The sequence below is a fragment of the Arvicola amphibius genome, chromosome 7 (genome assembly GCF_903992535.2).
Source record: "Arvicola amphibius chromosome 7, mArvAmp1.2, whole genome shotgun sequence".
Lineage (NCBI taxonomy): Eukaryota > Metazoa > Chordata > Mammalia > Rodentia > Cricetidae > Arvicola > Arvicola amphibius.
The window spans coordinates 69,576,462-69,639,948 of record NC_052053.1 but is presented as its reverse complement, the minus strand read 5'-3'; the positions used below and the strand labels follow the sequence as shown (position 1 = coordinate 69,639,948).

General features: G+C 43.4%; 1 protein-coding gene and 1 non-coding gene across 2 annotated transcripts; both read left to right on the top strand.

Moving 5' to 3' along the window:
• Window positions 1-26,345: 26,345 nt before the first annotated feature.
• On the top strand, window positions 26,346-34,674 carry Eif5 (eukaryotic translation initiation factor 5). The gene is made up of 12 exons (XM_038337601.1): window positions 26,346-26,426; window positions 26,539-26,732; window positions 27,551-27,830; window positions 27,947-28,028; window positions 28,281-28,453; window positions 28,662-28,773; window positions 29,616-29,758; window positions 30,255-30,413; window positions 31,295-31,456; window positions 31,695-31,859; window positions 32,126-32,260; window positions 32,723-34,674. The coding sequence occupies exons 3-12, from the start codon at window positions 27,759-27,761 to the stop codon at window positions 32,810-32,812; spliced, it is 1,293 nt and encodes a 430-aa protein (XP_038193529.1). The 5' UTR covers window positions 26,346-26,426; window positions 26,539-26,732; window positions 27,551-27,758; the 3' UTR covers window positions 32,813-34,674.
• On the top strand, window positions 29,184-29,307 carry LOC119820125. Its single transcript, XR_005286394.1, has one exon. It is a non-coding gene; the product is annotated as a small nucleolar RNA SNORA28 (small nucleolar RNA).
• Window positions 34,675-63,487: the final 28,813 nt, after the last annotated feature.

Here is a 63,487-nt window from a genome sequence, read left to right as displayed (position 1 = left end):
CAGGATAGGCCTTAAGTCCTAAAACACTGGGCAAATTCTGTCTCCCTCAAATCACAAACCATGAGACCCAGTTAAAATCAGCATTTTACTTTCACCTTCTGGGAGCGGGGCTTCTGGGAGGAGGCCAAGGTTTCATTCCAGCGGTGTTGGTCTCTTGTCAATCACAGCCCCAGCTGACCAGAAACCACAGATTCTCAATTCAAATATATCACAAGAACAGCCTAATAATGTTTTTAGGTATTCAGACTTTCTCTGAAACTCCACAAGCCAGCACCTGCACTGTTCTCAGTATGCTTACCTTCCAGGCCTCCACAGAACTGCGAGGCAGGAGGGCCACAGCCATATCCCAGCTAATATGTGTGTATTGGGGGTGGGGAATACCACTTCTATTTTAGTTTCCTTCTGTGATAAACAACCAAAAGCAACTTTGGGGAGGGGAAGGGCTTGTTTCATCTTACATCTTACTGACCATCACAAAGGGAATCAGGGCAGAAACTTGAAATATTCACACAGAAACTGTATTAATTGCAATACTGTCCGGCCAATAGCTTAAGCGTATTTCTAGCTAACTTTTATATCTTAAATTAACATATTTCTATTAATCTGTGCATCACCACAAGGTTGTGGCCTACAAAGTTTCAGCAGGCTCCGGTGGAAGTGTCTGTCTCCTGCAGGTAGCTACATGGCTTCTCCCTGACTCTGCCTACTTTCTCCCAGCATTCAGTTTAATTTTCCCACCTAGTTCTATTCTGTTAAGCCTGCTCTCTATATATCTCTTTCAGCCTGGCTTTTTTTTTGTTAAGCCATTGGCTGAAAGCAATTTCTTTATTAGCCAATGGTAATAAAACAAATTCACAGCATACAGAGGGGAATCCCTCATCACCTCCCCTTTTCTGTCTAAATAAAAAAGAAGGTTTTAATTTTAACAAAGTAAATTTACATACAACAAAACAGGTATCAAACAAGAATTACAGTTACAATATTTATATCTACTTTACCTTTTATCATAACTAAGGAAAACTATAACTGTAACTATTCTTCAACTGCATCAAAGACTCCAGAAGGATATAACATTACCTAAATAAACAGGAAGTGCATTGTAAGCAACTTCAAAAACTCTAGAATTGACAGAGACATCTCCCTGCCTGAACGGTCACTCAGCATTCTTCTGTAACATCGGAGCACCTGTCTTCACCCTACAGGCCCATAGTATACAGAAGACTTTTCCATGAAGCAGGAAATTTCAAAGACAGTCCACCTATGTTGGCAGTTTGTCAGTCACTTTCTTCTGTGTCCTGCAGGATGTCTGGCAGACTCTTTCATGAAGCAGGAACCCTGAAGGACTGTCTCACCTTTAGGCAAGTTCAGCAGTCATTTTTCTGGGGGCCCTACATGTTCAGCTCACACAGCATAACATCAAGCAGTCCAGGCAAGAGCAGTTTCTTGCCCAAATGGCTAACTAACTTCATAAGGAGTCTCTTCAATGTCCATCATCCTCTTGCCGGGCGGTGGTGGCGCACGCCTTTAATCCCAGCACTCGGGAGGCAGAGGCAGGCGGATCTCTGTGAGTTCGAGACCAGCCTGGTCTACAAGAGCTAGTTCCAGGACAGGCTCTAAAGCTGCAGAGAAACCTTGTCTCAAAAAAAAAAAACAAAAAACAAAAAAACATCATCCTCTTGAAGTAGATTGGTGCTGCTAGAGCAGATGTGTCTCATTGTCATGAAAAGCCCTAAGTTATTAAAACATTTTAAATGCCATATTCTGAAGGTCTCTGAAAGATTTGAAGAATACCTATTTAACTGAAGTATATCTCTATATATCTCGAAAACCTATCTAACATGACTACAAGCTTGACTATTATAGATGATTATCTATTAACCTATAATTCTTAATTATACATTCTTGGTTTTTTTTTTTTTTGGTTTTTTCGAGACAGGGTTTCTCTGTAGCTTTGAAGCCTATCCTGGAACTAGCTCTTGTAGACCAGGCTGGTCTCGAACTCACAGAGATCCGCCTGCCTCTGCCTCCCGAGTGCTGGGATTAAAGGCGTGCGCCACCACCGCCCGGCCTTAATTATACATTCTTAAATGATATGCACAAACACAATACCTTAATCAATAGCAGAAATGAATTATATATTAAAATTGATCTTAAATTTGTATCCAAGCTCCAAACCAATGCAAAGTATTGGTCTCTATATCACAGCCCCCTTTAAATGTAAACAAACATTTATAAACAATAATTTAGGGAATTTGGACATAGTTATCTCCAAACTTCTTCCTGCTTTTTGTTGGGCGAAGTAATTTTTGAGGGTGTTACTGGAGACCTTTCAGTGGGTCTTGGTCCATCAAACCACATTAGTCTGTAAGGAATCCATAGGTTCTCATCCTCTGTGGAAACAAAAAAAAAGAATCTCTTTTCCAAAGCAACATATCCAACATAGACCCAAATTTTGAGGTCAAGATACCTTTAAAATATACATTACTAATTTTCAACTGCTTAAATATATATATATATTTAATATATATATTGTTAATAAATATATATATATATATCGTTAAGCCATATTGTTAAGAGCCCATACAATAAAATGTTTCTCTCTACTTAGCTCATTCACAGTCAAAAAAATTCAAAGAAAATAATAATATACATAATCCAGACTCTCTGTGTATATTCCATCTTTATGGGGCTTATTTTTCTTTATTCCATTAATCTATGACTGTCTTTACTCTGTCTCTTTAAAGACTTTATTTTTTATTTATTTTTTTAATATATATTTATTTATTATGTATACAATATTCTGTCTGTCTGTATGCCTGCAGGTCAGAAGAGGGCACCAGACCCTATTACAGATGGTTGTGAGCCACCATATGGTTGCTGAGAATTGAACTCAGGACCTTTGGAAGAGCAGACAATGCTCTTAAACCTCTGAGCCATATCTCCAGCTCCAAGACTTTATTTTTTAAAACTATTTCCATTTATAACTCTCTATACTCTTTTTCTTCTTTCTCCCAAACCTACGTACATTTCTCCAACACTGTGACCCATTTAGTGGTCTTTTTTATCTGAATCTGTCTTTATTGCATATCTATAATCCTTTTCTGACCAAGATCGCTTCTTAAAATACTAAGCAGTGTGGCTAGAATTAAGGTTGCATTTCCTTTTGGCTCTGCCCAGTCCAACATGGCAGAGGTCTGATCAGTACCTGCTTTGTGAGTCGTGGTCACAGCCCCATTTCCAGGCACACAGCAGGTCTATGTTGCCATTAAGCAACTTGTAGCCCACAGACTCCATTTAAATACTCTATAGCCAGATCTCCCAAAAGAGCCAGAGCCATTTGTGTTGGCGAACCAGGAAGCAGTGTCTTTTAAAGAAGTCATGCAGTTTTTACTGCACCTCCCTTCCAAACAGAGTCTATCTGAACTGTTACCAAGAAGCTGTACTTGGCACCCATTTTTGTGGGTCTAGAAGCCTTAAAAAAAAAGTTTTGTTCCAGGACAGGCTCCAAAGCCACAGAGAAACCTTGTCTTGAAAAACCAAAAAAAAAAAAAAAAAAAAGTTTTGTTAACCTTTACATGGAAATTCTTGCCCCATGCTGGTACACCAATCTGTTGGCAGAGGTTGTTCCTTCATTCCCTCTCGGCTACCCTGACCCAAAATATTCACACAGAAACTGTATTAATTGCTTAAGCGTATTTCTAGCTAGTGCTTATATCTTAAATTAATACATTTCTATTAATCCATGAGGTGATGGCCTGCCAGCAAAGTTTTGGCAGGTTCCAGCAAAGGCATCTATCTCCTGTGGCTTCTCCCTGCTTCTCCCTGACTCTGCCTACTTCCCCCAGAATTCAGTTTAGTTTTCCTGCCTAGATCTATTCTGTTAAACAACTGGCCAAAAGCAGCTTCTTTATTAACCAATGGGAATTCCACATCATAGAGGTACTCCAAAGCTCAATGACACGCCAGGCCAAGTGAAGGTGACCACTGCAACTAAAGAACTCACTTGGTGAGTCTGCTTTGCTCTTGTGAATGGCTAACAATTCCTTAATAAAGTTTTCTTTTAAAAATACATAGGAGGGGCTGGAGAGATGGCTCAGAGGTTAAGAGCATTGCCTGCTCTTCCAAAGGTCCTGAGTTCAATTCCCAGCAACCACATGGTGGCTCACAACCATCTGTAATGGGGTCTGGTGCCCTCTCTGGCCTGCAGGCATACACACAGACAGAATATTGTAATATTAATATATATATACATATATATGAAAAAAACAAAAATAAAAATACATAGGAGTTTGGGGAGACAGCTGTGCAAGCATGAAGACCTGAGTTTGGATTCCCAGCACCCACATAAAGACTCACACATGGCAACGGACACGTGTACTCCCAGAGCTGCTAGGTGGAGACAGGACCACCCTAGGGGCTTGCTAGCTAGAGAATCTCACCAAAGCAGTAAGCTCCAGGTTTAATGAGAGACATCATATCAGAAAGAAAAACATGGTGAAGAGCAATGGAAGAGGAACCCAATGTCAACCGCCAACACACAAAGCAAACAAGAGACTGCACCAGCACTGGCAAATTATAGCACACATAGGAATGTGAACAACATGTGGGGTCCCCCCCACCCCACCCTGCACAGAGTGAGTTTGCATCCACTTGGCAGCCCTGGTCCCTCCCGGGGCTTTACTACCTCGGGGGGGGGGGGGGGGGGGAGTACCCAGTGATGCACCAGAGGGGCTAAGCCGTTCCTGCTGGGAGTCCTTCCTTGACTTCAGCCTCAGGAGCGGAGAGCATATTCCAGGGTCCTGAGATCAAGGTTAGAGCCTAAGGCCGCAGTGCAGCCAGGAGCTGGCATTGCTCCTGTCTTAGATGAACCTGAGGCTGGCTCTGGAGCGGTGTGCTGAGATCTGCCCTGAGTCTCAATAACTCCTCTACCTCTGGACCGCATGGGGCCAGATTTTTGGGGCCCTTCTGGAATGACTACCTAGCTCTGGGTCCAGCTAGGATTAATGTGTCCAATAAGCAAGGAGCAATGAACCCAAGTGATTCTTCCCACTTGAGAAGTTACCTGCCTGAAGACAGATATGGCTGTGTCCACACACCTCACCGTAGTACACAGGACAGCGCCCAAGGCTGAGTCCCTCTAAAGCGTTCTCAAACTCTCGACTGTGACCCACTGCAAGCTGCTGTAGAATATTATTTTAAGGTGTGTTACTTTTGTTTAACTCTGTGAAGCTGTGATTCTTTGCCTGTCTAAAACACCTGATGGTCTAATAAAGAGCTGAATGGCCAATAGCGAGGCAGGAGAAAGGATAGGCGGGGCTGGCCGGCAGAGGATATAAATAGGAGATCTGGAAATGAGGGAGGAAGGAGGACAGCTTCAGAAGCCAGCCACCCAGCTACACAGCCAGACGTGGAGTAAGAAGGAAAGAAAATGTATACAGGAACAGAGAAAGATAAAAGTCCTGAGGCCACAGATAGATGGGATAATTTAAGAAAAGCTGGCAAGAAACAAGGCAAGCTAAGGCTGGGCACTCATGACTAAGAATAAGCCTCTGTGTGTGATTTATCTGGGAGCTGAGTGGTAGGGCCCCAAAAAGTGAAAAGAGTAATAGAGCAAAAACTTCACACAAGAGACATGCATTTTACAGTATTGCTTGATAATTGCGATACACACTCTCAGGTCTGACAACACTGAGACCCTGAGAACAGCAGCAAAAGACAAGGATCTCAGGTCACGTAACTGGGCCTCTCATCAGAGGCCAACACCACAATAACATCCTGTCTATGAATAGGAATCAATTTCTGGAAGGAAGACATTGGTGCCCAAGCAACCTCCCCCTTTGATGAGGGAGTCCCCTCTTCCAGGTCAGTTGGAAATGTGGAAGTCCAGGACCCATGCTCAGCCTCTATGCCTTCTCCAGGAAACATCAGGCTGAAGAACCTTCTGCAGGGGGATGGAAGCCTTGGCTCATGAGTGAGTTTAAGTGGGTGCAGAAAGAGCACAGAGCTATGCATGCTGGCCAGGTAACCTGTGCTACATGTAACTGTTACAGGAGAAGCCCTCCCACATGCCACACCTTTCTGGGGCTTTTCTTTCTGTACCTATGTCAGTGGCAAAGCTTATAACATGCCATTCTGAGAGTTCAGATAACAACATGGCAGAAAACATCAAGCCTCATGTGGTGGTACACAGCTAAAAACCCAACGCTTGGGACATTCAACGCCTACCTGGGTGGTGGTTGTAATGACTGTGCTGTCTCTTTAAGAGACAAGCCATGCCCACTCCCTCCCCCATCCGCTGAAGCAGGCTGATCTTCAGCTTCCGGCCTGAGTGCTCTCTTTTCCATCTTCCTTTCGGAGAGGCAGCTTCGCTTCTGTCTCTCTCCCTACTTTTCCCCTTACCCCGCTTTTTCTCTTCTCTTCTTCTCTCTCTCCTCTCTCTCTCTCTCTCTCTCTCTCTCTCTCTCTCCCTCTCTCTCCCCTCTTCTCTCCTTCTCCCTTCCCCCTCCATACTCCCCCGAATAAATATCTAACCTCACTGTGTATGGCATGCCTATCCATGTCCCAGTCTTTTGCCCACCCGCCACGTGTCTCCCTGCCTGGGACCAATCACTGCTAGGGGACTGGCAGCCATCTCTGCCTGGGACTGGCTGCTCTTAGGGCCCGCTGCCTGCCACCACGTGGCCTGCTACCACAGCTTGGGGACCTACAGCATTTCTGCTGCCTACTGCCGCTGGGGATCCTGCAGCATTTTTAATAAATCCATAACAGTGGTAGTGCACGCCTTTAATCACAGCACTCGGTTGCAGAGGCAGGCAGATCACTGTGAGTTTGAGGCCAATCTGTCTACAGAATGAGTACCAAGACTGTTAGAGAAACCCTGTCTCAAAGAAGAAGAAGAGAGAGAAAGAAAGTAAAGAAAAGGAGTTCAAGGCTAGCCTGGGCAATATAGTGTAGCAACACTATATTGTGTCAGAAAGCCAAGAGCTGAGGTTGAAATTCAGTGGTTAGGGTGATTGCCTTTCATTGTTCTAAGCTCTGTGTTCTACCTTTGGCATTGCTGGGTAAAATGCTGTTTGCTATAATCTCAGCACTCAGGAGCAAAGGCAACAGAATCACCATGAGTTCAAGGCCAACCTGGGCTACATAGAAAGACCCTGTCTTAGGCCCCCCACCAAGAAAAAAATGGGCTGGGAATCTAGCTTAGTTGATAGTGTTAGCTTAGCATGTACAAGTCCTGAGTTTATCTCTAGCGTTTCATATAAACTGGGCATGGCTGCACTATGTGTAATCCCAACACCTGAGAGAGAAGTAGGAAGATCAGAGGTCCAAAGTCATTTTCAGCTAATAGTGAGTTGGAGGCCAGCCTGGGCTACATGAGACTCTATCTCAAAAACAAAACCATAAATAAACAATATAACTCAACAAAAGAATAAAACCCTTCTCCAGGCCCACCTCCCCCACTCAACACACCCCTTGCCACACAACAACCACTGCCCCCCTACAACCCTGCTCAAATATCACCCGCTGCCTGTGCCTGCCTGGCTGTGAATGTCTTTGAGTAAACGGCAAGTTTTATGAACAGCTGACCCAGATTCCCAAAGTGACCGAGGATGTCTCCTGGCAGTTGAGGAAGTGCTGGAATGAATTTAAATGTTACTCTCTGAAGCAGAAAAAAGGCAAGGTCAGGCAGCTTTGACCCAGGGCGGGGGCTGGGTGAGGGTGTTGGTGTCAGCATTCTCCCGAAGGCCACAGCCCCAGGCAGGCAGGAAGCAACCAGTCCTTGGCTCCTCCTTCAAGCTTCAGGCCATTCCCTCCAAAGTCTGCAGAAGCATTTACCTTTCAACCTTAATTACCCTGTATTTTATCCCGACCTCATGACCTGATTTTTTCTGTCCTTGGAGACCTACAAAGTAGCAACAGAATTATCTGTTTCACTCCTAACACTCAAATGAGAGCATGGTTCTCAAGTAAAAGACAGGAACATCAGGAAGCAGGAAGGAAGCTGCGACAGACATATCATCAGCCAGGGCCAGTGTTCCCCTTGTCCCTTTATCTGCCATGGTGGAAATGGGGAAAGGGGACAGGCCAGTCACACATAAGAGTGTGTATTGGCATGAGACTCACCTCCCTCTTCCCAAACTCCAGGGAATATAAATGATTCAGGAAATTCCCACTTCCCACAGGCTGCTCCCAGCCAGTGACCTCGTATGGGAAGATTACTAAGGCTGGCAGCTGTGAGGTATCTGGTCGGTCAACTATGGCTTCATAATTCACTGATGATCATGCCGAGGGTGCTTGACCCCTGAGGACACCGCTAACCTTTCTGCTTGCCTTGGAGCCTGACCTAGTCTCCCTAGGGAAATCAGGCCTTGACTTGCAGGGATACTCTGTATCTGCAGGAATAGGTCCCCTAGCCCTAGCCTAACAGAGTAGCAGAGTCCTGACCACACAGGGCAGGGTTACAGGGACGGACTGCGTTACACGTTCTACAGGCCTAGAGCACTAAATAGAGATGACAGGATGAGGGAAGATGTTAACAGCACACAAAGAACAACAGGAAGGAAGCTCGGTACAGGACAAGCAGAAAGCCCAGCCGTGGAAGGCATGGCCGGAAATTCGGGATACGATAAACAGAATACGGGGCAGCCCGGACACAGCCGAGGCGCAAAGCAGTGACGGGAAGATCTCACAGAAGACGCTTCCGAGAAGGAAGTGGAGTAAGACAGAAATAGAAAGTGAAAACAACCGGTGACAGAGAGAAGAGGGAAGGCCAACCAGGCGTGGGGACTCGCGTCAAGGTCACCCTCCTTTACACAATGTCATAGTTGAGCTGGAGGTCAGCTTGGCTTACGCAAGACACAATCTCAAAACAACAGTGAAAAGGAAGGAATGCCAAGAAAGGGTAGAGAAGAAACAAGTTCCAAGCAGGGGTGGTGTGTGCATCTGTAATTCCAGTATTTGAGGAGGAAGCAGGATGACCAGATGTTCCAAGCCAACTTAGCTACATCAGGACATTGTTTTGAATAGAATTTTTCTCCCAATTCTTTCTTAGGTTTATTTTATCTGTGTGTGTGTGTGTGTGTGTGTGTGTGTGTGTGTGTGTGTGTGTGTATGCTACACATGTGCAGGCTCCACTGAAGCCAGAAGAGGGCATTGGCTCCCTTGGAGCTGGAGTTACAGGCTGTTGTAAGCCATCTACTGTGGTTACTGGGATGAACTCAGTCCTCTCAAAGAAGAACAGTGCTTAACCACTGAGCGATGACTCCAACCCCTCTCCCAATCTGTAGTGTAAGATTTTTATGCTGTAATATTTTTTTGAGACAGGGTCTCCCAATGTAGCCCCCGCTATCCTGAAATTCACAGAGATGCACCTGTCTCTGCCTCCCGAGCACTAGGATGAAGGGTTTGTACCACCACATCAAGCTATGCACAAGCTTTTAAAGCCACACAATTGAATGTTAAACTGAGGCCAGCCTGGGCTCACTTCACCAAAATGATAAAGTAATTTAAAATCAGTATGTAACCAATAATATAGCCTCAAAAATACATGAATATTTATAGGAACAGAAGGACACAACCATCAGCTTAATGGGAGACTGCTGTTTTGCTCGGCTGGTTTTTGTTTTCTGATGCTGGTCTTGCTGTAGAGTTCTGGCTGGCTTGGAAGTCATTATGTGGTCACAGACTGGCCCTCAGCCTCTGGAATGTCAGAATTATAGGTGTGAGCCACCATAGCTGGCTTTAGGAGATTTCAACACTTCATACTGTACTGGTTTCATTATTTTGATTGTACAAAACTCACTGGTTTGTATGTGCTAAGTAAATACTCTGCCACTAAGCTCTAACCTCTATATATCAGTCATTCAAATACTACCAAAATGAAACGAAAATCAAGGGATGACAGACTGAGCACTGTGGCACACTAAAGGTTGAGTGAGAGCATGGTGGCCACACCTTTAATCCCAGCTCTTGGGAAGCAGAGACAAGAGAAGCTCACTGAGTTCCAGGCCAGCCTATTTGATTTACATAGTAAGACCCTGTCTCAAAAAAATGTTTTTTAAATAAATTCATAGTTTATTAATCAACATTTTTAAAATTTATTTATTTATTATATATGCACATATGCCTACTCATCAGAAGAGGGCACCAGACCTCATTACAGATGGTTGTGAGTCACCATGTGGTTGCTAGGAATTGAACTCAGGACCTCTGGAAGAGCAGCTAGAAGCCAATGGTCTTAACCTCTGAGCCATCTCTCCAGCCCCCCAAAAAATGTTTTTAATCAAGAAATCTTATCTGGGTCAGATGGTGGGGATGCACACCTTTAGTCCCGTCCCGTGCGCCCACCCCCACACCACACCCTAGAAAGGAGAAGTAGGTGGATCGCTGTAAATTCAAGGCCAGCTTGGTCTACAGAGTGAGTTCTAGGACTGGCTCCAAAGCTACACAGAGAAACCCTGTCTCAAAAACAACATAACAAGGACAGAAGGAAGGAAGGAGAAGGGAAGGGAAGAAAAGAAAAAAAGAAAGGAAAAGAAAATATATCTGAAAAGCACAGGCCAGCCACAGTGTCTACCTCTAGGGAGTTTTATAACCCACAAAGAACACACAAAATAGGTGCTTACAAAATTGTACCCCAAGCTTCCTGTACCTTAACATGTTGCAAAGAATAGATTTCATACTGCAAAGAGCAAATCTTACAGTGAAAATGAGCCCCGACTACGTGCCACTGTATAAGCTAGTCCCTCTCCATGGTGTGTGGTGGAGCATGCCTTTAATCCTGCACTAGGAGGCAGTGGAAGAAAGCCACCCGAGCCCTCTGAGATATGGGACAGATACTCAGCTCCAGGCTACTAAGCAGAACTGGAAATGCGATCAAAAAAGTGAGCATGTTACATGCTACATTCTTAGGAGAAGGCTGCATGGGAGCAGGCAGGCTGGCAGATGGACAAAATGTTTATTCATACACACTCAGCACCAAAAGGTCACCCCTCTCCTGCCTATGCCTTCTATGGCATGTGTGGCTTTGATATGAGTGTTTTCTGGGCTGGTTAGAGTATCAGATGTGTTTGTCACGAGAAGATAAGTGGTCCCCACTAGAGGCTCTCTCGCAGTACACAGAACTCACAGCCCAGACTTAAGCCTCAGGACAAAACCACCAGCGCTTTAAAGGCTCAGCTCAGCCCATCGCCAGAAGCAGCTCACACAAACCCACCGGCCTCTAAGTACCACAATTAAAATGAGTAGTTATCACAATTATTTTTCATATGCAAATTGGAGAGTCATCTGGCTGGAGGTCCTGTATACTACTGACAAGGTAAACTGATCAAGCAGCTCCTCCTCTTCTGGGCAGAGCAACCATTAGAAGGTGAGTGCGGTGTGAAAATGAGACACTGGAGTGCCATGCCATTTATAGCATCAAGTGCACCTGTCCTGACACAAGAACTGGCATAACACTGCCTTTAAATTCATACCTGATGGAGGTATGTGGGCTTACACCCCCCCTTTCCCATGTAGTACAACCACTGGCTCTGAGTTCTGACTGGCAGCCTTGTCACCTGCCTGCTGTCCCAAACTTAGCTCATGTCATCCAGTGCAGGACACTCAGGCCTCTATAAGTGACCGTGTAGACTGCTCTCTGCCCAGTGAGTTCCTGGGCAATCATATACCACACCAAGGTGTCTGGGCCAGAAGACTTTAAAGAACCCTGTTTGGTTTGCATCCAGACAAAATGTGGTGATCCCATACACACACACCATCTAACTCTCTTTGGGTTCAAAAGCGTCTTAAAAGCCCTAGTCTTGGTGAGGAGTACTTCCTGGATCCACACCACCAAGCCCAGTCCAGGCCTTAGTGCAGCACCCGCTGTCCTCCAGCACCCGGACTCCAGACCCTGTACACAGCTTCTTTTAAAACGTTATAGCTGGGCAGTGGTGGTGCACGCCTTTGATCCCAGCAATCTGGAGGCAGAAGTAGACAGGTCTCTGTGAGTTTGAGGCCAGCCTGGTCTACAGAGAAGGACAGCCAGGGCTACACAGACAAACCCTGATTTGAAGAAGAAAAAAAAAAGGAAAGGAAGAAAATGGAAATAAAATACAACTCTAAAGAGGTAGCAGGCACACAGTATGTGTATCAAAGTTTCTGCCAAACACAAGCTTGCAGTTTAGCTGAGAAGTGGCAGCTGTTATTAAAATAGAAAGCTATCAGACTCATGACAGGCAGTACAATGAAATAAAATAAATTTATGTTTTAATCTAGGGAGGGAATATTTCTAGTGGGCAGTGAGGCAGAGAGGATCATCCAAATTGAGATTCTCCACCAGTCCTGGCTCAACAGGCCGTCTCTTACTCTTGTTTCGCTTCTGAAAAGTAGGAGTTGGGACTAAAGGCCCCTGTGCCCCTTCCAGACACTCATTTCCCACCTCACAGCAGAAACTGCAGACTGGTACTCATCAGCTAGACACTACCTGTCTTTTGTCTGTGTGCATTTTTCTTTTGTTTTTTTTTAAAGATCTCTTTATTTATTTTATGTATTAAATGTGTGCCTTTATGCCAGAAGAAGGCATCAGATCCCACTAGAGATGCTTGTGAGCCACCATGTAGGTGCTGGGGATTGAACTCGGGTCCTCTGGAAGAGCAGCTAGTGTTCTTAACTTCTGAGCCATTGCCCCCTCCTACTGTGTGCATTTTTCATCTGAGGGTTTATTTTCATCAATTAAATGTAATGTCTTGTACAGTTAGATGTTTTTAGACAGTCTTCCTGTGCAGCCCAGCTTGCCGTGGACCCAGTGTCCTCCTCCATCCGTCTCCCAAGTGCTGAGAAGACCAGACTATGCTACGGTGCCCTGCCAAGTGTAATACTTTTAAGTTCGTCCAATTTGCCAGAGTCCCTGGCACCTGTCCTGCTGCCCCATCTGTCTCAACGCTGACAGCTCCTGTGCAGACTTTGGTGGACTTGACTCCTGACACCTGCTCTCCAAGGAGCTGGGACTGCTCACCATGTGAATGGAAGCCAATTAGCAGCCGCAAGGTTCTGATGGAGAAAGAACTCTATCTTGCAATAAACTGGCTGATGATGACAGCAGGGATTCTCACCACTAAAAAGCCATCTTGCCAGCCAGGTCGTGATGACACAGGCCTTTAACCCTAGAGAAAGTTCCAGGGTAACACAGAGAAACCATTTCAGAAGGGCATGGCGGGGGGGAGAGCCATCTTGCCAAGAAGTTGGTCTGGAGATGTTTTATGAGTGATCACAGAGTGATGGGTGCCTTCTCACAGTTGGCTGTAGCCAATCATGCACATCTGATCCTGACTGCCAAGGCACAAACTGTTTCTCAGCTTTGCAGTTCTCAATAATGAAGACCATTATCTCTTCGAACTGTTCTCATTATGAATCAGTTTGCCCACATGCAGTTCCTGACATTATGCAATGGACAGGCTCGGGGGCACTACCCAAGACCAAACTCAGACTAAGAAAAGAACACAGGCTTCACCTGGCATAGTAAGAAGCAGGTGAGTTTGAGTGAGGGAAACACAGAATGCAGCAAGATATGGTCTCAGTGCTCAGCTGCATTCACCTTCATGTAAGCCTTGCTGAAGACCGACGTCTCAGCTCCTAGCTACCTTCTGTTGCTGTAATCAATTTCCATGACCAAAGGCTATTAAGAGTTTATTTTTACTTACAGTTCCAGGAGGCCAGACATCCATAATGGCAGGGAAGGCATGGCAGTGGGAGCAGGAAGCAGAGGGATCACATCTCAGGAAGCAGAGTTCCAACTGGAAGTGGGACCAGGCTACAAACACCAAAAGCCCACCCTCAGAGAGCAAGGGTCTGCCACCTAAAGGTTCTACAACCTCCACAAACACCAGTGCCAACAGGGGGTGACACCAGGAGCTGAAGGTCATAAGCATGGCAAACACTCCTCATTTGAACCACTAGAGCTGATCTCAATGTGTTGCTGAGAAAATTTGAATTTTTTTTAAATTTTAGTTTTACTTTATGTGTATGAATGTTTTGCCTGTTTGTATATATGTGCACCACATGCATGCCTGATCCTCTTGAACTGGGGTTACAGATGGTTATGAGCCACCACCGATGGGTGCTGGGAATTAAACCCTCCCTGGTCTTCTACAAGAGTACAACCACTGAGCCATCTCTTCAGACCAAATTTCGTGGCTTTAAAACAATTTTTTTGTTTTGTTTTGCTTGTTTTTTGTTTTTGTTTTCAAGACAGGGTTTCTCTGTGTAGCTTTGGAGCCTGTCCTGGAACTTTCCCTGTAGACCAGGCTGGCCTCAAACTCACAGAGATCTGCCTGCCTCTGTCTTCCAAGTGATGGGATTAAAGGAGTGTGCCACCACCACCCGGCTAAAACAATTTTTATTACTGTAGAGTATTACCATCCCCCATGGACTGGATGACAATAGCTCAAAGGGCTAACATGGCATCTTCACAATCATAGAGCTTAGAGTTAAATGTGCTGCTGCTTGCCAAGGAACACAAACACAAAAAGCAGAAAGCAAATTTCATACAAATAGTATTTACACTGTACATAGGACCTGCAGGAAGATGAGCTTTTTTTAGATTTACTTATTATTTATTTATTTATTTATTTATTTATTTATTTATTTATTATGTATACAGTGTTGGCATCAGATCTCATTATAAATGGCCATGAGCCACCATGAAGTTACTGGGAATTGAACTCGAGACCTCTGGGAGAACAGTCAGTGCTCTTAACCTCTGAGCCATCTCTCCAGCCCGGAAGATGAGCTTTTGTATAGATGTGGACGCAGTCATGAGCCATTGCTGTAACGCTTTTGATTGTGATATACAGAGATGCGGAGACACATAACTCGCAACTGCACAGATCATCACATTTGCCTTGTTAACCGTTACACAGCAATCACCACCCCCATTCCCAGAACCTCTCTTCACTTTGTAAACCAATGCTCTGAAACATTAAAGGACAGTTCCATGTCCATCCCCTAGCTCTGGTCACCACTGTGTCTACTCCACAAGTCTGCTGCTTTAGGGATCTCAAATAAAAAAAATCAAAAAAAACGAGTCCTACAGTGTTTGTCCTTCCATAATCCCTTATTTCTTAGCATGACAGTGTGCTTAGGCGATAACCTGCTAAGGAAATGCAGCCTGTCATGACTTTATAATCAACTGGGATTTTAAGGCAGCAAAAGCATGTGCTGAAATCTGCTAGAATGGGGGCTGGAGAGCTGGCTCAGAGAGGAAAGGCACCTGCCACCAGGTCTGTTGACCTAAGTTCCATCCCCAGGTCCCACAAGGTGGAAGAGGAAAATGAACTTTCAGAAGTTGTCCTCTGGCTTCCACACATGCACGGCGGCACACCTACGCAGTCTTATGAACTAACCCAAAGCAGGAGCTTGGAGCAGGGGCTTCTGGCATATAAAGCTCAGAATAGCTGGGCTCCACTTCCCAAGTTTAATAGCACAGAATGTCACATTGGGAGAGCTGGATGTGGGAGCTCACCTAATTTAAGAAAACTCAAAATGAATCCACTCTTTCCTTAAGAATTCCACAGTCCATCTGGTACTTGCTATATTTACTCAGATCTGTACCAAAAAAAAATAAAGGCTATATAGAACATGTTGTTATGGTTTCTGAAAGGTTCTTCCATCTACTAGAGAATATCACAGACACACAGAAATTGACTCGAAGAGGACGTTTAAAAACAGCAGCCCTGGCCAGGCAGGGCCGCATACCTTCGGTATGACCCTGGGAGGCTGCAGCATCTAGAAGAGGATTGTTCAACCTCACAAGGGCACTTGGAAATGAGATCCAGACTCCAGCTCCTGAGCCCTATGTCAGAGGGAAGCTCCCTGCTGCCATTACCAGAAGGGGGAGGTGTGGTGGGAAATAGAACGCAGTTTGCCATGCTTCATCTTTAGACTCAGTTGCCAGCTTTATTCAGACCGACTTTGCCTCCACCAGTGACCCTGGTCAAACTCCATTACATCTCTGTTCTTCGGTTTCCTAGTCTGTGCAGAGTTACAGAGAGTTATGCCTAGAAGGACTATGTGTGTGTGTGTGTGTGTGTGTGTGTGTGTGTGTGTGTGTGTGTGTGTGTGTTGTGTGCGCGCGCGCACGCACACGCGTGTTTGGGGAGGGGGATGATATGTGAAGCGCTGAGCCTACCAGACTTGGCATGAAACTTCAACAAATGTGAGCAGCCCTTGAGGCACTGGCCACTATAGCTCCCCACGGGCTGATGAACAAAGGCCTTGTAAATTTTAGGCTGATTGTGTTTTTAACTTTATATAAACAAGAAATATAGTACATCCTGCAAGGGATGCGCCTTTAACCCAGTCTCTAAGGGATGAGTGCAGACTGACTCACTTGGAGAGAATACCATGTGAAGATACACACGAGGACACACAAACTGTGACAACAAAAGTGGAGATCGCAGACAGTTTGTCAATAATTTAATCTTTTTTTTTAAATGGTCTTGCTTTGTAGCCCAGGCTGGCCTTACAGTTTCAACCCTTCCTCTTCCTGCTTTGTGCTAGGATTTTAGATATACACCCTCATTGGGGTGTGCTGGTGCATGCCATTAACCCTAGCACTTGGGAGGTAGAGGTAGGTGGCTCTCTGTAAGTTCCAAGCCAGCCAGGGTCACACAGAGGAAGAATAGCTTTTGTAGGTCAGCCAGCACAATAGCTCATCGGATAAAGGGACTTGCCACCAAACCTAATGACCCGTTTGATCCCAGGACCCACATAGTGAAAGGAGAGAAATAACGCCCTCAAATTGTTCTCTAACCTCCACTTAAAGCAGTGTGTGTGTGTGTGTGTGTGTGTGTGTGTGTGTGTGTGTGATGTTTTACTCTTTTTGCTTTTTGGGGGGCCCACCACTAGCTCCCAAATAAATTACACATGGAGGCTTATTCTTAGTTATGAGTGCCTGGCCTTGGCTAGCTAAGCTTTTCTTAACTTATCCCGACTACCTTCTGCCTCTGGGCTTTTTCCTTTCATTACATCTGTAACATCTGAAACGTTTCACTCTTACTCCATGGCTGACCAGGTGGCTGGGTGGCCCCTAGTGTCCTCCTTTCCTTCTCTCGTTGCTCCTCCTCTTCCTCCTCCTCTTCATTCTCTCTGCCTGCCAGCTCAGCCTACACTTGCTCCTGCCTCGCTATTGGCCATTCAGCTCTTTATTAGACCATCAGGTGTTTTATACAGGTGAAGAATCACAGCTTCACAGAGGAAAACAAATGCAGCATAAATAAAAGCAACACATCTTTACATCATTAAACAAATGTTCCAGAGCATTAACAAAAACAACACACCTTAAAATATTCTACGTGTGTGTATGTGTGCGATAAGCAAATAAACATAACACAGTTTTATAAAGATTGGAGCTTTGCAAATACAAGCAAGGGACACCACCAAAAGCTGTCGGCGTACACTGGAAGCAGGACAGACAGTTTGACCTTGAGATCCAAGGCCCAAAAAAGCAGCAAGCACTTAGCACTGATTTATGGCAGCTCCCGCCTGAGAAAATAAATTTCTGATGTTTTAATTCTAGCACTATGTGGTGCTTTGTTACCTGTGATGCTCAGTCTTAACTGTCAACATGATGAGATATAAAATCACCTGGAAACAAGCCTCTGGGCATGCTTGTTGGCAAGTTATCTTCCTTAGATCAATAAAATGAGACCCACCAGGCAGTGGTAGTGGTACACATCTTTGATCCCAGCACCCAGAAGGCAGTGGATCTCTGTGAGTTTGAGGCTAGCCTGGTATACAAAGCAAGTTGCAGGACAGCCAGAGCTGGTACACAGAGAAACCCTGTCTCAAAACACGTCCCCAAAAAACAACACAACCACAACAAAAAGGATGAGACCCACCCACTGGGAGTGGCACTATTTCCTGGGTTGGGCTTCTGGACTGTGTAAAACTAGGAAAGTGTTCTGAGCTAAGCGTTCCTTGCTCTCTTCTTCCAGACTAGACTAAATGTGCTAGGCTCCTGTGGTCATGCCCGCCCTACCAGGATGGCCTGTGTCCTGCAACTGTGAGCCAAAACAAACCCTTCATTCTTTAAGGTGCTTTTGTTATCACAGCGTTAGAAAAGGACACTAATACAGTGCCCAGGCTCCTTAATCTCGTGCTCAGAGTCGCAATCTGTCAATCATAATATGTGTGTGCTCTTTTACACGCTGCCTCTATAATGCTGGGATGCATGCCTGAGTTTGGACTTTCACTTCCCAACACTACAAGATAAATAGATCCCTAAAAAAGGTTAGCCTGCCTCCGTGATTTCATTATAGTAAGACAAAGACAACACAGTGTACTGAACATTCCAGTTCTCTACAGCTGGAACATGGAGGCCATGTAAATGTGTGACTGAGATGAATAGAGATGAACAGAGGTAAACTAAGCCAAAGTGAATGATGGGACAGGTGTGGTACAAATGTACACTTGGATAAGGACAGTGCACAAACATGCTTGGTCAGCACTCGTGCTCATCTGGACAGGATCAGGGTGGGGGGACAATGGTGCTCATGCATGAGCAGTCAGGCCCTAAGCTAGGCTTTGATCATCTGGCTGAGACAAGACTCTACACAGCTATCTTATGAGAATTCCAGTGTGCCAAGACTTCCTGCTTTTCAAGTGCCAGAAACCTAGATAAGAAGGTAACAATTTCCTAATTTTTGAGACTTTTTAATCTTACACATTTTGGTGTTTTGCCAGCATGTAATGCACCAAATGCATCCAGTGCTCTTTATTAGAGTCTGGAAGAGGCATTGGACTCCCTAGAACTAGAGTTAAGCATGGTGGTGAGCTACCATCTGGATGCTGGGAACCAAATCCAGGTCCTCTGCAAGAGCAACATGTACTCTTAACTGCCGGGTCATCTCTCCAGACCAATCTCCTAATCTCTAAAATGTTGACTCCCAGTGGCTCCTACTGAATCTCTAGTGTCCAGTGCGTATCCCTGGACAGGATGCACAGTGGCTGATGAGTGACAATCAGTAGTCTGGAGGAAAATGCACCTTCACAGGTCTATACAGTGAGGCACAGGCTTCCCAGGCTTCCCTCCCGGCACTGCTTTCAGACTCTGCCGCCCCTCTGACCCATCTAAAACAGAACATCAGAACAATCAAATCAAGAGTAAGGGGAGAGAATCAAACTGCATAAACCTGGATGCACCAAGCAGGTTAACTGGTCCCTACACAGTGAGAAAAACCAGAAGCTGGGTGTCAGTACACCTGAGTCTCCCACAGTGTATGCTAAGTCGTCTCCATGAGCAATGGTCTCTGTGAGGTAAAGGGAGAATGTGCAAAAGTCCCTCACTGGGTATGGTGACCAATGAGCACCTCAGGTCACTCTGATTCTAACCAACAGGTGTGATCAACATAAACCATTCCCACTCTGTACCGCTGGACCTGGGGACTGCTTCCATGACATACTCATTTGGCCACAGAAATCTTCATCGATTTCCTTTGCAGACTAACTGCCCAGAAATACCTAGAAAGAAAGCTCCGGAGAAAGCTCTGTTTTGGGGGGATCCAAAGTAAATGAACACTGAGCTTTGATGCAGAGTGCAGTCCTTGGATGCATGGCACCTGAAACCTCCGGGAAACCACCAGAAATATGTTCTGCCTAAGAAAAAAGTCCTCTCAAGGCCCAAATCACTGATTTAAAACACGTACACATGCACACACACACACACGCACACGCACACGCACAGACATTAGTTTTTTGAGGCAGTATTTCTCTGTGTAGCCCTGGCACGTTCTATCACTCTGTAGACCAAGCTGACCTGGAACTCAGAAAGATCCGCCTGCCTCTGCCTCTCTAGTGCTGGGATTAAAGGTGTGCTCCACCACAGCCCAGCCAACTTAAAAATCTTTTTAAATTACATTTGTCTAGGAGTATGTATGGGCATGTGCATACTACAGTGCCTGGAAAGGTCAGAGGACACCTTGAGACATTCTGCTTTCCTGCTTCAAGTATGCAGGCACTAGACTTGAACTCAGTTGCAGCAAGCCTAAGATGCTTCTGCCACTGAGCTGTCTTGCTAGCCCCCAACCTGTGTTTTAATAAGCTTTTGCAAAAAAAAAAAAAAAAAAACAAAAAAAAAAAAAGGTCCCACAAAGATAAACAGGAGAGCTTTATTTCAAGAAATGAATGAATCCTAGAGGCTGGAGAGGCTCGGTGGTTAAGTGGGTGCTTGCTATGCCAGCATCAGGACTGGAGTGTGATCTCAGGCTGTTTGTGCCTGTAAAGATAGGCAGATACTGAGAGCTGGTGACTGGTCAGTAGCAGAAACAGTAAGATTCCAGTTCAATAAGAGACTCCCTCTCAGGGCTGGAGAGATGGCTCAGTTGTTAAGAGCACTGACTGCTCTTCCAAAGGATCCAAGTTCAATTCCCAGCACCCACATGGCAGCTCATAACTGACCTTCAACAGACATATATACAGCCAAAACCCCTCTGTATACTAAATAAATAATTCTAAAAGAGAGAGAGAGACTTCCTCTCAATTCAAGTAATGAAGTCAACCATCTGCTTCTGACCTCCCCATGTATCTGCACACTCACATGCAAACAGAACATACACAGAAATCCTAGCCACACATATTGGTACTTAGTATCCATACAGATGACTCCTGAACCCCAGGTAGCCCTAACTCAGCACAAAGAATCTAATGAAACATATTCTTAGGGGTGTGGCCTGGTAATCCACTGCCCACAGATCATTGGGGATCATGGTTCCCCCACAAGACAGTGGTACCTTCATCTGGGTGGGCAAATCACATTCACAACTGACTAGAAATGAGGAAGAAAGGAGGAGGGCGGACAGTGGTGGCACTCCCTCACAGAGGTGTGCAGATGACTGCCAGCCCAGAAGAAAATAGCAATCCCAGGGTCTCAGGCAGAACAAGCCTTGTGGCCACACAGCTATCACGCCAGGAACCTTGTTCCTGAGACAACAATGCAACATTCTCACTCCTGCAGCCCCAGCATCCGTGTGGGAGAGAAGCCAAGGCTGACTCACATTCTCCACTTCTTCCTCTTTCCAGGAATGGCAGACAGACTGCAGTCAGAACACTGCTTTGCAGGAGGAGGGTACCTCACCTGCATGCTCCTCTTTCCCCAGACACTCCTGCTTCTGCTCTAGGACTCCATAGGACTCCACCAAACCAGACTATTTTGTTCTCAAAAACAAGGTAGTGCACGTCTTTAATCAGCACTCAGTCACAGAGTCAACTGGTTGGATCTCTGTGAGTTTGAGGTCAGCCTGGTCTACAGAGCGAGTTCCAGGACAGCCAGAGCTGTTTGTTACATGGAGTAACCCTGTCTTGAAGAAAACAAAAACAAGGTCCTGACCCCAGACTGCTAGGACTAATAAGTAGCAGGGGCATGGAAAACCCTAATGAAGCGATGTACTTCCAGCAGATGTGGAATGGGGAGGGTTGAGCAGTCATGTCAGAAAAGCAGGAGGCATCCTGCTAGAGCAGCAGTTCTCAACCTGTAGGTCAAACCTTGGGCATAGCTTATCAGATACCCTACGTATCAAACACAATTCATAACAATAGCAAAATTACAGTTATGAAGTAGCAATAAAATAATGTTATGGTGGGGGGGGGTCACCACAACATGAAGAACGGTATTAAGGGGTCTCAGCATTAGGAAGGTTGAGAGGATCAGAGGCTTGAAAGGGAAAAGCATCAGTGGGGTGTTCACTAAGCAGGCACACACATACACACACACACACACACACACATCAAATAGATAAAAGGTAAAGGTAAAGAAAAAAGCAAATTTGCGTACTAATGAAGTGGATGTGCTAGTTTATTTTTGCATAAAGAACTAAATCTTAGCCAAATATTTGATGTCCTGAGACAGAGTATCATTGACATTTCTTTTTTGATGATTGAAATTTCAACTTGATACCTAAGAATGCTACTTTGTTTGTTTGTTTGTTTGAGACAGGCTTTCTCTGTAGCTTTGGAGCTTATCCAGGAACTAGCACTTGTAGACCAGGCTGTCCTTGAACTCACAGAGATCCGCCTGCCTCTGCCTCCCGGGTGCTGGGATTAAAGGCGTGCGCCACCAACGCCCAGCTAAGAATGTTACTTTACATAAATTAAAATAGCATAAATATGTTTAGGGCAATTCAAAAACTGTTGGAAATTCTGTCCTATTCCCAAGCCACAATTCACTACGAAGTTCTTTATGAAATACAAGCAACCCAATTATATCATTATTATGTTATTGTTATTATTATTTTAGATAAAGTTTCTTTGTGTAGCCTGGGGTGCCTGGGAACTACGTAGACCAGGCTGTCCTTGAACTCACAGAGCTCTGCTTCCACCCACACACACACATACACACACACACACACACACACACACACACACACACACCCAGTGCTGAGATTACCACTCAGCCTCTTTTTTTTTTAAAGACACACTCCCTTGTAGTCAAACGGAAGTTTTAAATTTTTTGTTTTGTTTTGTTTTGTTTTTCGAGACAGGGTTTCTCTGTAGCTTTGGAGCCTGTCCTGGAACTAGCTCTTCTAGACCAGGCTGGTCTCGAACTCACAGAGATCCGCCTGCCTCTGCCTCCCGAGTGCTGGGATTAAAGGCGTGCGCCACCACCGCCAGGCTGGAAGTTTTAAATTTTTAAGATTACATTTATTTACTTTCTTGGGGCCTGCTTGTGCTACAGTACATATTTTCATGTGGAACTCAGTTATCTCCCGCTACCGTTGAGGCTGGGAGTCAAACTCTGGCCATCCGTCTTTGCGGGAAGTACCTTTACCTACTGAGCCATCTAACTAGCCAAAAATATCATTAAAAAATAAATAAAATATTCTAGACAAGTGTGATTGTATACACATTCAATCCCAGTACTCATAAGTCAAAGAGGCAGGTGGATCTCTATGAGTTCCAGACTGAGCAGGACTTCATAGTGAGATGCTGTTTCAAAATAAATAAGAAATAAAACATTCAACACATATATACTAACTTGTCACATGATGAATGATGGTAGGAAAATACTAAAAGCCTTTGCCAGAATCAAACCATTGTTTCTATAAGAGCAGTAAGTTTGTATTTACTGTAAAAATACTGCTCCTCATAACTCACGATGCTTTTAAATCTGGGCAGAGGTGACTCAGGAAGCTTTTGTTGGCATTGCATGGTGTGACAGCGTGTGAGAGAATGTGCATATGTCAAGTTCGGAACCAAGGCTGCAATGAAGATATGCACTGCGCCAAGGGCAAGTGTTGTAGAAACACTTCCAGGTCACTACACATTGGATTTTGAATTCATTTTTGGTCATTTAGTGATCAGTGCCTTTTATTGTTGCCAAACTCTTCGTGCTCTTCACGCTGTTATGCTTGACATAACATGGGGGCTTAAAAAGCTGTGGTTTAGGGAACCGGCCCTTAAGGCAATCAAGGCAGAGTACTTACCAGATACTACTCACTCCCTTCTGGCATTTCTGGCCGCCTGTTCTTCTCTGTGCACACTGAGATGACAGGCTAGTGTGTCAAAAGGAAAATGATGCTCGAGCCCTCGAGCTCCTCCTCAAGCAAGAGCCAGCAACTGAAGTAACTGTGCAGCCTTAAAAGCTGAGAGACGGAGGTCATAAAGGGGGGTGGAGCAGCTCACCAATCAGATGGCCCTTCAAAGCTGGCTCTACCTTAGTCCCCTCAATGGCTTACTACTCAGAAATACAAAGTTCTAGTCCAGGAAGAGTTGACTGTAGCTCAGGGAACTAATTCTGACTGACCAGACGCAGAGACACCAATGTCTAAACAATCAGCCAGTCAGTTTGCTCATTTACTTCTTCGGCAACTATTCATGTCAGCTACCTGCTGCCAAAATGCACAACCCCTGGACAAGGATTTCATAAGCACCAAGTGTACATTATTTAACAAACTGTGAGTACCTGACTAAGGAAATAACAGCCAAATGAGGTGGGGACGGAAATGGCAGGGGAAATTATGCAATAAGCTTGGCGTCAAACAAGCTGGAGTTCAAAAGCTGTCCACCATGTATTAAAGAGCTGTCACCGCTTATAAAGCATGTGTACAACAACACCTCCTTACCAGATCATTAGTCGATTAAGTGGAGTTACCTATAGACTACCTAGTTATATCTTTGTATTTAATTGTGAGGAGTATGCCATATCCTGACCCAGGAGGCTATGGGATCCCACAGAACTAGTACAAAAGCTACTTCTGCAAACTACTGGGAATACAGTCTTGGAAAAGCAGCTTCATTCCCCCCACACTCCAATTTTCTCATTTGTAAAATGGTAATAAAAAGTCTTCAATGTATTCAAAGTCTAATCAAAGTTATAGGACATGATAAGCATTTGATAAATGGTGTCAAGAGTACTTTTTAGCTGGGTGTCCTCATTGCCTATCTGTAATTCCCCTACCAGGAAAGTTGAGGCAGAGAGTCTAGGGTCACTGGGTTATATGGTGAGAGGGCACAAAACTTAAGAGTTGTCCATAACAACATAGTAGTGTAGACACTAAAAACTAAAGTTAAAAATAGTGCAAGCTTTTTGCTTTTTGAGACAGGGTTTCTCTGTGCAGCCTTGGCTGTCCTAGAACTCGCGCTGTAGACCAGGATGGCCTCCAACTCACAGAACTCCATTTGCCTCTGTCTTCCCAATGCTGGATTTAAAGGCATGTGTCACGACTTCCCGGTAGTACAAACTTTTTTATTTTTATTTATTTACTTGTTTATATGGCTGTCCTAGAACTCATAATGTAGACTAGACTAGCCTCTAACAGAGATCTATCTACTTCTGACTCAAGAGTGCTAGGACTAAAGGTGTCAGCATGTGAGGCCAATAAAAGTTGGGGTTTTTTTTGTTTTTAGTTTTTAGTTTTTTTTTTTTTAATTACACATCAGGCCATCAAACATACAGAAAAAGACTACTTTGTATAGTGTTATCAAAAATACTTTTCTGAGGCAAGCCTCTTACCTCAGATTAGTTTCACATCCTTATTTTCGGAGAGTTTCTAAAATAATGCCATTTGAGTGCAGCCAAGCACAAACTCAAATCTGTTTCGATACTGCTAAGTCATGATCTATAAAGCACTGTCTGGGATCTATCTTTCTACTTTAACGATGGGGTACGAAGCAGTATGTATTTGGTTTAAAACTGTACAACAACAAAAAAACCTGTACAGCCACGTACTGAGAAATAAAAGCTCCTACAGAAAATGGCACACATCTTTCATTCCTGAATTGTGTCTTTATTCTGCTCCAATGACACTGTCAATTTCTAACGGGCTATATAGGCCCTATAAGGTCATAGGAAAATAACCTTGGTTTTGGGGAAAAAAATAGATCTTTCAATTTTAACCCCTCTTCTATAACACTATTGTTTCTCCCCATTCAGGAAACCACGCAGCTGCTAAGCCAGGCTGCTGCTCTCAGAAGTGTCAAGAAGTTCTAACAAGGCTCTGGTCAATCTCAGGTATTTCTATATGGTTTTAATTAAGACTCTGGTGTGATTGTAAGTCTCAACAGAAACTTTTACCAAAAACCGAAGTTTGTAAATATTGGGGGAGAACCTACAGAACAAAAAAGTCGGGGCATTTCTCCCCCCCCCCCCCCACTCCCAACATAAATTGTTAGTAAGTACAGCCTGTGGCCTCATCAGGTACACCTGCCCGGGGCCACGGCTCACCAGCCAGGAATCGACTTTCCAAGCTGGGTTGGGCTGGACAGACTGGCCCTACGTGGCAGCTGAGCACCGGGGAAGGGATGGTCAAACTCCGAGGCACAGCCAGACCTTCCTGGGGTCGAAACCACAACACGACGCACTTTCGGGGGTCCAAGTTACAACGTTTCCCACATTTCCATCGTGGGAAAGCCCAGAGCCACGAACGCGGAGGAGTCAAGCGGCCTTGCTTCCTGAGCTCGGAGGCACCAAACGGGATGACAGACCCAGGCCAGGTAGTGGGGAGGAGACAGCCGGAGCTGGACTCTGTGGGGCGCTTGGCGCGGTCAGAGCGAGCATTGAGATCCCGCGTGGCCCGAAGCCAAGCACCGCCGCGGCACAGACCGGCCCCGCCCCGCGGGCGCACTAGGCAACCGCCATATTGCCTGGGCGCCCAAACTCACAGCGGAACACAGCTATCGCGAGACCGTGAAGGCATCTGGGAAGGACAGAGGGGGGAAGGGAGGGAAAGGAAACAGGGGTAAGCGAGAGGCGGGCCGAGCCCACGAGTGAAGCCCCAGGAAGTGGAGGGCGGGGAAAGGTGCGATTGACGCGCCTGCAAGCCAATGGCAAACGAACTCGGGTGGGCCTGCGGCCAATGAACAGTTGCGGCCCGTTGCAGGGGGAGGGACCCGGGGCCGAAGGTAGCTTGAGCGCGGCGGCGGCGTTGTTCAGTCAGAGCGAGAACATTCCAGAGGTGAGTCCGCGGGGGGCGGTGGCCCGTGCCCCTGCCCAGCGCTCCCGCCCCTCCACCCCCGGGCCGCCGGCGGGGGCAGGCCGCCTGTGGCTCACAGCCGTGTCCCCGCCAGGTCGCCAGGCTCGGCGCTGCTGGTGTGGACGCGGACGTCGCTGGGACAGCCCCTCCCGCTGCTCGGCGGCGGCACCTGCCCAGCCGCCCCTCCGCTCGCCGCCCGCCCCGCCACTCCGGACCCGGTTTCCAGCGCCTCTTCCTCCCAGTCCCGGGCGAGCCGCGTTGGGTTTATGTCTTTATTTGACGAAAACGGTGAGTCGCGGGCGGCGGGCCATGGCGGCGGCAAGATGGCGGCGCGGCCGCGTGACCCGCCGCGCGTGTGGCGCAGTTTGGGGGGGGGGCCGGTGTGTGCGGGAGCGCGCGCGAGGGAGCGCGCGTGCCGGCGCCGGGCTGAGTCAGGGCCGGGGCGCGTTTGTGACTCACGGAGACCGCGCCTCCGCCCCGCCGGAAGCCGGTGGCCGGGCGCTCGCTGTCGCGTAGCCATGGGGACGAGGGCGAAGGTCGGCCGTGCGCCGAGGGAGCGAGCGAAGGGCGCGGCTGCGGCCGCGGTCCGCGTGCTCCGACGGAGCCAATGGCTCCTGACCTGGCCGCGCCGCCCTGAAGTCGGCCGGAGTCGCCGAAGCCGCGGCTTAGCGGTTGGCAGGGCCGGCGCGACGGTTCCCGTTTTCCAACGATGGCAGCCGGGGGAGGCGCGATGGGAGTTGTCCGCTCCCAGGCGTGAGCTGGGGGAGGAGAGGGCCCGGACCCCCTTCTCGACAGTTAAGCACGGTCGCTCGCCGGTGGTCTCTGGTGACAAACTCCCTGCAGCCGAGGGAGAGGGTTTGTGTTTGTGCAGTTTCCTTCCTTCGCGCATTTCCCTGCCCCAGTCCCAGCTCTTGTCAAGATGGTGGCCTCCCAGGTTCCTCGAGTTGAGCTCGGTTAGACGAGGGTGTCAGCTCTTCTCCCACGTGAACTCGGGCTCTGTAGGCCAGGGGTGCTAACTGGGCGGAGTGCTCTGGGACAAGAAATTCCCCCGACGGCAGTGGTACTGAACCTGTGGGATGTTTGTGTTCTCTGCTTGTCTCTTCCAGAGCTGTTGCGCAGCCATTGGTACCTGTATTGGGGAAACATAGCATACAAGCAAGAAGCTTACAGCCTCAGTGGCGAAAATTTTTTCATGTCAGAGACCGAGAACTCTTGCAGTCGTTTATGTCATCCCTTCTTCTCCAGACAGAAGATACCAAAAAGTTGCAATCAAAGATCTGTTCATCTTATTGATAAAGTCACTAATAAGCCAAAATGTCTGTCAACGTCAACCGCAGCGTGTCAGACCAGTTCTATCGCTACAAGATGCCCCGTCTGATTGCCAAGGTATACTGATCTTCATTTTAGTGGGAAGTTGGTCCATGCGTTCGTTCTTCATAGGATTTAAAAGATTGCTTGTTACAGGGAAGACAGTGCAAAATTGAAATTTTTATTTCCTTTAGGTTGAGGGCAAAGGAAATGGAATCAAGACAGTTATAGTCAACATGGTTGACGTTGCAAAGGCGCTTAATCGGCCTCCAACGTGTAAGTAAACCTTGGAGAAGCCTGAAAAGGTATATTATGGATATAGTCTTGACAGTGTTTGAGCTGTATGCATTTTTCTCGGTCATGTGTTAGCAAATGTGGAACTTTGCACCTACTTGATTGGGTGTCATTAAACAACCCTGGCTGTATGTCAGTGGCCCTGTAATTTTTAGGAAGGGTGAGTTTTGCGTAGATTTTTGTGTGAAGCCAGTGATTTAGGTAACTAAAATGAAACGTCTTGTCTTCCTATAGATCCTACCAAATATTTTGGTTGTGAGCTGGGAGCACAGACCCAGTTTGATGTTAAGAATGACCGCTACATTGTCAATGGATCTCATGAGGCGAATAAGCTGCAAGACATGTTGGATGGATTCATTAAAAAATTTGTTCTTTGTCCTGAGTGTGAAAATCCTGAAACAGATCTGGTGAGCGAGTGCCTTTAAGGTCTTCGTTAGTTATGTGTGTGTTCTTCTAGTGCTATGTGATTACCAGACTTGTTAGAAAATAACATTTTGTTAAAATTAGGCTACCATGAAGAAAATTGGTGTTAAACTAGAGTTTTAGATGTTTTATAACGTTACATAGTTTGTGTCTTTCACTATACATGACACTTGTTTTTACTTTTCTTGGCAGCATGTCAATCCAAAGAAGCAAACAATAGGTAATTCTTGTAAAGCCTGTGGGTACCGAGGCATGCTTGACACACATCATAAACTCTGTACATTCATTCTCAAAAACCCACCTGGTAAGTCTTTTTAGCAAGTTGACAGTTGGAATATAAGATGGAAGGCTTTTATTATAGTATAAGTATATACAGTATAGGAACTTCAGTCTTTGGACTTTGACTTTTTTGTTTTGTTTGTTTTTTGAGACAGGGTTTCTTTGTATGTCCCTTGCTGTCCTCTAACCCACTTTGTAAACCAGACAGGCCTCAAACTCTTGATATCTTCCTGCTTCTGGCTCAGGATTTAGAGAATTTAACTGTCTATAAGATATTATTGAAAAATGTGTTTATGTAACAGTAAAAGTGAAAAGGATGCCAAACTGTACCATCCTGTAGATTTATAAAATAGATTATAATGGAAACGCATCAAAAGATCTACTGTTCTGGAAACAAGGCTTGTCTCATTAAGCTACAGTGGCTTAGAGTATTGCAAGCAACACTCTGGCAGATGAACACAACTATCTGACACAATTTGAGCTTGCTATAGCAAAATAGTCTAACCTATTCCGGTGTTCTCTTTACCATGAGACAAGCCGTTATATAGACTCAAACAAACTATTTTACATTGTTGAATGGTCAGGTTTTTGTGTGCATGTATGACCGTAGCACATGAGTACAATGCCCTAGAGGCCAGAAGAAGGCATTGATCCTGGAGCTGGAGTTTCGGGTGGGTCTGAAACACTGTGTGGGTGCTGGGAATCAAACTTAAGTCTCTGCACCACTGTGCCATCTCTCCAGCCCTCCCTTCAGATTGCTAAGTTTTGTTGTGTTGATTTTACTGAGGAAAGTTGTGATAGAGGGTAGGATTTAAATCTGGTAGTCAGTGGTACTATAGGACTAAGTTGACTTTTGTTTCCCTGTAGAGAATAGTGACAGTGGTACAGGAAAGAAAGAAAAGGAAAAGAAAAATAGAAAGGGCAAGGACAAGGAAAATGGCTCTGTATCCAGCAGTGAAACACCACCACCTCCACCACCAAATGAAATCAGTCCTCCTCCACACGCCGAGGTGAGTGTAGGCCACTTAAACTTGTGTTGAAAACATGCTGTTTGGCCTGGCGGTGGTGGCGCACGCCTTTAATCCCAGCACTCGGGAGGCAGAGGCAGGCGGATCTCTGTGAGTTCGAGACCAGCCTGGTCTACAAGAGCTAGTTCCAGGACAGGCTCCAAAGCCACAGAGAAACCCTGTCTCGAAAAACCAAAAAAAAAAAAAAAAAAAAAAAAAGAACATGCTGTTTGGTTGAAATAAACAAAAAGCTTGAATTTAGTAACGTAGTGCACTGTTTTTAAGACTTATAATATTGGTACTTGAGTTGAGCTAAACTGAATATCTTTTGAACCTGCAGGGTTTTTCCCTGATTAGCATTTTTATTGTTGTTGTTTACAGTAATGTGAAAGATAGAGTTTCTGGGCTGATAAAATATGGTCCGTGGCAAAGGTGCTTGCTTGATCCTGTCAATGTGACTAATACCACTATTTAAAGGTCTTTGGTTTTGTTTAACCAGGAAGAGGAAGAGGATGATGATTGGGGGGAGGATACAACTGAGGAGGCTCAGAGGCGCAGAATGGATGAAATCAGTGACCATGCAAAAGTTCTGACACTCAGTGACGATTTGGAAAGAACTGTAGAAGAGCGTGTTAACATCCTGTTTGATTTTGTTAAGGTAAATTTGTTTGATTTACAAATACACACATCACATAGCCTTTGGCCTTTCAAATGTTGTGTTTATAATTGGTTAACTTTTTTTTTGATATCTTTGGGTTTTGATTTTGTATGTGTGTGTTTGGTTTTTCGAGACAGGGTTTCTGTGTGTTACCATACACTTCCTTTTGTTTTTTTTTCTTGTTTTGGTTGTGGGTTTTTTTTGTTTGTTTGTTTTAATTTGTGTGTGGTTTTGCTTGTTTGTTTTTAATGGGCAGTGGTTTGGTCTTTCCTACCTCCCCCATATATGGTTTCTCCATGTGTGGTATTGGCTCTCCTGTAATTTGCTCTGTAGACCAGGCTAGCCTCGAACTCAGATCCACCTGCCTTTGCCTCCCAAGTGCTGGGATTAAAGGCGTGTGCTACTACCAGTCAGCCCTTTGTGCATGTGTTTTTTTTTTTTTTTTATTTTTTTTTTTTTGTTTTTTTTTTTTTTTTTTTTTTTTTTTTTTTTTTTTTCGAGACAGGGTTTCTCTGTTGCATGTGTGTTTTTAATGATTTTTTTTTTTATTTAATATGTAGTGGTGTTTTGCCTGTATATATACTCAGTATGAGGGTGTTGGAGCCCCTGCAACTGGAGTAACAGATAGTTCTGAGCCACCATTTGGGTGCTAGAAATTGAACCCACGTCCTCAAGAGCAGCCAGTGCTCTTAATCACTGAGCCATCCACCACCCCACACCATGGCTTGTATTGTTTTTCTTCTTTAAGAAACATACTAAAGGAAATACAGTGCGTATACTTGCATAAATTGGGTAGAAATCCTGGAGGAGGAAGATTGTTCTCTCTAGTATAGCAAAAAAGAAATCCCTATACTTAATTGAATTGCTTTTTTTATTTCCAGAAAAAGAAAGAAGAGGGCATTATTGATTCATCTGATAAAGAAATTGTTGCTGAGGCAGAAAGACTGGATGTAAAAGCCATGGGTCCTCTCGTTTTGACTGAAGTTCTCTTTAATGAGAAGATAAGAGAGCAGATCAAGAAATACAGGCGCCATTTCTTAAGAGTAAGAGACCTTTTGGGGTTTTAAGTCAAGATTGTGGCCTTAGACTGTGACTTTAGATCGCTTCAGCCCACTATATGGTCATCCTGAAAGTAGGTGTGGGAGCACCTGCAAATGGTAAGAGTATCTGTGCATGACCTTTTCTAAGCCACTGTTACGTGTGCAATGCATTTAGAAAATGAATGTTTAATTACTGAATTATCTTAGAGCAGGGATGATTGTTGATGCTGTCTACTTGCAGTTTTGTCATAACAACAAAAAGGCTCAGCGGTACCTTCTTCATGGTTTGGAATGTGTGGTAGCAATGCATCAAGCTCAGCTGCTCTCCAAGATTCCACATATCTTGAAGGAGATGTATGATGCAGACCTTTTAGAAGAAGAGGTTATCATCAGCTGGTCGGAAAAGGTGGGGGAGCCCTTGTGAAGTTTCAGAAGCATCAAAACAGCTGGTGGGGGGTGGGTTATGAAGAAGTAATCTTCAGACTCTTGTCTACATTGTTGAATTCCTATGTTAATCTGATGGAATTTTTGAGTTAAGGCAGCAGGAATTGTTTAGTATGTATATACTGTTGAAAATTAGGGTATGACCCAGTCCCTTTAAATAGCTTATTGTTCAACTAATTAAAAGAATATTTTCAAGTCTTCACTGAGAAAATTTTTGAACTTTTTTAGGCCTCTAAGAAATATGTCTCAAAAGAACTTGCCAAAGAGATTCGTGTCAAAGCAGAACCATTTATTAAATGGTTGAAGGAAGCAGAGGAAGAATCTTCTGGTGGTGAGGAAGAAGATGAAGATGAAAATATTGAGGTAAAAGCTAGGGAACATTACTTGGTTGCCAATCAATGTTGGAGGGTTTTGTTTTTTTTTTTTTTTTTTTGTTTTTTGTTTTTAATGTTTCCCTTTCTTTATATAGCCCTCCCTGGTTAGCCTCAAATTGATTAAAGTGTAGTTCCAAATTTCAGATTAAAGATAAAGTCTAATCAGCTATAATCTATTAAAATAAATACAGAGAGACATGGCACATACCTTTAATCCTAGCACTCAGAAGGCAGAGGATCTCCTGAGTTCCAAGACAGCTAGAGGCTATGCTAAGAAACCCTGTCTCAAAACTCCAAAATGGAAAAGGAAATGCCATGAATCTGAAGGGGTTTTTTGGGAAAGTAAGGAAAGGGAAAATACTGTCATAACCTCAAAAAAATTAAAAACCAATGCTAGAACTAGGGATGGTTACTCTGTCTGTTTAATTGATGAAATGATTTATCTTATCAGGTGGTATATTCGAAGACTGCCAGTGTACCAAAAGTTGAAACTGTGAAGTCTGACAACAAGGATGACGACATTGATATTGATGCCATTTAAAAGGATGGATACAACTTAGCTTAACAGTATAATGCTGCAAATTTTTCTCCATTATCAGCCAGAAGTGCAACATGTATGTGCAAAAGCTAAAATGGCTTAACATCATGCTACACTTGATACTAAAAAGCTATTACTGTGAGTGGTCTATAATTAAGCCCAATGAGACATCTAGGGAGTCCATACATAACAGTGAACAGTTGTAGTTTGCTTATTTATAGCATGTTTCTTTTGGAAAAACTAGTGGTGGACACATTTGGATCACATTTATACAGTTATAAAAAATAAAGATTTGATTTTGGTCATTCTTCAGACTTTGGCTCTGAATGGCTTATACTGACGTGATTGGCTATCTTTTAGGATGTTACACTGTTTATTAAGGTCCTTGAGCCTGGTAGATAGTAGGTGCTGAAACTTGCAGAATGTAAACAATTGTAATGATCTTACTCAGCCAATAAGAAATGGAGTGTTTTAAAAGTTGTATCTCCAGTCCCCATCTGTTAAGATTGGCAACTGACAATTTTCGTCATCCTAAGGGAGGCTGATGAATAAATGACAGTATGATATCTTCATGAGAAGTAAAGACCTGCGTGTCCTATGGTTTTAAGAGCAAATTTTGAAATTTGGAGTTGTGGTTTTTCAGTTTGTGTACACTCACCCCAAATTGTAATTTTTGGAGTCATGTGCATTGCACGTTGGATGAGTCAGGGAAATAATTAACAAGTATTTTGTGTGTTATTTAGTGGTTGCTTTGTACTGAGAGAAAAACTTTGAGGTGTGATTAAATCGTAAACTCTGATTCTATTTGGGAGAAACAGGAAAAGGTGCACTTATCTCTAGCTAAAACAGCATAATTTTTCAGCTTTTACCCTTAAATTATAATTTCAAGATGTTTAGACATACTGTATCTTGTGTTTGATGTGTTCTCCCCTTGCCCCCAATATTATGGCTTATTCAATGCCTTTTAATTTGGATATAATAGCTTGTACTTTAGATTTTGGTTGCTGTCTTGCCAAAATAAGTGTTGCTGTGTTTCAAGCTTGATCCCCCTTCCCCTAATTGTCTTATTTAAAGAGAAAGTTAAAATGATACTTCTGAGTCAGAGCCTGTATTTTGGTGTAAGACTTGGGATATTTTTTACTTCATGTTGATATAGCTGGGCACTTGAGAGTGGGTACAGTTGCTAGGGCCTGACACCAGCCTGTTCAGAGCCTTGAACTACAGACACACAAGTGAATTCCTTACCCACTATCTGGTGTAAATTCCATCTGGGTTCCTGATTGTGTTTTGCATACTCGTCTTCAACATTAAAAACTAGTTAGCATATACCTCCACAAGTGCATTCTGGGAGCTAACCCATGTGGTTAATTTGTGTGGCATACTAGCTTATAACATTATTTAGATTTTACCTTGTGTCATCCATCTCACAGATTAAAAACTTTAATAAATGTAAAATTTTTGCATTGAAGTGATAAAAATAATTTGGTAAAATTAAAACCTTGAGTCTGCTGAGCTTGGAAAGGTAGCCATACACCTGGAATGAATATTAACAAGGAAATGTGCAGTGTCACACCAAAGAAGCATTTGCAAACTCCTATGTTTCAGATTCATTGTTGCATGGCCTCCCATTCATTTGTTATCATTTTCTGAGATTGTCAAGTAGATCAGCACATTCAGCCTCAGGCTGTTACAGTTAGGTCTTCAATACTGGGAAGGATCTTGGGCTTCAGCCACTGTTCTGTCAGGTGCCAAACCAGTGGGATTCAAATTCACACAATCTGGGTTCATTGCTCTATTGAGGTGTCCTAAAAAGTTTCCTGTTTCAAACAGCTACATTACTTGATTAAAACAATGTTAAAATTAAATTTTGTCTCTGCTTTAATACTAAAAAAATGTTAATCCATGTTTTCATTTTGATTTTAAAAATCACTGAAAGCTATCCAGTATTATAGTCCATGCTTTGGATTTGAATCTTGTATTCTGTGGAGAGTATGTCAGCCCTATGTGTGAAAACAGGTTGATCGTTTTATAAAAATCTTCAATACCATGTTAACTAGGGAATTCAAGCTCTGCTAATTCTAGCCTGTCCTCAAACTATCTTCCCCTTGGTTCCTTGTACATTTTACTAAGGCCTAGGGTGTGGGGACTGAAACTGACCTTAATCTCTTTTGCTTTGACCTCCCAAGTGTAAAGATTAAGACAGGCACGTGTAGCCTGGCGGTGGTGGCGCACGCCTTTAATCCCAGCACTCGGGAGGCAGAGGCAGGCAGATCTCTGTGAGTTCGAGACCAGCTTGGTCTACAAGAGCTAGTTCCAGGACAGGCTCCAAAGCCACAGAGAAACCCTGTCTCAAAAAAAAAAAAAGAGCTAGATCCAGGACAGGCTCTAAAGCTGCAGAGAAACCCTGTCTTGAAAAAAAACAAAACAAAAAAAGGCATGAGTGTTACCATGCCCACCCTCAGACTCTGCATGGGCATGTGTGCCATGTTACACAAACGGAGACCAGGGTATGACTTATGGAAGTCTCTTCATGTGAGTCCCAGAGGTCCAACTCTAGTTGGACTAGGCAGCTGACTCGGCTACCTCATCAGCTTCTCGTATTAGTAACTTCTACTGAGATGGAATAGCATAGGTAAGAGTTTTCATTACCCTTTGGCATCAGAATCTACTTTGAAGTCTTTTAAACTTGGAGCTAATGCCCACCCATGGTAGTGATTTAGACTTTTTGACCCAAGCAAGAATAGTTCTTTTACAAGAGCCTATTTTTCTGTGCATTATGGCTGGACGTAGTTAGGGCCTGGCCTTGTCCAATGCCAGTTGGTAAGGTGTCTTGTGACCCCTTACCCAAAGAATATTAGGCCTTAAGCCTAACCCACAACAGGGCCAGTGTTCTTTTTCTGATGCATAACCCATGTGCACCCCTTGAAGCTGAGCTGGAGTGGCGTGGTGTGCATACATAAATGTAGGTAAAACACCCATATACCTAAAAGTAAATCCATGGCCAGCTGTGGTGGCAGACCAGCCTGATCTATGTGGTGCATTCCCGGACAGCTTGTAACTGAGGTTCAGGGGATTTGATGCCCTTTGGCCTCCATGGGCAGTATACTCCTGTGTACAAACCCATTCACAAATAATTTTTTAAATTTCAGTCAGGTATGATGCATGCCTTTAATCTCAACACTTGGCAGAAACAGGCAGATTTCTTGAGATTGGGGCCCAACTGTTCTACAGGGCAGTGAAATTCTTTATTCTTTTTTTTTTTGTTTGTTTGTTAAATTTCTTTTTTTTTTCTCATGGTTTATTTTTTTTTATATTTTAAAATTTCCATCTCCTTCCCTCCTCCTCCCCCTTCCCTCCCCTCCCCTTCACCCATACCTCCCCTCCCTCCCTCTCAAGGCCAAGGAGCCATCAGGGTTCCCCACTCTATGCTAAGACCAGGGTCCTCCCAACTCCCCCCTGGTCCAGGAAGGTGATCGACCAAGCTGAGAAGGCTCCCACAGAGCCCGTCCATGAAGAACAATCAGAGCCCAGAGCCATTGTCCTTTGCTTCTCAGTCAGCCCCCGCTGTTGGCCACATTCAGAGAGACGGGTTTGGTCGCATGATCCATCAGTCCCATTCCAACTGGAGTTGGTGATCTCCCATTAGTTCTGTCCCACCGTCTCCATGAGTGAACGCACCCCTCTCGTTCCTGACTTTCTCCCTCATGTTCTCGCTCCTTCTCCTCATCAGGACCTTGGGAGCTCAGTCCAGTGCTCCAATGTGGGGCTCAGTCACCTTCCCCATCTGTCGCCAGCTGGAGGTTCCCTCACGGTCCTGACTTTCTTTCTCATGTTCTCTCTCCTTCTGCTCCTCATCAGGACCTTGGGAGCTCAGTCCGGTGCTCCAATGTGGGGCTCTGTCATTTTCTTCATCTATCCAGTGAAATTCTTTAAAAGAGGAAAAAAATTTCAGTCATGGTGATGTGCTGATGAGTCTCTTAGAAGTTTAAAGCCAGAGTGTAGTCTACATTGATCCTGTCTAAATTTTTTTTTAAAAGCATTTAATTTTATGTGCTTGGCAGTCTGGAACTGGAGTTAAAGAGATAGGTGTGAGCTGCCATATGGGTCCTGGGAACTGAACCCTGGTCCTCTGGAAGAGCAGCCAGTGCTCTCAACCACTGAGCCATCTCTCTAGCCCCTCAATTTATTTATATATATATATATATATATATATATATATATATATATTATATATAATATATATGTTGAGTACGTGCAGGTGTCTGCTGTGAACATTGACTGCTTCAGCTTCAAGCTACATTCTACAGAGAATTGCCTCTGCAGAACAGTGGCTATGACTAACAGAGGATAGGGGTGCACATAAGTCCACTCAGCCTCAAGCTGGGACTAACTAAAATTGTCTTCAGCCTTTGTGAAGGCTATTCTTGGTTGTCAACTTGACTACACCCAGTCTTTACTAAAAACTGAGTAGCTGTGTATACATGAGGTGTTCAGTATTTATTTTTTTTTTTTGGAGGTGGTTTCTCCGTGTAACTTTGGAGCCTGTCCTGGAACTCGCTCTGAAGACCAGGCTGCTGGCCTTAGAAACGCAGGAGATCCACCTGCCTCTGCCTCCTGAGTGCTAGGATTAAAGATGTGTGCCACCATCGCTTGGTGAGATTTTTTTTTCTTAGCTTTTTTTTGGGGGGAGGGGGTGCGGGGTCCAGACAGGGTTTTTCTGTGTGGCTTTGGAGCCAGTCCTTCCACTAACTCCATAGACCAGACTGGCCTTGAATTTACTGAGATCTGTGAATCTCAAGTGCTGGGATTAAAGGTGTGCACCACCACCACCCAGTTTTTTTTTGTTTGTTTGTTTTTGTTTTCCAAAATTATGTATAGTGTTCTGCCTGCACACCAGAGGGCACCAGATCTCATTATAGATGTGAGCCATGATGTGGTTGCTGAGAATCAAATTCAGGACCACTGGAAAAGCAACCTGTGCTCTTAATATCTGAGCCATCTCTCCAGCCCCGGTATTTTTTTCTTAATTAAATCATTTTAAGTGGTGGGAAGACCCACTTCTCACCCAGATCTTTTGAGGTGGGAAAATCTACTTTTAATCTGGGCTGCATCTGCTGGCAGCCTATATAAAGGACAGAAGAAAGAAAGCTTGCTCTTTTTGCTGCTTGCTCACACTGGCAAGTACTTCATTGACATTAGAGCCTCCTTCAGGATTCTGGCATATCTGAAGAGATACAGCCAGTCTTGTGGCCTAAACAGCTACTGTATTCTTGGATCTTCTGTTAGTAGATAACCAATTGTTGGATTAACTGGACCACAGCCTGTAAACCACTCTAATAAATTCCCTTTAAGCCAGTGGAGGTGGGGAGTGTTGCACAGTTTTAATGCTGGGAGGCAGAGGTGGGTGGATCTCTTGAGCTTGAAGCCAGCGGGTCTACACAACTAGTTTCAGGAAAGCCAGGGCTACCTGTTTCAAAAGAAACACTGTTTCAAAACTAAGTAAGTAATCCCCTTTATACACACACTCATTCTATAAACTGTTCCTCTAGAGAACCCTAATATAGCCCTCCTCCCTCACAGCTCTGTTTACATCCTCTCCTGGACCCCACCCTGCTTCTGTCCTGAGTGCCATATAATGATTCCCTGCTTGCAGGCGCTAGGACTTCAGAAGTGGTCTAGAGAAGCAGTGGCAGGTGGACAGTTGACAGCCCCTGAGGTGAGGAATGGGGCAGTTACCACACTGCTCACCCATAGTTCCCTGGGAGAAGGCACCAGTATCCCCTCATTGTCTTCAGAGCTGTGCTGCACTAACGTAATGTGTCCCTTGGTTGGAGCTGTTGAGCAGGTGAGAAGACGCCATCAGGTGTTCTCAGGAACATCCATGTTCACCGGTCAAATCATCTGAGGCCTGCTGAATTAAAGGTAAATTATTGTACCTGGCAACTCCTACCACTAGGAGGAAGTACAGCGCTGCTTCCTGGGCCTAATCAGTGTTTGGAGGTAGCAGATTCGGCACTTGGGAAGGAAGATCCAATCCTACTGAGTGCCTGAGTTCGAGGCCAGCCTGGTCTGAAGATCGAGTTCCAGGACAGTCGAAGTCGAGGCTACACAGAAAAAAAAGGAGAGACTCAAGTTAGCAGCTACCCCATCTGCTGTCCTTGTGATATCCTGTACCATCTAGAAAGCGCTTGCTCTCTGCTTTCGTCAGGCTTTTGAACTTCCTCGCTTCCACAGTCAGGGTCTAATATAACCTAGCCTCAAGTACTGGAATTCTAGGCTGTCACCATACCTATCTTAACACACTACTTTTTACTGTGGGGAAGTCAGAGTGCATTCTTGCTTCTACTACATGGGTCCCAGGAATTTAATCAGGCTGAGCCATCTTGTTAACCCTATTCCTAATGGAATATCAACATTAGATTTATTGATATAGTAATGAGCATAATTATGATAATGTAACAGTATACCAATAGTAATACGGTGAGCCAACATGACTGGCACTCAGGGTAGTGACATGTGCTTATAATTTCAGTTGTTTGGAGGATCCCAGGAACTTCAAACTGTATCATGAGGCAGCTAGGCCTGCTTGTTTGGGCTTCTGTCACTTCCCCCTTTTTTAAAAACAATAAAAAAAGGAAAATATCCATAGTCCATTTTTTGGGATGTGGGCGTAGTATTTCAGGCTACTTCCAGCTGGTTGGGGGCGCTGATAATCTTATGGGGACCTAAAGAAAATTTAGAGTTATGATCAAGTCCTGATTGAAGTATCCTGTGCCTCTTGATCATCTCAGGCAGCAGTCTTGAACTTGTTCTGGATGAAGAACTCAGATTTCTGGGCCATCTATTCCTGCTGGAGATTTCTCAGGTGGTCCTTGATCAAATTGGATTTTTCTTAACTCTGAATAAATCCACAGCGTCTCATTTTCTGTGGAAACAAAAGCAAAATCTCTCCTCCAAAGTAACATACCTTTTGACTTCAACTGTGAAGTCAAGGTATTTTCAAAATACCTACCTTGGATTCTGTAGCATTTATAAGCAAATATCTTTTTAACAGCTGTTGCTCCTTCCTCAGCATTTAAACAATTTAAAGAGAGCATAATAACATACAGTATCAAGATTCTCTTGTGTATTTTCCATCTTTATGTGGCTTTATTTTAACCTCTATTTCTTTTATTTTCATTTTTAACTTTTGGCTTTTTTGAGACAGGTTCTCTGTATATCTTTGTCCTGGAATTTCCTCTTTAAACCAGGCTATCTTTGAACTCACAGAGATCTGTCTGTCTCTGCCTCCCAGGGCGCGTGCGCGCGCGCGCTCTCTCTCTCTCTCTCTCTCTCTCTCTCGTCTCTCTCTTTCTGAACTTTAATCTTTAAGCCTGTATATATTTTTAACTGTAAACCATTTAGAGGTTTTATTACTCTTTGAATCTGTCTTTACTGTATATCTCTCTTTTTGTGACCACATGGGTCTTTAATTTGCTAAGGAATATGGAGAAGTTTTTTGACACAACTCTATGGCGTTTTAAGGTTCTTGCCAGGAAGCAAGCTGCAACAATGTATCCATAGCTCCATAGTCAAGACTGCCTGCTTGAAAGAGTCGAGTTTTCTCTGGCAGGAAGGCCCAGAAAGCCAGCATTTTAAATCAGCCCAGAATTTTTCCATGTGCGGCTGAAAACCCAAATGTTTTACTGTAGTCTTTTTTTTTTTTTCTTAAGCTTTCTCAGACTTTATGTAGATGTAGTTATCCACGTAGGCGCCATTCTGTAACATGTGGCAGCTAGGCCTGCTTGTTTGGGTTTCTGTCCTGCCCGGTACCCCACAGCCGGCAAGCCCCAAAGAAATAACACAGAGTTCTCTTTAAGTTAGAAAGCTGATTGGCCCATTAGCTCTAGCCTCTCACTGGCTAACTCTCACATCTTGATTAACTCATTTTTCTTAGCCATGTGGTTCAGTACCTTTCTCAGTGGTTGCAGATCACATCCTACTGCTTCGGTGGTCTGGGCAGGAGTGGCAGGAATCAACTTCCTCCTTCCCAGAATTCTCCTGTTCTCATTACATTATTTCTACTTCCTGTCTGGTTTTCCTGCCTATATTTTCTGCCTGGCCAATCAGTGTTTTATTTAAAACATGATTGACAGATTACAGACAATTCTCCCGCACCAAGACTGGCATGGGTACCATGTGAGACTTCCATTTCAGGAAAGTAACAACAAAGCTGAGCATGGCGGTGGTGGCACACACATTTAGTGCCAGCACTCAGGAGGCAGGGGCAGTTAATTCAAGGACAGCCACAGCTACATAAAAGAGACCCTGTCTCTTAAAAAACTATGTGAGGCATAGTCACATACCTTCTATCACAGCACTAGAAGGCAGAGGCAGGCAGATCTCTGAGTTCAGGGCCAGCCTAATCTACATAGTGAGACTCTTGTCTCAAAAAATTTAAAAAGTAAAATAATAATAAGCAACTTTCAAGTCTCTTTAATTTTGTTTAATTGTTTAAAGTATCCTCTTTGCTTTGTGTTTAATTTGTTTTGTTTTATTTGGGGAGTTGAATATTAAGAAAATCTGTCCTTATAATGCCAATGTATAGATAGAAAATGAAAGTAATATTTTAATAGCTTTACAAAAATATGAGTGTCCAGCCAGTGGTGGTGGCACACATCTTTAATCCCAGCACTTGGAAGGTGGAGACAGGCAGATCTCTGTGAGTTCGAGGCCAGCCTGGTCTACAAAATGAGTTCCAGGACAAGCTCCAAAGCTACAGAGAAACTCTATCTATAAATAAACAAACAAACAAATATGAGTGTCCTCTGATGGTTAATCTCCACTGTCAACTTGACTAGATTTAGAATCACCTAGGAGACACATCTCTGAAAGTGTCTATGTATTTCAAGAGTATTCATACTCACGTGTGCATACCCACACTGGTACTCACAGTTGTGCAAGTACCCACACAGACACACACATCTATACACATTTAAAAAGAAACAAATCTTTAAAAAACATTCTTTAGCCAGGCATAGTATTGCATGCCTTTAAACCCAACACTTGGGAAGTAGAGGCAGGAGGATCTCTGTGAGTTCCAGGTTAGCCTCATCTACAGGGTGAGTTCTAGGATACCCAGGACTTCAAAGAGAGATCGTATCTCAGAAAAAAAATATTTAAAAACCAATAAATAATTAGATAAATAAATAAATAAATGGAAATATAGTCAGAAACCCATTTGCCCCTTGTGCATGTATTGAAAAGCAACATGCCCTGACCATCCCTGCTTAAGGTTTTCTGATGACCACCACTAACTATAAACCTGATTTTCTTAGATGATTTTGTCATTGTTGAACATCAAAGAGCATACTTGCTCCAACCCAGACAGCATACAGCTTTCCACCCACTAGACTCTGGTATACACATCTGGGTACGGCCTATTGCTTCCAGGGCCACAAGAAATAAAACATTAAATCAAACACAAGCAATGCACTCTAGAGATGCTCAAGCCCACGCTCAGAGGCTACTGCACTGTAAGGTATTCTGGTTTAGGGTGAACTATTTTTTCTCAGAAGTTCACCTTAAGATGATGGTTAGAGGTATTGTCATTAGGTACCATGGGCATATATCATGACTGATTATGACATACTGTATATAAGTGTATGCGCCATTCTTAGGCTTGTTTAAATCAGCATGAGGAAGGTATGTCCCTGACACCCTAAGAGGTCATAATGGCAACAGTGCCACTAGGAGATAAATTTTCAGCTGCGTTAAGATTGTAGGAGCCCTAGACTATACATGTCAGCAGGTTAATTTAAACATCCCAGTGCTGTGTGGTTTATGAACCCCGAGACATGCAGCCATCACTTGGGAATAGTATGTGGGAATAGTATGTGCTCTCTTACTAGGACACATGAGGAACTAACTCCGAACCCTATATTTTCCTCTCAACATGATTATTATTCTCAGTCTATTGGTTACTTTCACAAGCCTAAACATAGTGTTTGCGATTTCATTCCTTTAGCTTCTGTCCATAAGCACACTACTTGACTGCCCGGAGGGGAGAGGACTGTGCTTATGTCTCTGACCTGGCTTTCTGGCTCCCCACTTAAGTTATCTTTATAGTTCTTTTTTTTTTAATCGTCAAGATTGAAGTAATTCTAATCTATCTACAATTACAATAAACCTTTCTGAGCTTTATAGATTGAGTCAAAAGGTGAGGATCTGTCAGCACTGTTTTTATTTGTGTGTGGGTGGTGTGTGTACATTTTTTCTCTCTGGTGTATATACATGTGTTTCTGTGGGTGTGTGGTGTGTACACTGATGTTTTTGAGTATATATTTTGCGATATATGTACCCCTTTGTGTGTTTTTGTGCGTGTGTAGAGGCCAAAGGTCAACATTGGACATCTTCTTTGATCACTGCCCACTCTATTTTTTAAAAAAACTTTTAAAAAAAGATTTATTGCTGGGCGGTGGTGGCGCACGCCTTTAATCCCAGCACTCGGGAGGCAGAGGCAGGCGGATCTCTGTGAGTTCGAGACCAGCCTGGTCTACAAGAGCTAGCTCCAGGACAGGCTCTAAAAGCTGCAGAGAAACCCTGTCTCGAAAAACCAAAAAAAAAAAAAAAAAAAAAAAGATTTATTTATTATGTTCTGTCTGTATGTGTGCTGGCAGGCCAGAAGAGGGCACCAGATCTCATTACAGATGGTTGTGAGTCATCATGTGGTTGCGGGGAATTGAACTCAGGACCTCTAGAAGAGCAGCCTGAGCTCTAACCTCCGAGCTATCTCTCCAGCCCTAATTTTTTACTTTTTGAGACAGGTTCTATTAATGAAGCTGGAACTGAGTTACAGACACATGTGACCACAACCAGGCTTTTTGCATGAGTGTTGGGGCCAGAATTTGGGTCCTCAAGCTTGCATTGCTGGCACTTTATCAATTGAGCCGCCTTCCTAGCTCTGTCTGTTTGGTTGCTTTTTACAAAGGTGTACAACACTTTTTTTTCTTTTGCGACAGCATCTCTTGAAGCCCAGGCAAGCTTTGAACTTAGTATATATCCCAGAGTGGCCTTGAGCCTCCACCTCCGAGTGTTAGGTTTGCAGGTGTGTCATCAGAGCTTCGTGTTCCAGTATCCTGTGTTTCAGATCACTTCTCCTTCCTTGCTGTATCAGCTCCCTTATGACATCTCCACACTCTTCCACCTCAAGGATGCAGCAGAACCTGTGCAGACCCTTTCCTGAGTACCAGCTCCCATCTCCTGTCTACTGCCCAGCACCGTTGTTGTCTGGATCTTCCTTATTACTCTCAAGAGTTGAATCCAGGTCCAAGGTCCCATGTGTTCCCCTCTTTGTCCTCTTAAACCTCTAAGTAGCATCCAAAAAAAGGTCAATGTGTGGGGGATGATGTTTTCCTACACTTTGTGATTTTGTCTTTTTTGTTTTTGTTTTTTTCAAGACAGGGTTTCTCTGTAGCTTTGGAGCCTGTCCTGGAACTATCTCTTGTAGACCAGGCTGGCCTCGAACTCACAGAGATCTGCCTGCCTCTGCCTCCCAAGTGCTGGTATTAAAGGCATGTGCCACCACTGCCTGGCTTTTTTTTTGAACAGGTTCTCTCTACATAGCTCTGGCTATCTTGGAACTAACTTTATAGTATAGATCAGACTGACCGCTGATTCACATATATCTGTCTATCTCTGCCTCCAAAATTCTGGGATTAAAGGCATATACCACTATCCTAGCTCTAACAAGCAGTTTAGAAAATAGTAAATATGCCAGGCAGTGGTGGTGTGGTGGTACAAATCTTTAGTCCTAGCACTTGCGAGGCAGAGGCAGGAAGATGTCTGAGTTCAAGGCTAAGCTGGTCTACAGAGTGAGTTCCTGGACAGCCAGGGATACACAGAGAAACCCTGTCTCAAAAACAAACAAAAAACAAAAAATCAATCAAACAAACAAAAAAAACCAATCCGAAACTAGAAAATACATATGGATACATCTGTGTATATGCTGAGATTAAAGGCATGTGCCACCACGCCTGGCCATTACTTTGTTCTTTGTTGCACAGCCAATCACCATAAACTTTGGTGACAAAGATACCATTGCTTTCTTTCTACAGCTCTGCAACTCATCTTCAATTCAGCTGATCTCTGGAGTCAACCTACCTGACCCCGGGCTTGTTTGGAACCAGTCCTAGTTTCTGGTCTTCAGTCCACTTCAAAAGTCAAGCCCAACCCTGTAGTGATAATTTGTTTATGCTTTAACAAATAAAGCTTGCCTGAGATCAGAGTGCAGATCTAAGCCACTAGAGGCCAAGGAGTGATGGCACACACCTTTAATCCCAGGACTCAGGAGGCGGAGGCAAACAAATCTCTATAGTGATATTTTATTTATGTTTTAATAAATAAAGATTGTCTGAAGATCAGAAGGTAAAAATAAGGCATTAGAGGCTAGGCAGTGGTGGCATACATTTTTAATCCCAGGATTTGGGAGACAGAGGCAGATGGGTGTCTGTGAGTCCAAGGCCACCCTGAGCTACACAAGATCAATGCAGAAACAGGTGATGGTGGCTCACACCTTTAATCCCAGTACTACAGAGTCACACGCCTTAATCCCAGACTACAAGGGAATATAAAATGGGAGGAGATGGAGGCTCAGGGCTCAGTCTGCAGTTCTCCAGTCGTGGTAGAGGTAAAAACTTCTCTAGTAGTGAAGAAGGACGCTTAAAAGAAATCCCACACTAGCTCAGAATTGAGAATAATAGATGGTTGTTTATTTAGGGGTAGACTCACAAATCAGTATCCTCTGCTGGAATGGAGAACAGCAACCAAATCCTGCAACTGGAAAAGAGACCAGACACACGCTTTTCATCAGCATAAATAGTATTAGAGGCCACGCTCCAGCGGGTGGGTAACTTAAGGGCTACCGGCTATAGTATTTCCTACAGCACCTCCCCTTTTTGTTTAGCTAAGAGAGTTCTAAGCCTAATACAAAATTATATACAATAAGAACAAATATGTTCAGTAATTATCCTATCCTAATGAGTTTAAGTCTTGTATAATAAATAACTTGGCCAAGTCATAAAAGGAAAGTAACTACAACTATCTAGTCTTCAACCCCATCAAAGATCCAAGAAGGGAAATAATAGTACTTGAGTAAGCAGGAAGTGCAACCAAACAACTTCCAACATTTGCAACAAATGACAGAGACAACTGGCTCCCTGGGCAATCACCCAAAGTCTCATTTGCAACGTTGAAGCAACCAGCTTTGGCTAAGGTGTAGAGTAACTGAAGGACAATTTTCAGAGGCAGGAAAGTTTTCAAAAACATCTTACCCTGTCTTAGCAAAATTTAACAGTCCTTCTTATCCATTTCCGGATACCATGTACCTTTTCAGTGGCTAAGGCATGGGCAGTTCCTTGTCCAAAGGCCAGTTTTGCCAAGAGGTTCTTCAGTGTTTAACATTCTCTCAGGAATAGATCGGTGCTGCCAGAAGCAATCATGTCTCACTTCAACAGAACCCTAAATTATTTAAATGCGATATTCTACAGCTCTTTGAAGTGGTTGAAGATTACCTAACTATGCAGAATACAATCTCTGTGTATCTAAAAAACCTGATTAATATAAGTATGACAGATGACTATTGATCTATAATTCTTAATAACTATTTATTTAAAGACTAAGACTTCATAATATAATATTATACAATAAACAACTGTGCAACAAATGAGGACAATAACCTTAAAATGTAAACATTGTATATAAGTACCTTGATCAGAGGTAGAAATGTATATTGCAATATGATAAATATATCCTAAAATTGTATCAATTTACAAAAATGTCTTAAGCAGAGGTAGAAGCATACAATATGACAAAATAACTTTGCCTAGGTATACAAATATAGTGGATGAAAATAGGAACATATTCAATATAATTTAAGTTTGTATCAATATACAAGAATCTGGCCGGGTGGCAGTGGCACACACCTTTAATCCCAGCACTCAGGAGGCAGAGGCAGGCTGATGTCTGTGAGTTCGAGGCCAGCCTGGTCTACAAGAGCTAGTTAGTTCCAGGACAGGCTCCAAAGATACAGAGAAACCCTGTCTCGAAAAACCAATATATATATGTGTGTGTGTGTCTATACCAATGTAAATTGCCTATTGCCTATAAATAATAGCTCACAAGTATTCACTCTATTACTCATTATTATTGTTAGTCTGAGTAAGGTCACACTAATCTATTATCCCATCCAATTTCCCCCTTTTTTTTCAAAGAGATCCCTGAGCCTACAAAATTTCCCCCAACCCCTAACCCTATATCAATTATAATCGACCCCTAAATGATGTCCCTAATCCTGAGGACCTGAGGACAAACTTTGTTGGGAGAGGGAACATCGTCTTCTATAATTAATTCCAGCTGTCATGGGGGTGATGTTCTTTCTATGGGATCCTGTGAAAGTAAAATGATGGTTAAGTTCCAAGATTACTGTCTGGTATAATTGCAAATAGTCTCTGTAGTGAGGAGTAGCAGGCCGTGTTCCTACTGCCCGGCTCCTGGCCGCCTGGCTAACTTTACACCTGAAATAACAACACACAAACTGTATTCATTTAAACACTGCCTGGCCCATTAGTTTCAGCCTCTTACTCACATCTTGATTAACCCATATCTAATAATCTGTGTAGCACCACAAAGTGGTGCCTTACTGGGAAGATTCTAGCGTATGTCCATCTTGGGCTGGAGCTTCATCGCGTCTGTCCCAGAGAGGAGAGGTATGGTATCTGCCTCAGAGAGGCAAGGCATGGCGATTGCCTGAGGCATCTGCCTGAGGCATCTACCTCATTTCCTTCTTCCTGTTCTGTCTACTCTACCCACCTATGTTCTAACCTATTAAGCCAAGCAGTTTCTTTATTAATTAACCAATGAAATCATCAGATAGATAGAAGACACACCTACATCAAGTCTCTGAGTATTTGGTAGGGTTTTTCTGAGGTTCCTTTTTGGAGTTCTGGCCAGAATGTTGTTTAAAAAAATACACCATTTCAGCTAGTTGGAACCACCTTGAGCAGCTGGTAACCAAAACAGGTCTTATAGCGCTATTAGCATCATGACGTCATATCAACCAGGTAGCGTTTCCTGGTTTGGATACTTCAAAGATTTTTGCAGGTAAATTCACTGTGGAAAACTTAAACATTATTTATATAGACATATACAGACATTTATATATATAATGAAAGTTATGATATAGACAAAAATAGGTATGAAGAAAAGTAAATTTTTTTCTAAATTCTTTTTCCTTTCTGTCCCATATCATGGCTCCTGACATAAGACAGAAACTCTGAATTTTTATTTTAACAACATGCTTGGATTTAGAGAGGGACAGAGCCAGTGTCCAACTCCAAAGCCAGCTCTCTCTCTCTCTCTCTCTCTCTCTCTCTCTCTCTCTCTATATATATATATATATATATATATATATGTATATATATGTATATATATCTTATATATATATAGATTTTAATGTATCTGTATCAGTTAACCGATCTCATAAATCATATTCTTTTTTCTCAGTGATCCTTAGTGGATAGTTATTTTTCTATTAGCATTCAAACATCCAGGGTCTCTTGAATTTTTGAAGATGAGTATTTTCCTTCAAAGACAAGAACAGAACCCTGCCCCCACTCTATATGCTTTCCTTACCACCTGTATCGTTGTCACCATTGTAGATGAGCTGTCATTTCTCTTTTCAAGAGGTTTCTCTTTTTAAAACCAAATCTTTATTAATTTTGATGGTAGCCATAGTTTTTCTTCTCCTGTGGAAACAAGAGCAAAACCCCTTCCCCAATGTAGCACATCTCTTGGCTTCCATTGTGATGTCAGCACATCCTTGAAATAAACTGGCTGATTTAATTCAGAAGACTTTTCTATTATCCAATGTCTCTCTGCTGCTGTTGTCCCTTTCTTATTAACATTAAGAAAATTTAAGGTTAATAAGCATTTTGTAATCCATTCTTGGGTTATTTTCCACCCCTTTTTCATTGTTTAGCATATCCTTTATAGTTCGATTTGATCTTTCTATAACTGCCTGACCTGTAGGATTGTGTGGTATACGTGTAGTATGCTTAATATTATAATAAGCAAAAAAAACCTGTTTCATTTTCTTAGAGACATATGCTGGACTGAAAGACCTGGATAAAACCAGGTTTCCCCCCCCCACACACACCCAGCAGGAAGAAAATAGCCAAAAATCTAAGCAGGGAGAGATAATTCAGGAATCTAGGATTAGCCAGTTCAGTGACTATGTTTCAGGAACTAGCTAAAGATAAAGTTAGATTGTAATCTTGAGAAAGGAACTAGCTGATTATGACTTTGGGAGTGGTCTTGAGAGGCAGGGAGTTGCCCCCTGGTGATCATCACTGGTATTCTCGGAATTTTCTACACCCTCCCTGCCCCTTTCGGATCACAGGGCAATGGTTTCTTCCCTTAAAAGCCCCTTCTCCCGGTCACTCGGGGTCGAACTCTTCCCCATGTGGGTTATGAGTCTCGGCCCCAGTGCACTGGTTCCCGTCTCATCTCATTATTAAACCTCATGTGATTGCAGCAAGGATGGTCTCTTGTGAGTTACTGGGGGGGGGGGTCGTGTTATCCCGAGACTTGAGTGGGAGTCTCCCCACACTGGGGGGTCTTTCAGGACCATTATCTGTCTTTATTTGTGCAGGTATACCCATGATGGCCATAACTTCTAATAAATGAGTGATTACTGAATCAGCCTTTTCTGGGCTCAAAGCAGTTGCCCACTGAAAACCTGAATAAGTGTCAATGGTGTGGTGTACATATTTTAATTTTCCAAATTCTGCAAAGTGGAATACATCCATTTGCCAGATTTCATTCCTTTGAGTACCCTTTGGGTTAGTCCCTGCAGGTAGCAGTGTTTGGTTATATTAAGAGCAAGTAGCATTTTTTTATAATCTTCTTAGCTTGTTGCCATGCAATAGAAAACTCTTTCTTTAAACCTTTGCTATTGACATGTTGTTTTTATGAAATTCTGAGCCCTGCAGCACACTTCCAATCAATAATTGAATCAATTTCTGCATAACCTTGTGCTAGAGGACCTGGCAGGCCTATATGGGATCGGTTGTGTGCTATGTATGTAGGACTAAGCCTATTCCTGATTATATCTTGCACCTGGATAAATAATGAAGTCAATTCTGTATCATCTGGTATAAATTCAGTGGTTTCAATATGCAAGACAACTCTTTCTGCATATTGTGAATCAGTAACTATATTAAGAGGTTCTTTTTTTAAATATTTATTTGTTTATTATGTATACAATATTCTGTTTGTGTGTCTGCCTGCAGGCCAGAAGAGGGCACCAGACCCCATTACAGATGGTTGTGAGCCACCCTGTGGTTGCTGGAATTGAACTCAGGACCTTTGGAAGAGCAGGCAATGCTCTTAACCACTGAGCCATCACTTCAGCCCTATTAAGAGGTTCTTTAAAAGCCCTTAGCACCATGAGAATAGCATATAATTCTGCCTTCTGGACAGAATTATAAGGGCTTTGTTCCACCTTACTTAATTCTTCTGATTTGTAACCCGCCTCACCCGATTTATTTGCATCAGTATAAAATGTATGGGCTCCAGTTATTGGAGCATCACATACAATTCGGAGAAGAATCCAAGAAGTTCTCTTTATAAGGTTAAGTCTATCACTTTTGGGATAATCACTATTAATTTCTTCCCCCCAAAATAGTACAAGCTCTTTGCGATGGTTCATTTTCTTCCCATAACTTTTTTATTTCATCAGTAGTGAAAGGCACTATAATCTCTGTTGTGTCTATGCCTGCTAGTTGACAAAGTCTCAATTTACCTTTTATAATTAATTCAGAGACTTTTTCCACATAAGTTTTTAATTTTTTACTTGGTTTATGTGGTAAAAAGATCCATTCTAAGATCCCTCTGCATTAAAATTCCTATATGAGAAATTCTGGATGGCAATATGACTAGAATACAGTTAAGATTTGGATTCACCCTATCCACATGTGCCTCCTGTAATTTTCTTCAACAATTGTCAATTCCTTTTTTTGCTTCAGCTGTTAATTCTCTGGGACTATTCAAAGTCTTAATCACCATCTAAGGTTTTATTTAAATGAATTATTAGCTCAGGTATTATCCCAACAACCGGTCTTAGACTGGAAATGTCTCCTAACAATCTTTGAAAGTCATTAAGAGTCCACAACCAGTCTCTCCTAATTTGTGCCTTTTGTGTTCTAATTTTCTGCAAACCTATTTTATAACCTAGGTAATTGACAGAATCTCCTCTCTGTATTTTTTCAGGAGCAATTTGTAATCCCCATTTTGGCAAAACTTTCTTAACTTCTTCAAACATTTTTCTAATATATATATGTCAAATATATTAAATATATGTATATATTTAAATCATATAGCAAAATGTCATCCATGTAATGGTAAATTATAGACTTAGGAAATTGCTTACATAATATTTCCAATGGCTGACTTACAAAGTATTGGCACAGAGTGGGGCTATTGAGCATTCCTTGTGGGAGGATAGTCCATTGATATCTCCTAGTAGGCTGAGAATTATTGTAAGTAGGCACTGTGAAGGCAAATTTTTCTCTATCCTTTTCTTGTAAAGCTATAGTGAAGAAACAATCTTTCAAATAAATAACTATAAGAGGCCATCCTTTTGGTAACAGAGAAGGTAAAGGATTCCAGATTGTAGAGGGCCCATAAATTGAATTATTGACAGCCCTTAGATTTGTCTCCATTCACCAGATTTCTTTTTACCAACAAATACAGAAGAATTCCAAGGGCTTGTTGATTCTTCAATATGGTAAGCATCTAGTTGCTCTTGTACTAGCTGTTCTAAAGCCTGCATCTTTTCTTCAGCTAGAGGCCACTGCTTAACCCATATTGGTTTTTTCAGTTAACCATTTTAAAGGTAGGGTGGTTAGTTAGTTAGTTTGCTAGTTGCTTTATGTTCTTGTATAGCTTGAATGGCTGGTGACCTTTGTGTATAGTACTTTATACTATCCTCCCCAGAATTATGAGTTCCTGGGACTACAGGAATGTTAATCTGGGTATTCAATTGCTGTAGCAGGTCATGACCCCATAAATTTACTGCAATATTAGCCACATATGGCCTCAGCTTCCCTCTTTGACCTTCTGGTCCAATACAGTCAACCCATCTCGTGCTTTGTTTAACTTAATATATGGTTCTAATACCTAGTAATTGAACATCTGACTCTTGAAAAGGCCAATTTGGATGCCAAGATTCTTGAGTATTGATACTCATATCTGCACCTGTGTCTATCAAACCAACAATTAAAATGTCATTTATATGAACTCTTAGCTTTGGTCTTTGATCACTTATAGAAGTCTGCCAGAATATACTTTCCTATTTCCTATTGGAACTTTTAACTTATGCTCCATGTTTATGCCATCATCTAGAACAGTATGGTCTTTTACAGAAGGCTCTGGAGTTTTTAATTTTCCTGGTGAGACATGTCCTCCACAGTTACTGGGAATGACAAGGCCACTTTTGGCTTGGGGGCTGCAAGAGGTCCCTTAAGGAGTTTTCTGATGGTATCAGGTTGCCTTGTCTGTCTTTTATTGATCTGCATTCATTGGTCCAATGTTGGCCTTAGACACACCTTCTACATATACCTGAAGGCTGAATCCTCCTATTCTTGCCATTCCCAGAGCAGATATTATTCCTAGGAATTCCTTGTCAACAATCCCTTCTCAGATGTCCTATTCTGCCACAATTAAAACATTTGGCATTTTGATGTCTCCTCATTCCTTTGGAAATTGCTTCTCCTACCCAAGATTTAGTATTATAGTCAAATGTCTCAATGTTCATTGTATGCAGGATCCATTCATCCATAGGTGCTGATCTAACCTTTAAAGGCCCAAGTATCTTGTTGTAGTCTAAGTTAGTATTTTCAAAAGCCAGAGATTTAATAAGTACTCATCTAGCATCTGGGTCTGTCACTCCTCTATTTGTACAGCCTTAGTCTTTGTAAAATGTCACTGAAGGGTTCTCTCTGGCCCTGTTCAACCCTGGTATATGATTCAATTCATTTTTCTGATTCTTGAATCCTGTCCCAGGCATTTAAGGCTGCTTTGTAGCATAGGGACAAGATTTGTTAATCATAAAGAGCTTGAACCTGTGGATCAACATAAGTGCCCTCACCAAAAATTTGATCTTGGCAAGTCTCAAGTCCTTTTGATTTTCCCTGTTGTTTCAAAATTTTTGCCTCTCCCCTGAAATAACATTTAAACCTCAATTGGGGCCCATCATCCAGGACTGCTAAAACTAATTGAACCCAGTCATGTGATAGTGCCTTGATGCTGAAAGACCATGTCTTTATCATCTCCCTAGCAAATGCAGAATGCAAGCCATAAGTTACAACAGCTTACTTAATTTCTTTTATATCATTCATTCCTATAGGTATCCATCTACCTTCTTTGGATCCTTTTGGGCCTTTGGAATTGATGCTTAGTCAGAGTAGATTACAGGGTGGGAAGCTAAAACCCTGGGTAAGTTATCTCTGACAGCTAGTGGTGATGTCATATCTTGTCCTTGTGCCTTCTTTTCCTGTTCATCTGCTCCAATAATTTCCTCAGTCATTTCAAATCTTTTTACTATTGTCTTTTGTAAAGCCTGAATCTCCTGGACTGTATATATTTCTAGTTAGTAATTTCATTGAGGCACCTAGCCTCTGGTCCTCATTCTGCACATGTGATTCCAAGGACTGAAGTTTCTCCTTTAAAGATAACACCTCATGCTTGGACATTATTTGAATAGCATGCAGATTGCCATCCTTGAGAGATACTCTATCTTCTAACCTATCATAACTTTTTAACAAATTTTTATTGTCAAATTCAACAGTATGAATTCATTCAGATAATTTCTAAGAACCCTTAGATATGGATTCAATTTTGTCTGTCAAATTAATGTTACCCTCTTAAATGTATTAATTTTTTAATTAATTAACTTTTAATTTAATTAACTTTTGATTTTTGATGGTATTAATCCTGTCAACTAGCTAGTTCATTATTAGTCTGTAAAGACTGTATCATTCCTAAAAGTACCACATTTTTTCTTAAGGATCTAATATAAAGAAAAAAACTGAGTCCCAATATCCAATAAATTGAAGTATCACCATAACCATATAAGCCTTGCAGAATACAGTCCATAGTATTAGCAAAAAAGTTACTAGAAGTTTCAATATTAATGTAGTCTCCCATATTGACTTATTAATTACCTGTTATGAGATCAGGTAAATTGTTTTAGGTGTAATAATCTTTATTGTCCAGCAGATGTCATGTTTGCAGAGTTGTAATTAGCAATGCAACCAGTGGCAACAGGAATGGTCCTGAGCCGCTTTAGTTTCCCGCCTTAGTACAGGTTAAATACTAAGAAATATACTTTGCTTGACAAATTGAAAGCAATTAAATCAATTCCATACATGGAGCAAGAAACCCAGAACTCACGGGCAGGGAGCACAAACTGAAAGCTGCACAAGTCGCCACGTGGCAAGGAACTGCGCCAGGGAATGAGGCAGTCATGCGTGTGCTTGGGAAATTTCCAAGGTGCCATAGGCAGTAAGCTCCGCTGTGGCGGGGTTTCAAAAAAAATTGCTTAGGTAAAAGAATGCCAAGCGGGCAGGGTTGGGAGACTTTCTGGGACATGGACCTGCTAGGCCTTTAGGCCAGCCGTCCACAGGGTAGGTGTGGAGACTGAATCCACGTGGGCATCAGATGAAGAAGGATGCTTAAAAGAAATCCCACACAGCCGGGCGGTGGTGGCACACGCCTTTAATCCCAGCACTCGGGAGGCAGAAGCAGGCGGATCTCTGTGAGTTAGAGACCAGCCTGGTCTACAACAGCTAGTTCCAGGACAGGCTCCAAAGCCACAGAGAAACCCTGTCTCAAAAAACCAAAAAAAAAAAAAAAAAAAAAAAAAAAAGAAAAAAGAAAAAAAAAAGAAATCCCACACTAGGTGAGAATTGAGAATAATAGTTGGTTATTTATTTAGGGGTAGACTCACAAATCAATATCCTCTGCTGGAATGGAGAACAGCAACCGAATCTGCAACCAGCAAAGAGACCAGACATGTACTTTACATCAGCATAAATAGTATAAAGAGGCCAGTGGGTGGGTAAATTAAGGTAAATTAAGGGCTACTGGCCATAGGATTTCCTACAGCAAAGTGGTTTGGCTGTTTTGATTTTCTAATCTTCAGTTTGAATCCCAATATCTGTGTTTTGTTTGTCTGTTTGTTTGCTTGTTTGTTTTTTGGGTTTTTTTTGAGACAGGGTTTCTCTGTAACTTTGGAGCCTGTCTTGGAACTAGCTCTTGTAGACCAGGTTGGCTCTGTGAGTTCACGGCCAACCTGGTCTACAGAGCAAGTTTCAGGACAGGTTTCAAAGCTACAGAGAAACTCTGTCTTGAAGGAAAAAACAGGAGGGTGGGGAGAAAAAGAAAGGAAGGAAGGAAGAAAGTAAGAAAGTAAAAGAAGCTTGGGGTAATGATCAAAAGTTGCCTGTACCCTGATTACCCCAAATACCTGGATCGCAAAGATATATTTTTTTATTTATTTAAAGGAGAGGAAGGAGGGGGAACTAGTTTTGGTTTTTAAGACAGGGTTTCTCTGTGTAGCCTGACTGTCCTGGAACTCACTCTGTAGATCAGGCTGGCCTCTGACTCACATGAGATCCACCTCCCTCTGCCTCCCAAGTACTGGGTGGGATTAAAGGCACTCCACACCACCTCTGACTTTTCTTTCTTTTTTCTTTTATATTTTTATATTTTTTTCTTTTATATTTTTGGCTTTTGCTTATTTGTGCCTCCCCATATGACCTGTCCTGGAGAAGGTCTCTGGATCCTTGTGAAGATGTGGGTGCGGTCTACTGTAGGTAGTGATCTATGATAGTAGATAGTAGATAAACTGTAGATAGTTTTTTATTTTTTTTATGGTTTGTTTAACTTTATTTTATGTGCATTGTGTGAAGGTGTCAGATCCGCTACAACTGGATCTTCAGACAGTTGTGAGCTGCCATGTGGGTGCTGGGAATTGAACCCAGGTCCAAACTATAGATAGTTTATTGTATTGTTAAGCTCTCTCACTAGATTCTTCATTAGACTTTGATACTTTTGTAGCCTCCTCCACTGCCCTCCTTAGGGCATTTATCTTTTATTTTTAAGATTTATTATGTTTATGTTTTTATCTGCACCTAAGTATGTATTCCACTTGTGTGTGTGTGTGTGTGTGTGGTGCCCTGGAGGTCAGAAGGAGGAGTTACATCCCCTGGAACTGAAGTTATGGAGTTTTCAATAGATGTAAGCCGCCATGTGGGTACTGGGAACAAGTGCTCTTAGCCAATAATCCATCTCTCCTGCCACGCCTACCACAATGACCTTCCTTCCCCCTGGTTAATTTCAACTTCTCATTTCTTATTAGGCTGATCTAATATCTTTTCTATTTTCCATTTCCCTCTCACAGCCCCTTTCTCGTTTTGTTTCCCCCACCCATGTAAACATAGTCTCCATCTAATTTTGCATATGAAAGAAAACACATAGCATTTTCTTTTCTTTCTTTTTTTTTCTTAAAGGTTTGGGCCACCACTGCCCATATTAGAATTCTATATCTTACAACATGGCAACCCTACCCATTCCTAGTTTTTTGTTTTGTTTTGAGACAGTTTTTAAAAAACAGAAGATCTCATTACAGATGGTTGTGAGCCCACCATGTGGTTGCTGGGCATTGAACTCAGGTCCTCTGGAAGAACAGTCAGTGCTCTTAACCACTGAGCCATCTCTCCAGCCCCAGCATTTTCCTTTTTAGTCTCATTGAGTTCATGTAACATAATGGCTTCCTGTTTAGGGCTGAACACTCCGTCTTTTGCTTTTATGCCGTGCACCGTGCCCCCGTGTCTGCGTTCGGTGCACTGGCACCCAGTTCGCGAGATTTGGGCAAGGGGGAGGAGGTTAAAATACACAGACACACACACGCACAGACAGACAGCGACACGGGTCACCCTTGAATTCCCCAAGAATGCCCCCTTTATTGTGTTCAGGGGCAGATTATATAGAGATAGCCACGCCTCAGCCAAACCCACCAGAAACCACTATCCTGCCATCAGGAACTCCTGAAGGTCTCGTGCTCAGAGCAGCTGTAGGCACTCAGATCAGGGAATTACAAGAAATTCAGGATCTGGGGTCTCATTGCTCCCAACACTTTTATCTGTTTGTTATTTGGAGTTTTGTTTGTTGTTTGTTTGTTTTTCGGAACTTTGTTTTATTTTGTTTTTTGAGGCAGGGTCTTATTCTGTAGTTCGGGTTTCCTGATAGCGTAGGCTTGTGTCAACCTGCAATCCTGCTTCAGTCTCTGGGAAGACTTACAGACTGAGACCAAGACTAGGATTTAGTATGTTTTGTGGGAGCACATCTAATAATGATGAACTTTCTTGGCTTTTGTTTATCTGGGGATTTCTCACCCACCCCGTGTTTGTGTGCATGTGTGTGTTTGAGACAGTCTCTTTTGTAGTCCAAGGTGGACTCAAGCTTGCTATGTAGCTCAGGTGTACTTTTTAGTCAGGGGCCTCATCCAAGCCCCTGGCATCCATCTTTGGAATACTGCGCAGAAAACTCCATTTCAAGCCCCCTCCCCTGAGCGTTGCCTCAGTCCAAACTCCACCTCGAAGAAAGCCCACCAAACAGTGACCCTCCTGAGGGAAGGTCAAGACCACTCCTACAGGCTACTTAAACTGCCCCCCAAGAATAAACATGTGGTCTCCCCTCTTCCTCTCTGGTGGTCATGTTGGTTTTCCTCCCCCCTCGTGTTTTCCTGAGTCCACACTCTAATGGTTTAAGTAAAGTGCTGTAGGTCTCCGAGCAGTGACAGGCAGTGGCAGTGGGTCCCAAGACCATGGTAGGCCACGAAGGCAGCCGGGTCCCAGGCAGGAAGCCACATGGCAGGTGAGAGGCTTAGACGAATAGGCATGCCACACAGAGTGAGCTTGGATATTTATTTAGTGGGTTATGGAAGGGAAGGGGAGAAGGGGAAAGAGGAGAGAAAGAGAGAGAGAGAGAGAGAGAGAGAGAGAGAGAGAGAGAGAGAGAGAGAGAGAGAGAGAGAGAGAGAAACACAGATGGGGAGAAGGAAGAGACAGAAGCTGCCTCTTTGAGCTTTGAGAGAGTGATGGAAAGGAAGGACTCAGGCTGGAAGCTGAAGATCTGCCTGCCTCAGCAGACAAGAGAGGGAGTGGGCGGGGCTTGTCTCTTAAAGGGACAGGACAGACCATTACATTCCCATCTCTTTTTTAATAATAAAAAGGTGGGAGGTTAGGTACAACAGCTTAAAGGATTTGGGGTGGCAAATTCTCAAGACTGCTTCCTGCTTATTGGTGGGCATTGTCTTTTGGTGGGGAAACCTGAGAAAGCTGGGTGCTGGTCACATCCTGGCTTAGCTGGTCTCTTTTTGCTCCTGTCTGGTGTTATGGGAATGTCTGAGACAAGGTTAAGTTTAGGAAAAAAATTTAGGACCAGGGAATTGAGAGGGGTTTAAGGTGGATCCTTCAATTTGGCTCCCTGGAACTCACAAGAATTCTTAGGGTTTGTGAAAACAGAAGTTCTAGACATATACAGCATATAAACAGTAGCATATTTACGTCAGAATGACTGAGACAGATGTTTTTGCACAATGAAAAGTATTTTTAAGACTATCGAAGGAAGCATGAGAGAGAAATTTAATAACTTGTATTTGTCCTCACACCTCTATAACTTGTAGGTCTTGTATTTGTATTTTGTTGAAATTTGTTTGGTGAGGTTGTTCTTTTAAACTGACAAAACCTCTCAGCTGTCAAACTGCATCAGAGATCTTTGAGAAGGATAAACTTTTACTTGAGTTATTGATTAAAAATCAACAGAGAACTTACTTGGTTGGCACCTAGAGCTACTCCTCAGGGTCCTCTATGGTTGCTGAAGGTAGTATTTCACTTTTGCTATTTAGCACAAGGCCTGCCAGGCTCCAGAAGATTCTGTGGGTTAAGAAACCTGTAGGAAGACAAGCCTACCTTGACCTGAGCAGCTAGGCTGTCGATTCCAGCAATTCTGTCCACTATCTGGAGATCTTCAGTTTAGATGAAAGGCAGTTTTTCCCAGTGGTCAGCACTTGGCAGTTGAAGCGAATTGCGGATGGACATTGTTCTGTGCCCATTTGTCTTCTGTCTTCTTTGGAGGAAGTAGAGTGCTGCTAGGAGCCAAATAGTCTCTTTTTGTTATGAAAAGTTTTTGAATAATTAAATATTTAAATGTCATATCCCCCAGATCTGAGCAGTTGAAGGCTGTTTATCAGGTGTAACTACTGTATAGAATCTGCCTGGGTCTGAGCTTGACTATACTGGCTTTAACAGGTAAGATTTACACTCATAAAAAGACAGAAAGAAGAAAAAACTGATTGCAATAGAAGGTTAATGGCAGAACTGACAATAGTAAAGAATATCTTAATATATTTTAAAGGAAGGTTGGACTAAATATAAAGCATTTTTGTAAAAGTACATAACAGTTTAAAACATGAGACTTATTGTCTTTATAGTCTGAAATGAGATGCAATAAACAATTATCACATTTAACAGTATTTAAGTTACATGTATGAACACATACACACAGAGTGAATAGGAATTGGGAGAAGTGGATGCTTTTGGTGGGCCCTACCAAAGGCATGCGACTTCACAAAACACACATGCAACAGAGTCAGTACTGGGGGACCAGACAGGGAATACCTCCATAAAGATGGCAGAACTTAGTCAACTGACATGGCTCTCAGTTAAAATGGCAGTGAAGTCACCTGACCTCAGTTAAGATGATGGTAAAGTTACCTGACTTCAGTCAAAATTATAGAGGTCAAATGTTGTATGGAAAAGCCACTTAGTTAAGATGGTGGTGAAGTCACCAGTCAAGATGATGGTATGGTCACCTGATCTCAGTCAAAATGGCAGTCAGTGGTCACATGTTGAATGGAAAAGGCACGATTTTGAGCTGCACATATTTTAAATTTAATAATAAGAGAGACCTAGAGGTGTGATCTGCCCTGTCGCTAAGCCTCCATACCACAAGCTGTAGTGGGGAGCAAAAGGCTGGTTTTGAAAACAGCTGCCTCCTGGATCCAACCAATCTTGTTGGCAGCTGTAGCGGTGGCAGGGACAGTTTGAGGAAACTACTTCCATTTGCCTGTGTGCTGACAGTAGTTAGAAAGCTCCCATAAGGGCTGGAGAGATGGGTCAGTGGTTAAGAGCACTGACTGCTCTTCCAAAGGTCCTGAGTTCAATTCCCAGCAACCACATGGTGGCTCACAACCATCAGTAATGAGATCTGGTGCTCTCTTCTGGCCTGCAAGCATATATGCAGGCAGAACACTGTATACATACATACATACATACATACATACATACATACATAAAACAATCAAAGCAAATATTTTAAAAAAGAGAGAGAAAAAGCTCCCATAAAAGTGTAGCCAGTGGGACACTGGCAAAGTGAGGGTAGGAGCTGAAGAAGTAGGACATTAAGGTCTGGGGTTTTAGAGCCTCTAAAAGGCATCCATCCCAGGGGAGGCTGGATTGATGGACATGGATGGCTTGCTACCCATAGCTGAAACCGCAAAAACCCGTGAAAGTGGCGACACCACAAGGCCTATAGGGAGACGTTTCTCCTCTATAGGTAGGGTGTGAATTGGCAGTGAACACCACAGGGCTTGTAGGAGACTGTCCTCTGACTACCAGTGGGTTGTTAAAGCCTGACTGGTTCCAGTTGGGGCGACCAGAGAGGCCAGAGGCCACTCCGAGTGGCCTTTCACAGTGAGGGGGAAGAGAAAGAAAAATCCAAGGGACCCTGGGACCCCAGTCACGGTAGGACTGACTATTTCAGCTAAGGGAAGCAATCCAGAGATGAATGTCAGCGAAGAGCTTAACCGTAGCCATTAAGGCTGTGGTTGGGGGCTGTCCCCCATTTCTAGGAACACCAAAATATTGACAGGAGCTCAACAGTCAATTCCTTGGGTTCAGAGAAACGGTTAAGCTGACCAAAATGGAGGAATGCACCAATTGAAGCAAGTGGTGTGAGTAGAAGTCACGCTCAGGCAGATGGAATGGTGAGTTGTAGTAAGGAAACGTGGTTCCCTAGCCCAGGGTTCCGCGTGTCCTCAGCTGGCCCGCCTGTGAGCCTGAGGGAATGTGGAGAGCCTGGCTGAGTCATGATGCACCATTGTTATGGTTTAGATAAAATGCTGCAGGTCCCTGAAGTGGCAGCAGGCAGTGGGTCCCAAGAGCAGCCAGTTCCAGGCAGGGACAGCACAGCTCCCCAAATGGCTGCAATGGGCCACGAGGGTCAGTGAGTCCCAGGCAGGGAGTGGCATGGTGGGTGAGAGACCTCAAAGGGGCAGCCAGTCCCACAAGGAGAGACAGATGAATGGGCAAGCCATAAGACCATGCCACAGGTCTCCGAAGGTGGTTGGTCCTGGGCGGGGAGCCATGTAGCAGGTGAGAGACAGATGGATAGGCATGCAATGCAGAGTGTGGTTGGATATTTATTTAGTAGGTTATGGAGGGGAAAGGAGAGAAGAGAAGAGCAGAGAGAGGCAGAGGGAACAAAGAGAGAAGGGAGAGACAGAAACTGCCTCTTTGAGAGACAGAAAGAAAGGACTCAGGCTGGAGGGAGTGGGCAGGGCTTGTCTCTTAAAGGTACAGGACAGACCATTACACACCCAAGCGTGCAGATGTCCAATTAAACCTGGATATCTTTTAATTTGGTTTGATTTGGTCTGACTGGGATTATTTGCATCAGTGGAGAGGCTTGTTGGTGAGATAATACCTAACAAGGTAGACTGTAAATTTTCCATCCTCTCTCTTCAGCATCCCAAGAGCTGCAATTAATCTCCTTTTAGAGGAAAGTTTGGCTTTCACATTTTAATTGGAGGGCACAGGGAAGGGGACCTCTTCCATCAGTAGGAGTGTTTACAGGGTCTCCAGATATTCCAGGTTTGGGCCCCAAAGATCCTGGGTAGATCAGGCACGTTCCCATTATCTTCCGTGGGCACTGGGTAGGGTGTGGCCTGGTTGATTATGTTGGCTCTTAGGGGTTGAGTGGTGAAAAATTATAGCAACCATCTCCTGGCCATCTTGGTCTCAGTGGATCCTTCCTTCCTTCTTTCTTTCCTTCCTTCCTTCCTTCCTTCCTTCCTTCTTCCGTCCCTCCCTTTCTCTCTCTCTCTCTTTCCTTCTTTCTCTTTTTTGTATTTCATCAAATTCAAGAAGTTCTTAGCCATCATTTTTCACAAGATCTCTCTTCTCAGTTACTTTGAAAACAAAATAGCACTAATTTCTTGTTCTTTTCTTTCCTCCTCCTTTCCCAGGCAAGAAGACCCTTACTAAACATTGACCCTAAATGGTGGACTGGCTCTGACCCTGTGAGACAATACATTTCTGTTCATTATATTCCCCATGGGCTGACTGTATGACTCAGTGGGGAGAGTGCTTGCTGTGCAATCATGAAGACCTGAGTTTGAATCCCCAGAATCCACATAAAGCCAGGCTTGGTGGCACAAATGTCTAACTCCAGCACTGGAGAATAGAGATAGGCAGACCAAGGGAGCTCACTAGCCACAATGGTGAACTCCTGGTTCAGTTAGTGACCATGCCTAAAAAAAAATGAGATGGAGAACAATATAGGAAGGCGCTGGACATCGATTTCCAGTCTCCATATGTGCACACACAGGTGACTAACCACAGGTGCACAGTTGCCAGCTAGGTCCCTCATATCCTATCACAGTTCACAGGAGAAACTGAGAGGTGCAAACCTTAGTCTGGAAACTGCAATTTTTCCAACAGTCTCCAAGGATTCAGCATACTCATCTCCCACTGACTCAGCTGGACTGTCATCTAAACGAGGAGTCCGTTCCTGGCACTTCCGATTTCATCATCTTCCCTGAATCACTGCTACAAGTCAATAGGAAAGTAACAGGTGGCTGGAAAACTGGACAAAGGATCTGCATACACACATTTCTCCAAAGAATACAAGTTGCTAATAGTACAGGAGAAGGTGCCAGCATTGTTAGGCCACAGGACAGCTCCGATCAAAGTCACCCTGTGATACCACTTCACACCACTAGTGTGGTACTGTAGGAAGCCACATCAAATCTCAGAACCTGTGTGTTGCCTTATATGGCAAAACATGTAGGGAGCTTGAGGCTAGAAGCTTATCCTGAATCATCTGGCTGCTTTTCAGATGCAATTGCCTGTGTCCTCATGGGAAAGAAGCACATGCGATGTGGTTTGTTTCAATTTTGATAGGTTCTTGCTGTGTAGCCCAGGCTAACCTCAGACCTGCAATCCTGTTCACACACACACACACACACACACACACACACACACACACACACACACACAGGGGTCAGTAAAACAAAGGCAAAAAACAGAGTGATGCAGTCACAAGCCAAAGAATGTCATGTGTTTAAGAGTCACAAAACAACTCGCAGTGGATCGAGTGGGCGCCATGGGAGAAGTAAAGGGTTGTGCTGGCCAGCATGTGGTGGGTGGGGGTTTGTCTGTGCAGATGACAGCAATAAAAAGATCAGGCAGTCAGGAGGCAATCAGGACCACCTTTCACAAACACTGCCAGTGGGAA

Coding starts and splice junctions, on each gene's coding strand:
- Eif5 (XM_038337601.1), top strand. CDS start 27,759: ATGTCTGTCAACGTCAACCGCAGCGTGTCAGACCAGTTCTATCGCTAC. Junction 28,774..29,615: donor CATTCTCAAAAACCCACCTG/GTAAGTCTTTTT, acceptor GTTTCCCTGTAG/AGAATAGTGACAGTGGTACA. Junction 31,457..31,694: donor ACAGGCGCCATTTCTTAAGA/GTAAGAGACCTT, acceptor GTCTACTTGCAG/TTTTGTCATAACAACAAAAA.